This window comes from Lactuca virosa, chromosome 6, assembly GCF_052849685.1.
Source record: "Lactuca virosa cultivar CGN04683 chromosome 6, Lactuca_virosa_CGN04683_v6, whole genome shotgun sequence".
Lineage (NCBI taxonomy): Eukaryota > Viridiplantae > Streptophyta > Magnoliopsida > Asterales > Asteraceae > Lactuca > Lactuca virosa.
In genome coordinates, this window is record NC_136431.1 from 24,500,468 (window position 1) to 24,572,556 (window position 72,089).

The 72,089-nt window shown below is 36.6% G+C and overlaps 3 protein-coding genes across 3 annotated transcripts in view; 2 read left to right on the plus strand and 1 right to left on the minus strand.

Moving 5' to 3' along the window:
- Window positions 1-215, plus strand: part of LOC145121382 (uncharacterized) — a 1,335-nt gene extending 1,120 nt beyond the window's left edge. The window contains exon 1 of the mRNA XM_079057135.1: window positions 1-215. This exon is cut by the window's left edge and continues 1,120 nt beyond it. Within this exon, the coding sequence (XP_078913261.1) occupies window positions 1-215 (215 nt within the window).
- A 6,967-nt stretch (window positions 216-7,182) lies between these two features.
- On the plus strand, window positions 7,183-8,785 carry LOC145119536 (uncharacterized). Its single transcript, XM_079055202.1, has one exon. It carries the CDS (start codon window positions 7,259-7,261, stop codon window positions 8,561-8,563), a length of 1,305 nt encoding a protein of 434 aa, XP_078911328.1. The 5' UTR covers window positions 7,183-7,258; the 3' UTR covers window positions 8,564-8,785.
- An 11,733-nt stretch (window positions 8,786-20,518) lies between these two features.
- Window positions 20,519-29,806, minus strand: LOC145121383 (uncharacterized). Its single transcript, XM_079057136.1, has 7 exons — window positions 29,614-29,806; window positions 27,833-29,156; window positions 27,545-27,763; window positions 27,289-27,435; window positions 21,044-21,118; window positions 20,711-20,950; window positions 20,519-20,630 (listed from the first exon to the last, which is right to left on the minus strand). The coding sequence occupies exons 1-7, from the start codon at window positions 29,804-29,806 to the stop codon at window positions 20,519-20,521; spliced, it is 2,310 nt and encodes a 769-aa protein (XP_078913262.1).
- Window positions 29,807-72,089: the final 42,283 nt, after the last annotated feature.

Genomic DNA, 72,089 nt, shown 5'->3' on the forward strand with positions numbered 1-72,089 from the left:
TGATTGCATGTATCATTATTCATAATATGATAGTTGAGGATGAACGACACACATACCTTCATTATTATGATCCATCAGAATTTATAACTACAGAAGACGAAGAATCTTTTGAATACTCTACTCAACGAATTGGAGATCTATCCCGCTATATGACCAACAGGGCACAAGTTCGCAATAGAGAAGCTCATAACGCTCTAAAAAACGATTTGATTTAGCATATATGGAAAAAATTCAGCACTGAAGAATAATTTAGTAGTTTGCATCTTTTGTATTTGTAACTTATTTTATCTATTTTATTAAGTATGTTTCATGAATGTAAAATATTTTTTTTTATTTTTTTTATTTAATTTTACGTTTAAAATAAATAATTTATTTGTTTCAAAATAAAATATTTATTTTTAATATTTCTAGTAGTTTTTAGTAAAAGAAAATTTAAATTAAGTTATATTTTTAAATAAAAATGGGTTTGGATTGGGTTGCTAATGGGTGTAAAAAATTAGATTGGATTGGGTTGTATAGGTGGAAGAGAGAGAAATTAGTTTTTTATTAGAAAAGTTGGGTTGGGTTGGGTTGCTAATGGGGGTAGTCTTAAGCAACCTTAATACTTAAAGACATTGTGATAAGCAACCTTAATACTTAAAGACATTGTGATGTTCTCTTCAACTTACTTTACTCATTTTATCAATTTTGACGACATACTTCTATTTTTAACCGATGGTAGCAACACAATTTTTTTAACCAATGATAGAAAGACACTTATCTTTTTAACCGGTAATAGCAACATACTTATTTTATTAACAATTAATAGCAACACTTATCTTTTAACCAATAATAGCAATGTACTTAGCTCTTTCACCAATAATATATATATATATATATATATATATATATATATATATATATATATATATATATATATATATATATATATATATATGTAGTCGACAATAGCAATGTACTTATTCAAGTCACTACTATTGCACCATATAATGTATCATCAATTGTATAGACAATGACATTATACAAACAATTACGATGCTTGTGCAAATATAGAAGTTGATCATTCAAATAAATCGGACATCACAACCTTAACAACGACATACTTAAAGATTCGATGCAAGCAAGTTCTCCTACTGCATGACGAGTCTGATAACGATTTTCAAGTCGTCTTTAATTTAGTTCTAATGTGTTTTATGACATTCTTTTGAACTTTGCATTCATTTTCAAGTATTTTGTTTATTTCTATGAATTCGTATTAAGACTATTTCACATTTAACATTATTTTGGATTTAAATTGGGTTCCTATATAGAAAAATTGTCAAGGGTACAATAATCATTTTTACATTGGTCAAACCTTCTATCAGACGGGTATAACACTAATTATAATGACTATTTCAATTTGATATAGCATGTCAAAGTAATCAATGATATAAAGAAATTGTTAATTTTGATGATTTTTTTTATTAACAAAACTAAAATATATTTGTTAAGCAACAAAAACAACTAATATATATATATATATATATTTTTTGTATATTTGACTTTTATATTATTATGATAGTATTTTCAAAAAGACAAAATTGCAAAAATGGTCCCTGTGGTTGTCAAAATTCTATGCTTTTGGTTCAAAACGAAATGTTGGTGCACCACTGGTCCAAAATTGGATCTTTTTAGTGATTTTGGTCCCTATCCACTTAAAAAGACAATTCTACCCTTTATACTTGTTTTTCTTATTTTTATATAAATTTTAATGATTTTAAGTAATTAAAAATTAGAGAATAGCTCTCTCTCTCTCTCTCTCTCTCTCTCGTGAAGAATACAAATCATCATCTTCTACCCCTTTATCTTCTTCGTGATTTCCAGGGTTTTTGATTTCTACAACAACATTAATAGAAACACACACACAAGATGAACATATCTGCAAACGATCTTGATTTCTAGAAACAAGCTAGACACAAGGACAAACACACATACATGCATACGATTTCAGAACCCAAATCGTGTTTGTGTTTGTTCAAAACGCTTTATTGATCTTCACTCATGGGTTCTCATCTTCTAGATCTAATAAGTGAGGAGGTGGAGAGCTCAAGATGTCCAATTCAAGAACCAAACAGCTAGACGATTTCAACAAGTTGTGCGCAAGTTATATATGTTGGAGATTATTGAAAAAGTTATGTCCTTAATACTGCCAACGAAAATGAATCAGTGTCGCTGTAGCTGTCTCCGGTGATGGAAGATGTTAAGCGTCATCCCCCGTCTCATTCCCCCAAAATCCACCGGTGAAAATCCCCATTTTTCAGTGGATCGATCCACAATATGTGTATAAAAATAGAAGATGCAAACATGTTTGATTTCCCACTTCTTCGCCATCAAATCGTCAGCCACCACCAGATGCAAACTACGATCTGGTTCCTGATCTTGTTTCCACTTCTTTCTTCCTTAGATTTCATTAGATCCACCACTTTGATTATCTGGAAACCGATTTGAGTTTTGTTATTGATTTTGGTTTAGTTTTATCTCCATTACCCTTCCAGCTTGCCCTTGAACCGATAGTCGGTGAGGAAGAAGATGATGTAGTGGTTAGTGTGATCTACAAAGTGGATGGACGGAAGGTGTTTCCGAGGGAGCAATTTAAGCAGCAACAGTCGTGCAGGGGAGGGCTTTCGGTAGTGGTGCTCGAACGGAGGAGGTGAGGTATGCGAGGGGTGGCATCGGTGATGGTGGGGACTGCCCACCACAGCAGCGACGACGAGTGGTGGTTGCATAGCAGTTCTGCTGCTTCTGTCTTTCCAGTCTAATGGTGATTGACGAGGAAGATAAACAATAGCAACGGTGGATGGTGGTGGAGATGTTCAGGGTTGGGCTTGGTCGACCAAAATAGTGGCGGCAGTGGGTGGTGTTGGGCAGTAGGAAGTGGTGGAGCGTGACCGGAGCAAGGCGGAGGAGGGTCGGTAGTCACCAATCGTCGGTGAATCAAGAACTTGAGCGAGTAGGTTGTAATGTTGTATGAAGTCAGATAAGAGAGAGAGAGAGAGAGAGAGAGAGAGAGAGAGTGAGTGGTGTTATTTTCTTTTTATTTTTTAATGAAAATAATAACAAAATGTTAAAAATAAATAAAAAAGAATTATCAAAGGGCATATTCGTCATTTCAGGTTGGGTCAGGACTAAAAACACACAAAAATGTCAACTATAGGGACCAAAATCACACAAGGTATCTAAAATTGGACCAGTGGTGCACCAACATTTCGTTTTGGACCAAAACTACAGAATTTTGTCAACCACAGGAACCATTTTTGCAATTTTGTCTTTCAAAAACTATCAACAACCGAGAGACTATGTTTTTTCTTTCCTATTGCATGCATAAAGCACCCACTTACATAATATATTTACAATTTTTAATTCTTATAATTTCTCTTTTTGGTAAACTTTCTTTCTATATGACTAGAGATGGGCACAAAAACCGGATTCGGGTCTAGGATCCGATCCGATCCGGAAACCGAATTTAGTCAAAACCGGATTTGACCGAACGGGATTGGATTAATCCGGTGACCGGATCTAAACCGGTACCTCGCTTCGGACTACATATCAGTATAAAGTAGTAGAAATTTGTGTAAAATGAAAATGGAGCAAATGGCTTGTATTTAGATCCGGTCAATTGGAGCGTTTTGAACAAAGAAGTGAAATATTTGTTTTGGTTACGAGACCAATGAGACAAAAACTAGTCAAATATTTCAAAGAAATGCCACCACTTTTTACTTGCGCCGCGGCATTAAACCCTTGTATCAATGTTACGGGTGTAGAGGCATTGATTACCAAAATTTCTCTGTCTTTAAATTTGCACAAAGATGACTCAAACTACATCCATAACCAAATACACACTTTTAATAATACTTTTACTAATTTGTTTGACATTTACGCTACAAAATATGGCAATATGTCAAACACTTTTGCAAGTGTAACCGATTCTACTAGTGGTGCATCGGGTAGTGGTGGGGGTCGAACGGATTTTCATATCGACCTCTATAACTACCTTTTGGAGGAACAAAACAAAAGAGCACGCACATTAACCCCTAGTAGCGAACTTGGAATTTATATAGGGTCAAACTTTTTAAAATTCATGAGTGCACCACAATTTAAAATTTTGGATCTTTTGGCTTGGTGGAGAGAAAAGGAAGCGCAATTTCCTATTCTCTCCGCCATGGCCCGCGATTTACTAACCGTCCAAGCTTACACGGTAGCTTCGGAATCCGCTTTTTCTTTTAGTGGTAGAGTTTTATCAAAGTTGAGGACGAATCTTACCCCGGTTGCGGTAGAAATTTGCGTTTGCTTGAGGATTACTTGGATTCGGTGGAACGTATACAACACTTGGCATCACTAGAAGACCCACTACCACAAAATGTTGAACCGGAGATCATGGATGAAGAATATGCACAAGACTTATCAACACCTCCGGAAGACGAAGACGATGACGATGAAGACGAAGACGAAGATGAAGAATATGGTATTGATGAGACCCCTAGTTATTTGCGTGACGGTTGAAGAATATTTTAGTGAAAACGACACGAAGTGGAAGACCACAAAAACTATTTCTATTTGGCTAAATGTTATAACGCCACTTTATTATTATTATTATTAGTTAACTAGTTTGAAAACTCTTTCTAATTCGACGTTTGATGTATGTTTTAACTATTTTAATGAACCTATGTTGCAGTTTGTGTTATATATGAGGTCCAAAAAATGTTTTTTTTAAATTAAAAAAAAAAAGGTAAATCGGATCGGATTTCGGATCGGATCCTAACCGGATCGGATTAAACCGATTCGGATTCAGAGTCGAAAAACCGGTCAAATCCGGTTTGAAACTGGTTCGGATTTTGGGATGATTCGGATCCGGTGTGACGTAATGAAACCGGATCCGGATCGGATCCTGTGTTTGTGCATCTCTATTAATATGACCATATTTCTTTTTACGGGAAACTTTCTTAATTTTCTGATACTGCAGCACATGTACGATTATTTGTATGTTATTTTTTTTCATGTCTGGTTTTGATTCGCACTTAAAAAGGAAAAAAGAACCAAAGTAATCACAATAAAGAAATGTACGACCATGTTAGCAGTGCAATTTTTGCATTTTCCATTGCAATGATACAATCTTTTACTAACAATTTTTTGAAAGATGTAACTTATCTTTCTGGCACTATTAATATGCCACTTTTGAATACAATTATTACGTCCATTAATCTTATTTCTATACCAAAATGGGTTTTCAAGAGAACCTTCACCTTTATGTGTTGTTTTAGTAGACGAAACCTTTAGAGTATTTCATTTTTCTTTGAACTTCAAAACAATAAAAACTTATTTATACATAAAAAATTTAACCATGTAAGCTTTTTAAGAAGAAAACCTTTTAAGACTTTCGGGTATTATATCTAGGGGCGGACCTAGGGGTGGTCCACGGTGGCACCGGCAACCCCTAACTTTTCCGGCCGCAGTGGAAAATTTTCAAAATTTTATTTTTATGCTACCGTGCAACCCCTAACTTTCCCGTGCAACCCCTACCGTAAAATCCTACGTCCGCCCCTGATTATATATATGTGTTTGTATAAACATGAAATGTTTTTAATGAGCCAAATCCTTTTAAACTTTCTATATATTGGATCTTTTATGTTAAAAATGATCAAGTCGGGCAGATGGCACCAAATTATGATATCACATTTGGTCACGGTTGGGTGAGCGAGTATTGCTACGTCTTGGAAACCTGACATCAACACAAAAGGATTGTTAGAGCTGGTTTTGACATGTGTCTCGGGAACCGACTCTGATAATTACTTTAATCCCTATGTAAAGTGAGAAACCTTTCTCCAAATGGAAGAAAACCAGTTCTAAAGAGCGAATAGTGTGTATAGGCATATATAATACTCTTATGGTCAATTTTTTTAAAATTATATTTAATGAGAAAGCCAAAAAAATATTGTCAAAATAAGGAAGAACTTTAATTAATTAATCTTCTTGATATAAATATTTTTTTAAAGTTTTTATACAAACATTTAGGGGGTGTTTGAGATTCTTTTTAGGCAGGTGGGAGTGGGGATCGCTAAGACTCTTGTTAGCATAAGGCAAACACCGCCCTTAGCATGTGCTAAGAGAGATGCTAAGCAATACTCGTTACCACCTCAACGAGAGGAGAGAGAGACCCAACTTGTTTGTGATTTTTCATTTTCTTTGCTTTTTTTTTTGTTTTTTCTTTCTTTTTGCATCAAATTTTTTGATTGGTTCTTTTTCATTTGATTTTTGTTTTTCTTTTTAAAATTCAAGTGTACATGAAAGCTTATGGGGAAGGTAAATATGATGTGCTAATATATTTAGCATGTGCTAAACAGACTACCACTTCCTATGGTTTTAGAATGACTTTTGACTTTTAACTTTTCCAAAAAATAAAAAAAAAAATATTTGGGTAATAGAAAAGTTTTTTTGAAAATGATTTTTTGCATAGAAGAAAAGTAAGAGTTTCTCAAACTCACAAAAACCTGACGCTTTTGTGACTTTTTATTGTTTTATATATAAAAGTTAAACAAATAGTCATTTTGCTGACTTTTTGTTAATCTAAACACATTTTAAAAAACCCATTTTGCAAAAAGTCCTTCTACGAAAACGATTTTTGATATTCAAAAGTAATCCCAAACACCCCCTAAGTCTTTTAATGATTATCTTATGTAAAAAGACTGAGAAAATTACCATTTTATCATTTTGAGATTTTAGGATGTTTTCATAATAATATGATTGAAAAATGATCAGATATAACTAGAATATTTATTTTAAGGTTATAAAATAATAATTAAATATATTGTATATACATAAAATTGATAAGAGGTAAAAACTAACATCTCGTTCCCGAGTTCAATTTAACGATAGAAAAGAAAGAAAATTTGTGGAAATGAAATAAAAAAAAAAAAATTGGTGTTTCAAGTTTCATTAAAAAAATGAAGTGAATGGAAATTAAATGGTCATTTTTCCTCATAACTTTCTTTTCGATTTGAAAGTATTTAAAAAATAATTTTTCTTCTACTTCTCTACAACTCATGAACACAAAAAGAAAATTCTATTTTACTTTATTTTCTCTCCTTTTCTCTTTTACTTTATTTATTTATTTATTTATTTTAAGTCGGGAACTAGGTACTGAAGAAAGGAAGGCAATTAGCTTCCCAAACACTTTTGCCCTCTCCACGAGGCTAGTTACCACCGCCACAGCCATCGCGGAAAGATGACAAGAGTGCCACCCCCACCATGGAAACCCCTACACATACACGTACTCTTCTCCTTCCTTTTCCTTTTAATTACTGTGGTCGAGTTTTCCTGTGCGAGTTCACAGCACTTCTTGACTTCCGAGCGAATCACATTGCTTAAACTCAAGCAACAATGGGGGAATCCGCCGTCACTGAGGAACTGGAACGCCTCTTCATCGCCATGCAACTGGGAAGAAGTTATCTGCAACCACAACGGCTCTGTTGAGTGGCTTCTACTCATGAGCATGGGATTAACTGGACACATACCTCCGTTCATCTGTGACCTACGGAACCTGGAAACTGTGTTTCTCAGTGATAACTTCCTCACCGGAGAGTTCCCGAAGGTTTTTTATAATTGTTCCAAGCTAGTTAATATTGATATCGCACGGAACGGTTTTTTTGGAAGGTTTCCGAATGATATTGACCGATTATCAGGACTCATGATGTTTGCTGTCGGAGGTAATAACTTCACCGGCGATATACCTCCTGCCATCGGCAATTTGTCCGCGTTAATGTATTTGTCGTTGGATAATAACTTGTTCAGTGGTTCAATCCCGTCGGAGATTGGAAATTTATCTAATCTGGAAACGTTGGATTTGAGTTCTAACGATTTGGAAGGTGAAATCCCTTCTGGGTTGCTTCTGTTGAAGAAACTGTATAGTTTGACCTTGCACAAGAACAATTTATCTGGAAGAATTCCGTCGATGATCCAGTCTTTACATTTAATTGAAATCGATCTCTCCATCAACAAATTGAACGGCTCAATTCCTAAAGATTTTGGCAAATTGCGGCAGCTGGAGGTGTTAAATTTGTTTTCAAATCATTTATCCGGCAACATTCCATCGGAGATCAAGTCATGGAGTTCACTAACCACTTTGCATCTAGCGAGAAACAAACTTTCTGGCCCGATTCCACCAACCATCGGTTATTTGAAAGGTCTTCTCAATCTTGATTTATCAGAAAACCAATTTTCGGGCGACATTCCGCCACAAATGAGTCATTTGAAACTGATGACTTTAAATCTTTCTTCGAACAAACTAGCCGGAAAAATCCCATTTGCATTCGATAACCTCGCTTACGAAAATAGTTTCTTAAACAATCCCGATCTATGTTCTAGTGCTTCATCCCCAATCTCAAATCTCCATAACTATTACGCCAAATCCCCACACTCCCAGAAATTTCCCCCCAAAATCATCGCCGTGATTGTCGTCTTGTCAACATTGATCATACTTTTCGCCATTCTGTGCACCATGAACGTCTACAGACGATACCTCAAGAAGTAACTCATTGCGAATCTCACGTCATGGAAACTTGCTGGAAATTGATCGATTCAAAGTTAAGTGATGAAATAAAGATAGGTGTTTAATTAGTTTAATTAGATCTTTTATTTTGCTGTAATCAGTTAAGCGAAGACTATGAAGTGTTATCAGGTGCTGAATGAAATCATTGATAAAAGGTAAGTTTTATGTTATTAATTCTTGTAGGTTGATGTTTGTGTGATCAGGTCTGCCAATATATTAATAGTATTATAATATGACATAATGGTTTTTAATGGTTTTTACTTGGTATTCTTGAATTCTTGATCATGTTGGTGATGAATTGAAATATTGGGTGTATAATATGAATATATTCGTATCAAACGAAGCAATTCAATCCTTTAGAAGTTGAGAGTAAGCCCCGTTTGTTTGCATCTTAATACCACTTAATAAGGGGTAGGTCCGAATCGGTAAGATTCAGACTGTTTGTTTACCTCTTATTTTGTGGTCTTAATCTGAATTTTATCACTTACCGAATCAGACTTGGAAGCCCATCTGAAAAGAAAAAAAAGACGCGCGTTCCCTTTTTGCCCTGGTATGTCACCCCTTTCCCTCTTCTCTTTCTTTCACAACTGTCGACCCCTCCTTCTCCTCCATCTCCAATCGCACAATTACAACCCTCCGACATCATCCGTTTGGCTCCGTTAAATCTGCAACGCCGCCGTTGTCGCCGGATTCGCCGCCGTCTCCGACTGCATCGCTTATGTCGCCTTCGCCTCCGGGTCGTGCTGCTTCGCCCTCGACATCTTCTTCAGGTAAAGTTTTAGTTTTCTCTTGCTCTATAATTCAAGTTTAATGATTGAAAATCGAGTATCAGAGTTGTTTCCCCTGAAATTCGATTATTAGAGCATCGTTCTAATCAGTGGCGAATCTAGAAAGTAAAATCACGTGGTTCACTAAGTGGGTTCGGTAGACAATGAATATATATATATATATATATATATATATATATATATATATATATATATATATATATATATATATATATATATATATAATACTAGTTGCGGACTCGGCTCGGGTCATATGTCTATCATGTATAAAGTAGGAGAAGAAACGACGTGGTGAAAACACCTCTTTGTTTTGCCTTTTTTCTATTATCTATGTTTAACTTATTTTGAACTATTTTTTATTGGATTATATCTTAAATGAATTGAATATTTGGCCATAAAATATAAAATGTGGCCTTTAAGAATCTTGATTTATACCTTTTTTTTTCAAAAACATAAAATTGATTTAAGGTAGTTCACTTTAAATATTTAAGATAGGTCACAATTTATATTTATCAATGAAATCTTATAAGGAAAAGAAAATTAGGTGGGTCAAGTGACCCACCTTCAATACATGTAGACTCGCCCATGGTTCTAATGACCACAACTTTAGGTCCTGGAGTTGATTTATGTATCTATATATTTGTATCTACATATTTGTGTATCTATATATTTATGTATCTATATATATATTGATTTATGTATCTATATATTTGGAGTTGATTTATGTATCTATATATTTGTCTGTGTGATTTTTGTATCAACGTGGATTTCTTTCTCCTTTTTTGTCTATGTTATAAGTAGAGGAGATTTGATTCCATTATTACGATGAACTATAAACAGAATATGCTTGGAGGGGCATACAACTCTTCACAGGCACAACCAATGTAATACTCCTTTTCATGCCATACAGGTTCATAACCAACAATGAACTTTCCTAAAATCAAGTATGTGCCTTTTAAATTCTTCAATTTTAGCCCATCCACATTTCAGGGTTTCAATGTGGAGATAAACACCAGATGAAAGAGAGATGTGAGAATGAATGAAAGAATGTTTGATGCAGGGGTATGTTGGTCAAGCGGTCATCATCCTTGGATGTCATTTTAGATTTTCATTGATTGTAATGCTTGAGATGTGAGAATGAATGAAAGAATTTTTTGTAATAAAGACTGCTTTTTTTTAAAGACTATTTGTACATGATTATAATATGATATATATATATATATATATATATATATATATATATATATATATATATATATATATATATATATATATTTACATTTCCGGTTCCAAACAATTGGCTAGTAATTATAATGAAATATTAGGTTGTTTAGTTTTCATTGTATTTTTTTGTAATATTGGGTGTAATGTTTAGCATCCTACTTCCATGGATTTTTTTCAAAGATATGATGTTGTAATTGAAAGAAATGATACAAAAGGGTAAAATTGTCATTTTTATCATTCAGCACCAAAATTCAGATGTTCAAACCAAACAGCATGTTAAAAATTCAGATCTTAAAAATTCAGACCCTCTTAGAAATTCAGACCTCTTAAAAATTCAGATCTTAAAAATTCAGATCCTGCCAAACAGCCCCTAAGCAGAACTTGCAACCAAACATAGCAATCGTGACACCATGGGTTAATTTTGAAGATATGGTTTGTTAGCTTCATTCTCGTCTTGTAATAGAGAACAAAGACATTTGCTCATCGTGTCAAGAGTTGAGGTTCACAAGTTGATAAAATTGTGATTCTATTAAAGCTTTGAATGTTGAGGATAAATTTTTGAAGTAGAAGTAACATGAAGAACGGAAGAATAAACGTGTGAGCTTATTGGTTAATAGTTATTAATAACATAATTAATTCCTTCTAGTTTTAGATAGGAGTTTATAATCATATGTTGTTACTTGGATTTACCTCATTTTACGATTCATCGCATTTCTTGTCAGTTTATATAAGGCTATCTGGAATTGTTACCACGACCATGGTCATGGTTTCCTTCCACCTCAACGAAAAACACAGCCACAACTCACCACATTGGTGTCCAGTGGCGAGACTATGTATAAGGAAGGTGGATCCTAAGACCCAACTAATTTTTTTAATTTATCAAAATTTTCTATAGAAATTTTTTAGGGACCTACCTTAAAAAAAATTTAGGACCTACGTTACCTATAAAAATCTTCGAATTTGTATAGAAAAATATATATAGAAAAATTAGTGAATAATATTGTTTTCTATTATAGACTCGCCACTGTTGGTGTCTAGTTGGTGTGCACGAGAGAAAGAAGACAAAAGAAGAATGCTTGTAGAGCGAAAGAACGTCGTCGTCAAATGTGGTGGTGACCACAATCCTCTACAACAACACCCAACAATGGATGGTCAGGGTGGTATTCGTGATCAAGGTTCATGATAAGGTGGATAACGAAGCCCTCCATGGAGAGTATTCCGGAATGCCTAAGTGGGTTCTGTACCAGTAGTATATATGTTCTTAGATTTCTTAAATAAAATGTGTAAAAGTGTACGTATAAATGTTTTTTTAACTAGAGAGAAGTGTTACGAGCTTATATTCAAGAATGTTGAACGGTGTTCATTTAAAAATTCAGACACATTCTCCAAATGAGGTAAGATTGGACTCCTCACATAAGAAGGATACACATTCTCCAAATGAGATAGATCGGACTTCTCACACAAGAAGGATGTCAAACATCCAATAATTCATTTGACAAAAAAAAAGTTTGCCTATGTAAATTATATCTAAAAAGTATTTGAGAAAATCAACGCAAATTTGAGGAAATGGAAAGAAAAAGTAATTGAAAAAATAAACATTATATAGCTCACCATATGCATGTTTTTGTTTAAGGCTTCTCCTTTAATAACTTTTGCTTCTGTCTCCTCTAGACGGTTTTTTAGCTCCAAATTAACTTTTTTTTTATTTTTTATTTTTTTTAATCTTATTCTTGTCTCTACTATAATACTTCAGATATCTACAACATAAATAATCAAACATTAAGCTTTGTTACTTTTTTTTCTAATTAAAAGTTGTCTGGATATAAATAATGTTTAATAAATGTTTGAGATAATGTCATAAAAGCCTTAAGTTTTGCAGAAAATGTCGGTTTTACCATTTGGCAGATTTTTGGTTCGTTTATACCGCAAACTTGTCATTTTTTGTCGGTTTTGCCATTTTTACCTGCAATAACAGGTTTCTAAGTTACCATGAATTATTTTTTGCGAAAAAACCCTTAAGTTTACAAATATTTTGCAAAAAAACCCTTAAGATTATAAACATATAAAATATAGATATATATTCAAAATTTGATAAAACTAATAGTTTTTTAAAAATTAAATGTCAAAAGTTTATATCAAACTAATATAAGTTTTATTGAACTTATATTATGAAACCAAAATCAAAACATATTTTTAGCTTTACATATGGTAAATTTTATATTGGTTTGATATAAACTGATTATATTTAAATTTTAAAAAGTTATCTAGTTTTATTAAAATTTGAATATATTTCTTAATTAATACTTCAACTTTTCAAAGCAAAATTAAAAAACGTCTGTTAGTTAATAATTAATTATGCTAAAATAGTTAAATATATGAATGATATGACATCAATTACATTCAATTAATTTTTTTAAAAGGTAAACAAAAAAAAATTATATGTTTAAAAGGTTTGTATTTCAGAAATAATAACGTATCATATTTTTTATATGTTTAAATACATAATAATATTATCATATATTTTTTTTATAAAAATATCATAAACATTTTAAACATCAAAAATAAACATAAACATTTTAAACATATAAAATATAAATATATTTGTCTAATTTATTATATAAATATATTTATTTGTATAAAAAATATGATAGTTTATTATTTCTAATATACAAACCTTTTAAACATATAAAATATTTTTATTTTCCTTTTAAAAAGATTAATTGAATGTAACTAATGTCATATTATTCATATGTTTAGCTGTTTTAGCATAGTTAATTATTAGCTAACAGAAGTTTTTTAATGTTGCTTTGAAAAGTTTAAGTATTAACTAATAAATATATTCAAATTTTGATAAAACTAGGTAACTTTTTAAAAAGTTAAATATAAAAACTTTATATCGAACCAATATAAAATTTACCGTACGTAAAGCTAAAATATGTTTCAGTAGAAAACTATTTAGTTTTATCAAATTTTGAATATATATTTAAATTTTATATGTTTATAATCTTAAGGGTTTTTTCGCAAAATATTTGTAAACTTACGGGTTTTTTCGCAAAAAATAACTTATGGTAACCTGGAAACCTGCTATTGCAGGTAAAAAGGGCAAAACCGACAAAAAAATGACAAGTTTGCGGTATAAACGAACCAAAAATCTGTCGAAGGGTAAAACCGACATTTTCTGCCAAACTTAAGGCTTTTTATGACATTATCCCTAAATGTTTTATGCAAAATGGAAATGAATACATAGATCTAGAAACAGAAATCCAAACATTTGAATGAGTAGAATTGAAAAACCTATTTTTTTAAGACAAAAAAAAAAAAAAAAAAAAAAGAAAAAAAAAAACCTACACCTATGGACCAAAGTTGTAAATTTGTATTTTGTTCGACTTCATTACTAAATTTAGGGTTTCTCTTTTGCACCGTGACTCGTGACTCGTTTCAAATAAGCAACAATTTGTATGTTATTTTATATATAGCCTTAACGAAGCTAATTCAGGTGCATGTTTAATATAGATATTAATGTACTTATCCTATGAGAGCCTTGAGGAGGACGAGGGGTGTCCTAGCTTGATATCACTACCCTATCGTTTTCTCACAAAGGATCCAAAGAGAGCAACTCAAACTTCATATGGAAAGGAATCTTAGAGTACACACGGGTACGCGAATAATTACTAAACTTTTGACTGAATCTATATGTTCTTTGAGCCAATGATTCGTCAACCAAACTAGGTGTAAGACCCGTATATTACACGGGTTTGTTAAAAAAAATAATATAAAATTTTGAACACCAACCAATTATTAAATTAATACAATACTTATAAAGACTTTATTATGTAAGTATATAATTGAACCCAAATTACAAAAAAAAAAAAGTAATTGAACCCAAATTACACAAAAAAAAAATCATTAATGAAATATTATAACTAATTGTTAGAAATCTCAGATTTCCAAATACTTCTTTGAATACAACATTAGATGTCTTATTGGTAAAAGTCACATTCATTGTCTAAAATTAATATTTCCAATCTGTCTCTGTTTTTAACTCTAGACAATACAACATACAACTGTCCATAAATAAACATTGGTTGTCTCAAAAACAAATCAACCTTTGATAGCGACTGTCCTTAACTTTTGTTTATTGTCATCGCAAAGCATACAACAAATAGAAATACAAAATTTTAGTTGTTAAACCTAAAATAAAACAAACTTTTTGTGGTTAATTGAAAAAAAAAACATTTTGGTAGTTACACCAAAAAAAAAATTATACTATAGTGATTCTTATAAAAAGTTTATTTATTTCTTTTACTTTGATTCTTTTTGCTTAGCAACCAATTCAAAGATTACTTTAACAGTTTTATTTTGTCATATCTAAAAGATCAAATTTCAAAACTAAACATAAGTTATCCTAAATTTTAAACTTAAATATACTTAAAATCATTTAACGTAGATATGTGTTTTTTTAACCAATTTGTGTATTGTAAAGACATTTTATAAATCAAGTTTGACAATTAAAAAAAAAATAGACGGTATATATTATTTTTATGTGATTGACGGCTTATTTAAAATAAACGTAAAAATATAACAAAGGAATAAACTTTTGAACTATTTTTTTGGGTTTATCATTTGTTTTGTAGCCTAATTGAATCGTCATCAAAACTTCATAGAAAATGTGATTATTTAAACATTATAATATTTATTTACTTCAAAAGACACATTTCGTTATATATATTTAGTCAAATTAAGTTAAAAATGTATAATAAGTTTAAATATAAAAAAAAGGGTTTAAATATAAAAATGTATAAAAAGTTAAACAACACCGTGTTTGTCGATGGAGGCGTTGAAACTGTATCTGTGAATATCGAATCTTGACCTAAGCAGAATGTAAGACGTGCTTTGGATCGTATCGTGTACAATTGAACATCGAAGGAACATTGAAGGCTTCGTTAAACAATGACAGTCGAAGAAAATCACAGATGATACAGTCAAAGTTTATTGGTGCTGAGATGGAAATTACTATGTTCGACAATGGATTTCAGATGGGCAGACGTAGTGGAACATGAATAATTAAGGTTTGTTCTAGAAAAAAAAGTTAGACAGCCGGATGTGGGCAACGCGGAAGGCGCGTTATCTTACGTGGCAAGCGCCTTTAACGGCGCCATAACGGGGAACACCGCCCCAGGTGCCCGTTAAAGCGCGTTACGCCATAAGGCGTTATCGTGGTAACGAGTCGTAACGCCAAAAAATGTGACCGTTGTGCAATTTGTTCCGTTGAAAAATGGTAATATTACCGTTAATCGGTGAAATGGAAAAAAAAAATTACTGCTTAATTTAGTTTAACTATATCAATACATATATCTCATTTTATTACACTTCTATTCCTCTAGATCTATCTCTATTTCTCTATATCTATCTCTATTTCATTCAAAACAAAAAAAACCACTATGGATCAAAACCTGAATACCCCTCCTTCGAAGACAAACACATCCACTCCATTAGGTTTTACGGGATATGAGGGATACATGAACCTTCTAAACTCCCAAAACTCACCACAAATTCCATATTCCGACAATTTTTTCAATCCCACCTCACCCCCACTACAATTCTCTACCTCACCATTTATGCAACAAAATGCAAACATTCAACAAAACTTTTTTAACACATTCGGTCTCATGCGCCAAACAGTCACACAACCCACACTCACGCAAGAACCCGTTGTCGAGACGCAAGCCGGGGTAGTCAGAAAGCATCGGGAAAAAAAAGGGAGACCAAAAAGAAAGGGAAAGAGGTCGCTGTCGGGACGGACGAAACGGAAGCACCTCCAACATGGTGGACACCGGAGGAAGAGCATGCGTTAGCGGTGGCTTGGTGCGGTACTTCAAAACAACCAACTATGGGGAACGATAGGAAGAGAGTTGCTTTTTGGGATGCCGTAATCGTCAAATTCCGCACAATTTTGAACAAGGGTGACACATATCGCAATAATGATATGCTTAGTGGCAAATGGACTCAAATTAGCCGGAAGTGCACCAAATTCAATTCCATAGACAACAAACTTTCTTCGCAACGTCAAAGTAGTGCCAATGATTTCGATGTGTTTAGAGTCGCGAGGGAGGAATATCACTTGCAAATGGGGCACGTATTTTAGTATGAAAAAGTATGGGACATAGTGAGGAAAGATCCAAAATGGATGAAAACGCCAACATCATCGGAACAACAATCAAAGAGGTCTTGTGGTTCGGGTTCGGTTGACGTTTCCGACGGACACACGAACATTGACCTCAACACGGACACCGATGAGATCCCGGACGAGTTTGATGACATCAAGGAAATCTCTCCGCCACGACGACCGATGGGGCGCGACAAAGCCAAGCGCGCGCAACGACATGTGCAGGAGAATGAAAGTCAGCTTCGAGAGCACGAGGACATGAAAAAAAAAATCAACGCCCACACGGAAATCGCAAATAAAAGATATGAATTGCAACGGGAGCATTTGGATTTCCTTCGTCAAGAAGCCGAACAAGATTGCATATCGAAGGATTTGACAATTCTTACGACAAACGAAGAAAATTTGCCACCAAGATGAGCTGAAGTGATACGGAGGATGAAGACAAAGATCGAGAGCAAATACTTGGACGAAGAATAGTTTGTCGGTGTTTTTTTTTTTTTTTTTTTAAATTATTAGGACTATCGTGTTTTTTTTTGTTTGTATGGTATTTTTAGTTTACTATTTAATGAAATTATGTTTTATTAATTTATATGTTTTTATAGATATATGACATAAATAAAAAAAATAAAACGAATTAGAAATATATGAAGTAAATAAAAAAATAAAACAAATTAGAATAATAGAAATTAAAAACATTAAAAAAATAAAAAAAGAAATAGAAAATAGAATGTGTTATCTCATGTTATTTAGTGTTGCCCATTTCCACCTTTGGTGTTATAACACCAAATTGTGACTAGGATGATGAGGTGGACAATTTGGGTGTGATAACATGTAATAACATGTTGCCCACACCTAGTAGTCTTATAAATTAATGAAAATTTCAATTTAGGTTCAGATTTTTTTTTATTAATTGGAGAACATTTCTCCAGATTTTGTGCTTAATCTTTGGTGAGTTTAGGTATATGTGTTTGACTTACCTTTTATTCATTATAAAACGTTTGTGGATATGTTAAGCAACATTGTCTCAAACAAATTAAATAATTTTGTTTTTATTCAATTGTAATGGTTTTATTATTTTCTATCTCATCGAGCCTCTAATTTTATAGTAGAAACATCTTTTGACTCACATAGCTTCCAATCATTCGGTTAGTGTATTAAATTTTACCCATTTACTCTTATATTGACAATGTTTTACCACAACTCCACTATCTATGTTTGTTTTTTGAATAATTGCTATGTTGCTTACAACGAATGGAGGGGACTTTTTTGGATGGACTTCAGATTTTAGCTCATTGTTTGCAAGACACTAGAAAGAGCAAGAGTCTTCATCAATAAGAACGGTAATTTCAAAATTCTTGCTATTGTGTGACTGGGGACTTTTCTATAAGTTGTTAACATAGAACTCCTTATGATGTAGTAATCCATTCTTGTATCTTAGGTTAAGGTTGGTTAATTGGACCAAAACCTTCCCAGATGGGGTTCTATTTTAGAGGTCTAATTCGTAAATGGGGTTCTATTTCAGAGCAATGAGTTAAGTTTTCTTGAAGTGTACACTTTGCTTTGAGCATTATGGTTTCTTTGATGTTTTGAAATGAATGAACAGGTCAGATGAGTGATGAACTTGAACAAAAGATAGGAACGATAGAAAGTTGACTAAAAGGTTTGGGTTGATGCTGGAATCTCTTTAGACAGATGTAATGCATGTCAATAAAGGATCAAAAAAATTTACCATGGATAGTTTGTAGATCTATCTCATAAAAAATGTCATGTTTGAAAAAATGTATATTTAAATATCTTGTACTGCCATCATAACTAATATTTTGACATATGTCGGATTATTTTTATTTACATTTATTGGAAACCATACGCTAGAAATTGATTGCACATGACAACTCCTTGCAGACAATCGACAACTCCCTATAGATGATTGTGAACTCGCTGCAGATAATTGTGAATATACCTTATATTCTCATTGGTTTAGTATCTTGAGTCATATTTTATAACTGAATTGAATGACTATAACCAGAGCAAAGGACAAGAAGATTCAAAATCTAGCCTCCCTGAATGTAATATTATTTTTGTCAAGTGTTATACGGACAAATTGTATGTATGAAAAAAATTTGATTTGGTTGATACTTTTTACTGAATAAGTGGGTTGAGACATATCAATTATCATATACACATACCATGTAATCAGAAGCATCATTAAACCACTATGAGTGGAGGTGTTGTGCTATTTTTTGACAAAATAAAGATGCTTACTTTTTTCCCCTTGAGGGTCTCATCTTTGGAGTTTGAGGATAGTTTTTTATAAATACAAATACCATTGAAGTTCTAATTGACGAAAAGCTTCTTTAGACATTTATTTCAAGAAAACCATTTGACTACCATTCTATAAAAACATGTTTATGATGAAATGGAACTTCAAAACTAACAGCCCTACATAGTACATATAAGGAACGTTTTAGGGTTTTAAACTTTTCATAATGGGGATTCACCATTAGACTTTAGATATTGGAGTTGGGCACTACCTTTTTTGGTTATGTTTTCTGTTTGCACAAGAAACCAAACCTGAAACATGGTAATAATGTCTTTTAAAAGTTAAAACCAAACCCAACATCAGGAAGAATTAAGCACATTTATCTTTCAGTTATATACAACTTTAATGTATAAGTTTGATTATTACATGAAAATGACATATATTGAGAATTGGAATTATTAATAACAAAACAACCATACACACATAAACATGCACCATATTTATCATACACACAGTAACAATTTAAAACTAAATAAATGACAACATTTGATAAGGAAATCAAAATCCGTACTTAACATAAAACGAAAGAAAACAGAATTTCTGAAACCAACAACGAAAATATTCTGGACAAACCATAAAACCTCAAAATTATTGTTGGACTGGAATGTTAAATAAAAAACGACAAACGGAAAATTGTTTGAAACGTTAATAAGATCTCACTTCTCGACTTTAGGAATCAATAGTTGTGTTGACACAACACTTTCCTTGATTCCAATGGATTTTTTTGAAGGTTTTGTTGATGACTCACAAACAGTATCTTCAAGATCGTAAACATCTACAAGTTTACGTTTCGCATTGGTAGTTGGTGAAAGGAGGCTAGTGGTGTCATGGTTGGTTGATGGACTCATTGAAATGGTATTTGGAAAAGTAGAGATAGGAGTATTATCAGCAACGACGGAAGCAGAACCCTTAAATGCAAGAATTAATATATGTTAAAGATTGACATAGGAGTAATGAAAAACATCGAAAAGAAAAAAAAACAGGAAATTATACCTTAAACCCAATTGTATCCTGAGAGTTGAAATCTGAGACCACGACATTAACAGACTCAGTTTCAATGTCCTATATAACAGTTTGTAAATTGTATATTAGATTGGTAAATATCAGCTATACAAAACGTAATATGTAAATGGATTAAGATTTAGTTGTAGTTAAACCTGTTCAACGTGGTTTGCCTTTTCAAGCTTCTCGAGCGCAAAAATTATGTCAGCATTATCACTCATCTTTGATATGTTGTAACTAAGGATGTATTTTCTTCCATAGGTAAAGCCTTTAACTATAATTTTGAAAGCCATTTTTCTACCAATAAGTTCATTAATCTCAACAGGAAAACCAACACTCTTACCCATCTAAAAAAATGTAAATTAAACCGGTGTTAGAATGAAATTATAGAAATGATTAGAATAAATTATGGATTTTATAATATATACCTTTTCATACTAGTCTATCAAATCTGATGCAAAAATGTTTAGAATACTTCTAACATCCCGGTCAAATAGAGTAAGTGTCACTACTCCCACCAAGCCTTGTACTCGAATTTTGAGCATAAAACTAAGGTATTTAACAAACAAATAAAAGAATGCAAATTAGATAAATACAATAATGAAAGAATATTAAATTTCTTATGATACATTGGTTCAGCAACTATGACTTGTCCTTTGCACTTGGCATGTGTGCATACCCATGATTCATTCTCAGCCAAATGGTCCAAAACATTGGATTGTTCAAGGGGCATTTTTTGAACCTTTCTCTTACCGTTCTTGCAAGTTGGGTAGTACCATTGCTGACTATCTTCAAACATCTTAATTGTGCCAAGAATGATGGCATAACTCCCCCATGAAGAAGCTGATCCACTTTCATTTTCATTCCACCTGTTTACAAATAAAGTGTAAGTATAATATCAATAAAAACTATATTTAGTTTAATAGTAATATATAAAGGACTTGATTGAAATATAATCAAACTTTTTTTTGAAATCAATAATTTCTTCAACTTGCTCATTAATGAATAGCTTTGTTGCTAAATATGTATTATTCACACTAGTTGTGAGACCCGTAAATTATACGGGTCGATTAAAACAAAATGTTAAACAGGAACGATTAAATGAGAAGTTTATTTTAATTTGAAATTTGAAATAACTGAAAATTATGAGAAAAAAATGCAAAAATAAATAAATTAAAATTATGTGTTTAGTTATCAGATCCATGTACTAAACGGGTAAATTATAACAAAATGTTAAACACAAAGGTTTAAACTGTAAATTTATTTGAAATTGAAATTTAAATTTAAAATTTGAAATTTAAAATAATAGTCATTATGGTAAGTTTAATTTATAAAAACTAAACTAATGATATATTAAAAATGAAAGATGAAGTAAATTAATGACAAGTGGAAAATAAATATATCTCAAAATTATGACGAAATGACATGTGGCCAATTAAATAAGAGAATGACATGTGACAAAATTATTCTTATTTATTAGGGTAGATATGCACGCCCCTGAAAAGAAAACGAAAAAATGTTGGATTAAATTATTTCTTATATAAATATTGAAAATGGTAAGGATAAACATTGTATTAATAAAAGGACCTCTGTGATTCTTCCACTCAGAACATTGAATAATCATAACAAAATTCCCCCGGTGTTTGGATACATAGGAATCAATTTGTTCAGCGTAATCTCCCCACAAAGTAGCAAACACTTGTCGTCCCCTAAATGAATATGAATTAAAACAAAAATTTTAAAACTAATAATACACAAGTCATAAAAGAAACATACTCTAAATCTTCCAATTTCAATGTAATCCTTTTATCTAGTTTTTGGGTTGCAGGTTCCAGTGGATAGCATTGAAAAACATTACCGATGACATCTATAATATACACGATGGAAGATGTTAGTATATAATTAGTGTTAGGATGGACAAATTATATATACAAATATTATAAGATGTAAAATGTGAAATCAACGTTATGAACTTACCAAAAGAAATAGTTGAAGGGATAGCTTTATCGATAAGATCTTGGAAGTTTGCAAAAGTGAATGAATTCTTGGGCCCATTAAAACCAATGCACTTGGTTACTCTAGTGGTATATTGGAAAACAATTTGTTTTGAGTGTCAACGAACTTCATAACTGTTGAATCATAAAAAGTGACCCTCTTGAACTTCAGCTACCACAGCCGTCAAGCACCCGCAGTCAAGCACCTTCATCAGCAACCGCATCCGGAGTCTCTACCTACCGCAGTCTCTTTACTAGATTACTTTACTTGTCTTTTATTGTAATACTCTCTATTGTCCAGTATGCCTTGCATGGCTACTGTTAGAGATGTAATCTAGTGTACTTCGTGAGTCTCTATAAATAGAGCTCATTCTCTTGTATTCTATATGTATCTATCTATTCTGAATACACATTTCTGAAGTTATCTTTTTTATCTCTCTATTTCAATACGCATCCCTTCTTACTCTCAAATCTCACTAGAATACAACTGATTATAACCTCTCTTCGGAGCAAGTCTTTTGTGACTTAATCACTAAGTTTGATCTTCCTTATTAACTTGGTTTGAATGCATTCCTTGTTATGAATCAACTTATGTGTATACTTGATATAACAATTGTTGTCATTTCTATTTCTTTACTTTTCCGCAACTAACTCTCTAACTATCTAACTCTAACTTATTAATATTATTGTTGAGCTTTTAGATCCTTCGAGATTAACTATTCCGCAATATACTTGTTCTAACGTTTGTTCAAGTGTGTCTCTAAGTTTTTCTCTCAACAATAACATCATCAACATATAAACCAAGTGTTGGCTTATGAATGTAAACATCAGCATATTCTTCAAGTGTTTGCCCCAGTATCACATATGATTTGTCCACAGTGCATTCAATTTTATTGCCCTTCAAAAAACGATTAAATAGATAACTAATAAACAACTACATGTTTAAAATTAGTTAAAATTAGTTTTCTGAGCAGGGGCAAAACAGTCATATATAGATTTTTCCCTTAAATGACTTGTAAAAAATAAAAAAATAAAAAAAATAATCCTATCAGTAGGATGCTAAGAGTAAATAAGTAATAAACAACTATATGATTAACATGAATAATGTATATAACTAAATATATGATAATATGAAATCATTAAATAAATTAAAAGCAATTCAATTTAAATACCTCTTCATCCATTAAAATCATTCTGATTTGTCGTGTCTCATGAGGTTTCGACCAAGTTGTTTGTTTCCAAAGCCTGATTATTCGGACCTTAATTGTGTAGTTGTCATTTGAGAGACCTAGATCATTAATCATTGTGATTTCGGTTGGATCCATGAGCTGTAAAAGAAATATAAAAACTTTGATTATTACATTGACAAAATTGAGAATGATAAGCAAATCAGAATTGATAATAATAATTAAAAAATGTTAATTATACATTATAAAATGTATTTCAAATAGGAAATAAAATGTAGGTATTCACCTCCATGAAAAGGAAAAATAATAAAACAAAATAAATTGCACGCCACATCAATGGAAACAAAGGTACACTTGTTACACAAATGTTTATAATTTTTTCTTAAAAAAAAACAGCAACATAATCTAATAAGTTATGTATGTGTGTTTCTTTTTGATGTAATGCAAAAACCGACGACTTAATAGAGAAACTCGGAAAAAAAAAATTATTTCCCATTAAGTCCTTAACTTTTTACTAACATTATATTTTATTAAGGAAAACATAATATGAAAAAAAAAGAAACACGACTTAGGGCTTAACTTCTTAAAGTTGAAATTAGTTTTCTGACCAGGGGTAAAACAGTCATATAGAATTTTTTTTCCCTTAAACGACTTAATAGAGAAAATGTGTTTATTAAGATATTCTTTATGCATTAAGTCATATATCAAAAATGTGTTTCTATATCTAAAAGCCATTCAAAAGGAAATGTACCAAAATTCCCTGTTCTCGAGTTTTTTAGCTGGTGCAAACCAGTAATTCTGCTACACATAAAAATGCAAGTTTTCAAAAAAATTCCTAAAATACCCCTGGGTTAAAATTGTCCCAGTTTCTTTGGATTATCCAATAGGTATTGCAGAAAGGGTTTATGTCATTTTTGGTCACTTAACTTTTGGTTTTGTGTTCATTTGGTCATTTAACTCTTTTTAAGTTTTGAAAGGTCATCAAACTTTTTGCTTTGTGTTCATTTAGTCATTTAATTTTTGGTTTAGTCACATTTAGTCACCTAACTTTTAAAATTGTGCTCATTTAGTCACTAAACTTTTAAATTTTTTCAAAAGTTTAGTGACTGAATGAGCACAATTTTAAAAGTTAGGTGACTAAATGATCACAAATCTAAAAGTTAAGTGACCAAACCAAAAGTTAAGTGACTAAATGAGCACAAAGTCAAAAGTTTGATGATCTTTTAAAACTTAAAAAGAGTTAAGTGACCAAATGAACACAAAACCAAAAGTTAAGTGACCAAAAATGACCTAAACCCTTGCAGAAAATACAACTTCTTTTTGATTTTGAAGTTTGATTAGTATCTTGGTATCTCGTATAAATTCCAGTTGAATGGGCTTATGTCTGAAACAATGATGTCATGCGAAAACAGTTTAAAAGTATGTTTGATTCAATAACTTACACAATAATCCAAATACCCCTCACAAAGGAATGCGCCCCATAGCAACCCGCATACAACAACGACAAGTAACACCATTTCACATGACATTCATTCAGACATAAAAATCACTCAATCAGATCACAAAATTGTAGGTTTATGTGGAAAATTTAGGAAGTAGGATGTATAAAGATGATCGGATTTAGCATTAAGTACACACATCGCAGCAAGTCTATAAATAGAAATATAGAATCTGATCATCTTTCAGGGGAAAAATTGTCCAAATCCATATTAATTATTAAGCAATGAAAGCAACACAGAAGATACTTTTTCCACTCATAATTTTTTTTTATATCTTATCAATAGTAAGCGAGTGTGGCTCTTTCACACAGTAACATACTAAAACACACTTACACAACATTCATAAGATGATATGGGAATAAAGCCCCTGCACTAACACCGAAATCAGATGTTCCATGACTAACTGATAATTTCAAGTACCATGCGATTTAAAATATCATGCAATCAATTAAGGGTCGACTAAAGAAAGACAAGTGTGTCGACAAAATTTCAAAACTATCCTTAAAGGAAACATCAATTTTTTCAATCATATTAAGTACTTCATAAGACGAGAGAACATAATGCAGATGAATTAACAGAGAGGAATCGACGTTTGCACAACGTAGATGAAAAAATGAAACGTAATAACAGAACTAACCTTCTTTAGTTGCTGCTGTAGGAGAGGAAAAATTACTTGATCTCAAAAAACGGCAAAGTAATCACGATACTATGAGGGAAAATGGATTAAATAACAAAACCTATACATATCTTTGGATTTGATTACCGTATATGAGAAAAGTTTATGAGATTTCAAAATTTTCATATTTTTGGAAATCAATTATGAATGAATTTGAAATTGGTGCGTGATTTGCTGCATTAACCAAATTTGTAGCCGGCATTACTCTAATTGATTTAATATTATTTTAATATTGATTTTGCATAAACAGTTTAATGAGCTGTCAAATAAAATCTGTTGGAACACATAACAAAAATACATGTGGAAAATAAATTAAAGCAAAAATGCTTAGAAAATGTCATGTGTCTAATGCAAGGAGAATATGACATGTAACAAAAATATATGCTATCTGTTCTTGTAGTTACCACAAAACGTATTTCACTTTGTGATTCTATTTGGTGCAAAAGTAGAAGACGATGCCTAATCCACTAATTGATTTCGCTGTTCTCTAGAAATTTGGTTAGGGTTTAGTAACTCATATATTGTTTTATCTGTTTTGATTCGGTTCATCTTTATATTCTATTTGATTAGGGGTTATTGTTAATAACCAAACAGTGGTCGGAGGGGAAAGAATCATCAGGGGAGGTAGGAGGTAACCAGAACAAAGCGACTTCAAACTGTTACGCCTTCATGCTAACTGAAATATGGAAGTTTCTTGCCAATTTGAAGAAAGAAAGGTATCTGTTTGCCTTTCACAATTTCATTTTTTTTCAACGTAGGGTTTCGTTTTTTCATTTTTATATTTTTCATAACATTCTTGTTTGGTTACAAATATTTTGATTTGGAAGTAGCTTCAATTGACAGCAGGCTTCTTCTAATCCTCGTGACTGATTTGAAGTTGTATTTAATGGGCTGGTAATGGTTTATTCCTACCCTCTGTCTGGGACAACTGACATTTCTGGCTACCGTTCTTAGTAATAGGTGAGCAAAAAAAACTATTCTAATTCTATTTCATATTTAGTATAAGTTAAAAGAATAATCTTTATTGGTTAATGTTGTTTTAACAAGTTTTTGTTTCCCAAAGATTCAATAGAATATTAGATTTCCTCTAAAGGAGAAGGTCAATATTTGATTTTTTATGTTATTGTTCTTAAGAATCGTATGTAAAACTAATATGATGTTTTCAAACTGCTATTTAGAGATATTTTTGCAAAATATACTTTTTAAGGAAATAATATATAAAATAAACTTTATTTGACCCTAACAGGTGATTTACCGGTTTGATGTCCATTGCTGACATTTATTTTTCTCTTTTTTCATGTTGATTGATCTTGATGACCTTTGAAGGTTGGAAACATGAAACGTTAGTAAGTTCCATCATCAATGAATCAGATGAAAGAAGCCTGAAGATGATTTTGAACCAACCCTCTTGCCCCAAATCCCTAATTTTCCATGTACAGGTAAACATATATTGCTCACACATACAAATTTTATGAGATCTTCTTGAAGTTAATTTTATTGTTGCTCTTAATTTTTTATTTTTGTAGATAAATTTACTTATGGAGTAACAAAACATGAACTAGAGTTTAATGGAAACAATTACAAGCACTTTTGGTTTTTCAATCTGGAAATCACATTGAAACACTAAGTTGCACGGAAACGGATACGGGAAACGGCAAAACTCAAAAATTCAAGATACGGATACGGCACAGATACGGCAATATAAAAATAGGAAAAAACATATATATATGAAAAAAATTCCAAAATATGTAAAGTTTAAACTCCAAAAATACTAAATATTTTAAAAGTAACTAATTATCAATAATCAAATCATTTTCAAAGTCAGGTTCATCTAGCGAGAGATCTGCAAACTCCAAAAACCCGACGTCTTCCATTGAATCAAAAGCATCTCCACCCACATCCCACATCTTTACATCATCTTTCGGAGTCCTTGACAAAAGTCGGAGATTATTGTGGATGTAAACCAAGTCTTGAGCACGACTTGTAGTCAACTTGTTCCTTTTAAGCGAGTGAATAAATGCATAAGTACTCCAATGAACTAGGTTGTCCAAGTAATCTAAAAGCCAAAGTCTGGAGAAAAGGAGTTTAAGCACCAAAGTTAACCCACCAATTCTTGGGTTCCATAGTAGCCATCTTTGAAATGCTTGTTAAATCTTCAAAATGACCACTCTTCATTGAAAACATCGCATACTCATCGACTCTGCCATACTCATCACCATTAGGAAACAACCTTCGAAAACATTTCATCCTTTCTTGTGAAATTTCTCCATCCCTATGTGGAGCGCATCTTGTAGAATCCTCCATTAACCATGCATCACTATAATATCTACAAACATCCAAAAGTTAAAACATAAATATATAATACAAATCAAGTGTATAATTTAAAATCTTATACCTTGGATGTAAAGAGTGAGCTAAACAATGTAGGGGAGTGTTATTCTTCGCCCATCGAGCCACTAAAATATGATGCACAACGTCGTAAAAACAACTTATTTGAGATGTCGGACGTTTTTCTTTCTTGTAGATCTCAATCTTCACTTTCTCAATCATAGAATCCCACATCTCATAGACCAAGTGTAAACATGGCTTGTCAGTGTCACAAGCTCTAATCATCTCATATATAGGTCCAGTGAAACTAAGAATATATGTTACTTTATCCCACCAATCATCATTCAAAATATATTCTTTCACAGCGTTTGCTTTCTCAGTGTCATCTAATCTATAAGAAGACCATTCTTCGCTTATGACCATATCTTGAAGACCCCTTTTGATAAGTTTCAATCTCTGAAGCATCACAATGATGGAGGCAAAGCGAGTGTCAGCAACAGAAAGCAGCCTAAGAGGAGTAAACTTGGTGAAAATCGAGAGCCTCATGTTATGGTTCATGATGAAATTTTTTATTGCAAACGCCTCTTCGTGAACTTCTTTTATCCAGCGACACTGTTTATATGTTAGTTCATTTGTTTCCACATTCCTTGGTGAACAAATATTCTTCAAAGCAAGATTAAGCGTATGAACAACACATGGTGTCCAATAAATGTGAGGAAACTGACTCTCTATAATCTCTCCATCCGCCTTACAATTTGCTGTATTGTCAGTAATTATTTGCACAACATTTTCATGACCAATTTCATTGATGACTTCCTTCATCAATTCGGCAATAAAAAATCTATCTTTCACTTCCCCAAAACAATTCACTGCCTTTAGAAACAAAGGACCATTACCTGAGGTACCCATGAAGTTGATTAGAGGTTTTCTTGTAGGATCACTCCAGCCATCACTCACAATAGTCACACCTTTTTCTTTCCATGTAGACCTAAGTGGCTCCAATAGCTTGTGAACATTATCTTTTTCTTTTTGTAGTAATGTTGTTCTTAGCTTATTATAACCAGGAGGTACATAACCATCAATTTTGTTGTTAGCAGCAAACTGAAAAGCCCTGACATAGTGTGGATTTCTTGCAAGATTAAAAGGTAAACCTCCGGTATAAAACATTCTAGCTATTTCTTGATCCAGTTGGTCCCTAATTTCAACACCAAAAGCTCTTTCAATAGGTGTTGAAATACCTTTTCTTTTCTTAAATCCAACACCAGCTTCACATGGCAACTGGACTTCTTTCGCTTGTGACTCGGTTTTCTTCTTTTCATATGCATCTTCTAATTGTGTCATGTTAAGTTTGTCAGCTGTTGTTGCTTTCTTGCAAATAGAAATCCCGGTACCTATATTAAACAACATAATAACATTGACATTCTCAATTACACAACATGAAAAAAATAAGGTCATCATTGACATTATAAATTCAATTACATTACATTAATCAAAACAAGAAAGTGAATCAAAAACCTCTTATTTATTTGACTTTACCATTGTTCATGAATAAATAGTTCTATTGAATAACATGAATCAAAAGTGCAACAAATACATGAATCAAAACAAAAATCGCAGCCTCTTATTAGTTATTTCATTACAATTGTTAATGAATCAATAGTTCAATACTTCAATACAATAACATGAATAAAAAATTACAACAAATACATGAATGATGAATCAAAACAAAAATCGCAGCCTCTAATTTTTTTCTTTACAATTTTTCATGAATCAATACAATAAGTCAATAACATAAATCAAAAATCGAAAATTACATAGACACACACACTAATTTGAATAATAGATTACCTTTTATGCCAAGCAAATGTGCTCTAACTCTAGAATATGATCCTTGTCGGGTTTCACTGCAAAGGTTACACTTCAACTTCCAACATCCTCCTGCTCCAGCAAGTTTATCGAGTTTAGTCACAAAGTCCCACAATTGAGGTTGGTCTACTGATGTAGATGATCCTTGTGTTTCTTGTTCTTGAGAAGAAGCCATAATAATCGAATTGGTGAGTGGTGAATGTGTGAATGAGTTTTGAATTTTTTTTCTTGTTCTTGTCTTCTTGATCGACGACACAGAGAGGTAATAAAAAAAACTATAAAAGTCGATGATCACCAATGAAAAGAGTACGCAGCAGCCTTACGTTTACAAACTTCTAAATTCTAATAGACTAATTGACTAATTGTAGGGTAATAGCATTAGCAACCGACATAGGACTAAGCCCATTACTCTATTTCTGCGTATTAAAAGCCCATGCAAATAAAAATAAATAAATAAAGGGAAACGTGAATGAAACGTGCGAGAAACGTTTCAGGGATTACCGATACTTGCCGGAAACGTTTCCCGGCCGTTACACCGGCGTTTCCGTTTCCTAGGCGTTTCAGATACGGGAGCGACGACTCATATGGCGTTTCCATGCATCATAGTTGAAACATGTCTTTTAAATTTAGGCTTCTTTCTCTATGCTAATGTGTTGGTTTGGGGAGAGAGATAATTGGGGGTTTGAGTAATTTGATCCATGGTTCTAATGACCATAGAAAAATATTTTATATCATAATTAGAAGCTAAACATAGTTTATTTCATCCGAATCAGTGCACCTAAGTTAAATTAACATTCTTTCAATTAAGAAACCTAACAACTAAAATTTGGATTTCAATTACTTGTTACTCTTAAGTAGTTAATATTATGTTAGGTTTTGTTGAAAATCAAATTTTAATTGTTAGGTTTCTTAATTGAAAGAATGTTAATTTAACTTGGGTGCACGGTGCAAGAGATTTGGATAAAAAAAATGATGAGATCGATGTCTACGTCGATAAGCAGCTTTCCCACCAACCACTTATAGTGATGGATTTTGAGTCAATGCAGTTGCTTTCCCCCTTACGCCTCGGACATCTGATGGTAGGCTGCATGCTGTCATGGTCAACCTCATCATCCTTTCCTCAGCATGACATAACACTGGGGTTCCAAAAACAAATGGTATGTCGTACCTCTTGAATTTGTTATATTACCTTTTCTTAATCTTTTTCACAACTTTTTATAGCTATTTTACCATGAATTTTGCTAATATTTTTATCTATCAAATTTTTAGTTCAGGTGTAATTTGTTGTCAAATTTTCCGAGAAAGGAAGGGAACTGATGGTGATACAAGTATTCGGGAAGCACAAATTTTGTTACTTTATAAGCCAGGGTATCTACTAAGCTGTACAGCCTGAATCTTTGCAAGTTATGTTGGAAGGTGAATGCTCTTTATTATTATTATTATTATTATTATTATTATTATTATTTGTTCTATTATAATACCTCAACATCTGAAATAGCAAATAAATAAAAGGCTAATACATTTTCATTTTCACTGTAACTTGTTTGTAATGACGGTTGTTCAAATAGAGATATTACCCGCTAGCAAAGTCTGGAATATTTTCCATATAACCTGGACTCACAGTCAAGTTTTCCGGACAATTTACCATAGAAGGTTCACAAGTCAATGATTTAAAAGCATGGACAAACTTGGAATTCTTCCTCAAGTAAATCAATTATTTCCCTTCATGTTGCATGGATGTTTAATGTTTATATAGTGTTTTCCCTTTCAAGAGAAGAACATCTATGAATTCTTTTCTTTTTTATTTTTTATTTTTTTTATTTTTGACCCTATAAATATTTTATATGTTAATATTGCCCAGTTTTTCTGAAGAAAAAAAAACCAACAATTTGGCTAAATGGAAATGAGACATTGTTGCACTCGGTGTCATGAAAAAAGAGATCATAACGATAGAACTCAAACTACCAAAATGTTGTCATGAAGAAGCTCGATTTTAAATCGGATGGATTATTAGTAGGAAAATATATTGGGGAAGATTTAACTATGCAACACAGATATCAATAAAGAAGATAAACATTAAATAAATACCATTACCAACACAAAAATGTAATAGAACTTCTATAAATTATTTTCAGTTTTTGTATATTTCATTTTTTTTCTTATTAAAGCGTTGTATTTTAGAAGCACGTTGTTATAGTTACATATTGCTTTCCAAATTGTACTTTGTCTTGTCTTTTACATTGTAGCAAATTAATTATATTATCCATTTTTTTGGTATTTTGAAGTTGAATCTGCTAAAAACATGAAAAGTAGGCTTCTAACAAAATCTAATTCATTTGAAACCCTTGAAAATTAGACATTGCAAAACTTTTTTTAGATTCCAAAATTACCCTCCGTGGGCCGTGCTCAGCACGGACCTCTAAAATTCACTAGTATATATATATATATATATATATATATATATATATATATATATATATATATATATATGTCAAAAATCAACCAAATTGCATGAGACTATGGTGTTAGAGATGGCAAAAATCAACTCAACCTACCAACCCAACCCAAAATTAGCAGGTTGGGTTGAGATTTTTAACCCATTTAGGATAAATGGGTCAACCTGTCTAACTCATTTAATTAAATAGGTTGTGTTGGATATATATTGCCAACCCATTTTCAACCTACCAATCTATTCAAATTCAATATATATTTAGTTTAATAATTATTTAAATATTACCATGTATTAGTCTAAGTATTAATTTATAAATTACAATGTTATATTATTATTTATGTTTTAAAAAATACAATTTTAATTCCTATCTTTTTTCTTTGCACCGACGACACAAGTCACTCTACAAAATCATTCCAAAATTACATATCTTTAATGTTATTCGAACAATTTATTTGTATTTATGAATTGGGATTGTGCTTTTATTATATTTTGAAAATTTCTTTAAGTTTTGACTAATTTATGTGGTGTAAACTTTAGTTAATTTATTTATTTTTTTTATTTTAAATGGGTTAACCCAGGTTTAACCCATTTGTTTAATAGGTTAGGTTGGGAATTACATAAACGAATCAACCCGGTGACAACTCATTTATCTGAAAGGTTGGGTTGGGTTGGAAATATCTACCCATTTAAATAAAAAAGGTTCGGTTGGGTTAAAATATTCAACCCAATTAATAAATGGGTTGAACCCGAGCCAACACAGGTCGACCCATTGCCAGCTCTATGTGGTGTTGTGATTGAAGTGATTAACAAAATTAGAACAATGTTGCACAAGTGGTTTACAAGGAAAGCCCTTGATCCTTGATAGGATCTCCGACATAAAACTTTGGGAGGTGATAATAATCACCTGTTTTGATTGTTTTTATTTATTTAGATGAAATTTACAGAAAATTGATGAAGATATGAATACAAGTGTTTCAGTTGCTTAAGGTATCTAAGGTGTATGGAGATAGTGCCCGTTGTGTCTTTTACAAGTGTATTTATAGTCTAGGTTAAGTAACTATAAGTGTGATATTCCCGGGATCCTGATGAACTGGTATTTGCAACGTGCTTTGTTTTGGTATTCTTGGGTTTTAAGCCTGGCTGAAACGTTTCTTCGTTGTGCATGAGTCTTATGTTGACCATTTTTGTACATGTGAGAAATAAACAATAAATATAGCCGTTAAACTTGTTAGGAAATAATAATGGCGATGTTCAGGATCCCGATGTATGTTTGGGATCCTAATAATCCTTTAAGATCCAGGATCCTGGATAGGTTTAAGGGTCCTTAGATATCTTTGAGATCCGAGATTATGGATAGGATTGAGGATCTTGGCCCTCACAATTGCCCCCAAATTATACCTGTAAAATATTTAAATTAATTTCAAGCATTTAAAGTGTATAATTTAATTAATTGGAAATAAATTAAAGGATTTGAAATTCAAACTCTAATGGATAGAATTGTATCTGTTCAAAAGGTATGATTATGTTGTCAAATCTCTTTTATATCATCTGTGATCCGCATAAATAGGGGTTAATGGTTATTGATCTTCTATTACTTCTTTTAGCTCTCTTTCAAACATTATCAGTGTTTTGGTCAAAAATCGACTAAAGGGATATTAACCAAAGTGTATGAGAGAATGTGGTGTTGTTAGTGAAGTAATTAACGAATTTAGAACAAGATTACACAAGCGGTTTACAAGGAAATCCCTTGATCATTGATAGGATCTCCGGCATAAAACCTTGGGAGGTGACAATGATCACCCGCCTTGATGATATTATTGATTGAAGTGAATAATTACAGAGAAGATATAATGAGTACGAGTACAAGTGCTGGTATTCTACCAAAAATCATGTGTAGTGTGATGAATACAAGAATTCCAAAAATTATGGGATCCTCGGAGATCAACTTATAGTCGTTGCTTGACTTGGTCCTCCGGGTCTTTTGCATGGTTGTGACGACTATTCATTAAGAGTGTGGCTTTGATTGATTATTTATGCACATGTGAGAAAGACAAAAGGAACTCACTAACCTTCGTGCTTACGGTTTTCAGTTTTGGTTTCAGGTACTTTCGGTAGCGGAGGGAAGAGCTCGGGATGATCGCATTGCACACACCAAGAAGTTTAGCCTGGGATGTTTACTCTGATGAAATGAACAAGTGTTTTGAAAAGATACTCTGATTTGTTATATAACTCTTTTAGTATGTTTGAAATGATTTAATACTATGGTTTAGTTATGACTTAAAAAAATGAAATTTTCGGACCGTATTTTTGGGATGTTACGAGTTGGTATCAGAGCCTTGGTTTGAGGGATTCGGACATACTTTCGGGTGTGTCTGAACTCAAACTAAGGAATTGGTATAGAAATTTTCAAAAGGAAAATCATTTTTATAAAAGGGGTTTTGAGAAGAGAAAAGAGTTTTAGAAAAAGCAAAAAGAAATTAGAAAGAAAAGAACTTTGAAAGGAGAAAAAAAGGGTGTGGTGCGTGCAATCAGCCGAGCTCAAGTAAGTACCCCAAAATACCCACACAAGTTTATGTTATGTTTATCAGTTAGTAGAACAGCATGCTAGATTAGGGCTAAGGATCTAGGAAGGATGCCTTATTTGTCTGTTATATGTGCTTTTGAGCTGCATGATAGTACTGGTTAGACAGTAGTAGGATAACATGTTTAGGTTATGCCTGAGTATATGGGATTATGTCGCATGCTAGTACAGATTCTTGATATGGGATTATGATTGCTTGAGTATGTTTTGGTTAGATTTTCCTTTGTCTGAATGCTGCTTGCTTTGTGCATTGTGGGATTCTGAGTGATAAGAGTTAGCTGTTAGGTGAATACGTTAAGTCACAGGTAATCAGGGTTGAATAATCTCAGAGTGTTGGATTTGACCTTATGGCGTAGCTCTTGTTTGAGTCCTAACCGTTATAGGGATGAGTCCCTTACTCGAAGGATTATCCGAGCCTCATTACATGTGATGGTATTCAGGTGATAGCTAATTGGCATTACAAAGAGACCTTCAGCAGCTGAGGACTGGTTTGGGTCAGAGGTTTCCCTAGGGTAAGCCTAGGATGAGTTAGTGCTGGGAGCAGTAGTAGTAGTAAAAGGGACCTGGTGGAGTCGAAGCAGTTCTTAAGGAAAGTACGGATAGATGTTGAAGGTAGTATGGGCCCGTACTACTGAAAGCAGAGGATCCGTACTCGATTCGGGAAAGGTCGAGATGAGACCAGGAAACTTGTAGTGTGTGTGTGTGTATGATCCCTCAGCAGTGATGAGTATTCTGATAGCTATTGTGATATGTTTTCAGCATGGTGACATTGCGTGAGAGACCAGTGGGCGGATCAGGCGCCAGAGAGGGATCAAGCTCGGGTTCAGGGACCGAGCAGCTCGAGGAGCGTATGAGAGAGTTTGTATCAGCGAAGATTACGCGCGACATACTAGACCAGACTCCTGTGATCTTTGGCACGGTCAAGGAGGGTATACTAGAGATTTTGGATGAGAGGCTGGGAGCCTTCCGGACAGAGATGATAGCGATGATGGGAGCGCGTACTTTGACTTTCCGGGAGTTCAGAGCTTGTGGAGCTCCAGACCACCATGGGGCTAGGGACCCCATTGCTAGCAGCAGGTGGTTGGCTGATGTTGCCAATACATTTCGTACGAGCCGGTGTCCTGAGGGGGACAAGGTTAGAACCGCCTCCTGTCTTCCGAAGGACAGAGCGAGGGATTGGTGGGAGGAGGTTGGTCATGCCTTGGGGGATGATCCCACGTTGGACGCGATGACATGGAGTGATTTCCCGGCCAGGTTCAGGGCTGAGTTTTCACCGATTATTGAGGTGCAGCAGTTGGCACGGGAGTTTGAGGATTTGACACAAACTACTGAGACTGTGGCGGAGATCACCGCCAAGTTCAAAGAGAGGGCTCTTCTTGTTCCACAGTATGTCGCGGATGAGGAGATGAAAAAGGCCCGATATCACGAGATGTTGAGGGTTGACATCAGGGAGTTTGTGAGCAGGTCCGGCTGTAAGACGCTGGAAGATTTGATTTCTCGGGCTAGAGAGAGGGAGATCGATTTGGAGCAGATCCGGAAGAGGAAGTCGGATGAGGTTCAGGTAGCCATAGGATCGGGCAAAAGGCCCAAGGGGTCGGATTCGAGATCGAGGGATTATCAGAACCGCAGCCGATACGGGAAGTGTGGCCGGACGCACGGGGGTGCGTGTAGGAGTGGTAGTGGTGGAGATTCTGGTTGCTTCAAGTGCGGCCGGACTGGTCATTATAGCAGAGATTGTACTGCGAACACTACTCAGGGATCAGACCTGATATGTTTTCACTGTAGTCAGCGGGGCCACAAGAAGGCCCAGTGTCCGAGTTTGCTTTCAGCAGGACGGGTGATAGCACCTGCCCCTGCGACGTTGAGGATTACAGACGGCCGACAGGGCCGAGTAGAGGCGCCTGCGGTAGGAGGCAGGGCTTTCCAGAAGACTACCATGGAGACGCGAGCAGCACCGGACGTTGCAAGTGCGTATCTTTTATTTCCTCGTTAACTTTTACTCATGATTATATTGTATGGTTCTGCATCGTTATTGGTATTAGTATTTCAAAATTGTGTGGCCTGCTTGTGAGTAAGATATATGTCATCTGCATACCGAGGACTTTAGAATGATAGTTAGAGGATGTTCATTTATAGAGCAGGTTACTTAGGATGCAGTAACTGTAGCATGCCTGTGTGGGACTCGATGGTGTCCCGCTAGTTTCAGAAAGGTGTTGTTGAGTGATAGATCGGTTAGATCCCTAGCCGTGGTAAGCTTGGGTTTGCAGCAGATTGGTTGTTGCATGATCGGAAGGATTGGGAATTCTATTCAAGCACTGAGCCGCGAGGTATTAGTAGAATCAAAGTGGGGGAGAACCCTCCGAGTATTCAAGGGCAGGAGCACGCAGATCCAAAATGAGTACGCGACCTCTGAAAAAGAAAAGAAGTAGCACGACGACTGATGGATCAAGGAGCACAGGGCCGGGAGTTTGAGAAACTTCCCAACATGGAGTTCATGTCTTCGAGCTGGTTGGTAACTAGTCTGGGAAAATCAGGTTGGAGGAATCGCATGTAGGACTCGAGTGAGTCGGAATGTAGATTGCGAGAACGTTCGGCATGGGATGCTTTCGGATTAGTAGTCAGTGACAGAGACAGCATGGGGAGCATGGTAGGACTGCGGGATAGCCGCAACATTCCCCAACAGCAAGTTAGTGAGGGAAGTGATGTAAGACTGCGGGTAAGCCGTAGCATTCATTAGCAGTATAGTTAGCGGAGTGTGGGCGGAGGCCCGTATCTCCTAGTGATCAAGGTAGAGATCAGGAAAGGGTAGTTTGTTTAGAATAGTATGGAGTTAGCCTGCGTAGCCCTAGAGAGGTGACACCTTGGGAGAGGCCGCTCCAGGATACAGTTGGGTGAGACCCGTGGGCGAGGCCCGTATGTGATTAGCAGTATAGGTGAGACGTGAGAGCAGGGTTGCTTAGTAATATGGTTTTGGGTGAGACCCGTGGGCGAGGCCCGTGAGATTATAGTAGCACAGGTGGGACCTGGTAGGGACCTTAGGGTCAAGTTAAGGGATCGAGGATCCCAGGACTTGTAGCGCCACAGTGGCAGAGTAGATGGAGCAGTATTAGATAGCCGAAGTTTCTTCGAAAGTCGTTGGGAGCGACCAGGAGATTGTGTCGGGAGTAGCGACCGGTGGGAGTCCGGTAATCCAGATATTGATAGATTAGTGGGGACCAGGGTGGTCTCGGTTCATCCGGAAGGCGGATAAGGGACAGCAGAATTTTCAGTTAGTGGCAGTGATGATAAGAGGACTATGGTATAAGACAGCTTATTGACCGAGGGTGCTACGCCTCTCACACCAGGGTTGGATAATCTCATAGGGAAGGGTTTGACCCTGTTGCGCAGCTCTCGTCTGAGTCTTAACCGTTGCAGGGATGAATCTTTTACTTGAAGGACTATCTGATCCATTCGCTGGGATGGGTGCTCAGCACTAAATTGTAGTAGTAAGAAGTATTCAGTGTGTACCGACAGTAGTGGCCAGCACTGGGAGTGACTGGAGTAATGGATACCGTGAAGGATATGCCCTTCACAGTGTTAGAAGAGAGGATTAGTTAAGGTATGCTGCCTCGGGAAGGTCAGAAAACGTGCATGGAAAAGGGGGTGAACCCCTAGGATGCCCAGTATAGGTACTCGGGGAGTACCGGAGGATTGTCAGACGAGTAAGTTGCGTTCTCAGAATCGACGGGATTAGAGTGCACCCGAGGGTATTATCTGCAAGGACTAGCTTTAGTTGGAATGATCGGACAGGAAGGCAGTAAGCAGATTGCAGGATAGTGATGAGTTTTGAGCATTCTAACACTCCTAAGTGTACATGCAACTCTAAATACCTTGGATCTATGTTTTCTCTATTATACATGCAATTATGAACTTTCCAAGGTATTACCCTATCTAGCATACAATACTTGATACTTGGGTAATCAAATGGATAGAATACATACCTTTGTTTGATGTAGCTTGTCTCCATGAATCTTGAGTGCCTAGTACCCCAAGTGTGACACCTCACATGGTTCACACAACACCAAATGCACTTGGAATGACTTGAGAGAAATGGAACACTCCTTGAAATCGTCTAGCCCTCATATTCACACATTAGTGCACGATTTCTTGAGCCATGGGATTCTTTTATATGGTGGCTATTAGGGTTACACCATGTAACTCATAACTTTACCCATTCCTTATGCTCCATGGATTTTAACCTCCATGGAGTATCCATGGGTCACCCCATGGACTTAGTCCAACATAAGGAATCTTGGATCACAAGCCCACATATATAAGAATGAATGATTTAAACAATCAACCCATATATTTAATTAGTCTCCTTTTGATCACTTAATTAATTCCAAATTAATTCTTGATCAATACTAATTAAATAACCTTATTAATATATTAGAACTTATAATATATTAACCAACCTTAAGTGTTATTTCTCTCATTATAGTCTATCCAAATGCATGATGCCATGCAACCCAAATGGACCATGTCGGGTCGGGTCAAGTCTTACCAATTATAGTTATGGACTTAGACATTAATCCAACAGTCTCCCACTTGGATAAGTGTAAAACTATTATTGCGTATGACTTCAGGAACCGATCAGCAATCGTAGCTCTCAAAAGCTTCTGTCGAACTCTGACCTTGTCGATGAACTCTGACCTTTGTAAATGACTTGTCCATTAGATAAGGGATCATATATTCCTCCATTCTAGATATCATATGGACTGAGACATGGATTATCAATCATTCTCTCTGTCCATTTGTTGTTTCCCGATTTCCGATTCATGATGACTGACTGATTGAACAAATCAAATCAGTCCTGGCTTGGCCAAGCACTCACATGTATCATCTTTAAATCATCGAGGGGCCCACAGATATCGCTTTTATCCCGAAGGTAAAAGGAATGGATAAACTTTGACTCATATGGCTTGTTCTACTACTTGTTGAATCATACACAAAGGCACGTTTTATAACATCGAGTTACCGAATGCGTTTTCGTGCAATCAATGTACAACCAACTCGTAGTAACAACTCATATCTCTAGGTTTGAAGAATATAAGATATTATCGTCTCATGATCACTCGTGATAAAATCCATGAAGTGATTCAAATGAGCGCGGGTTGAATCCAATACTCAGAACTTATGAGCACTCATGAGTGTTGTAGTACAACTTTGTCCGCCAACTTGGACCTCTACAAGCCAACCCATGACAGTCTTGATTCATATCTACTTCCAACATATGACCGACTGTGGATGGTTTGAATAACTTAATCATTCAGAAAGAGCGACTTAGTTATTCTGGAAGTCAAAACATGCAAAATGAAACACAAGAATAAATGAATCAAATATGGTATCAAACCCTATGAATATAAATAAACACTTTTATTTATCACCATACTGATTACTCATTATTCATTGTTTCGGTTTTATCAACTTTATACTTGAATTAAAAACACTAGTTGTCCCATGCACCAAGCATGTACACTATGTTTTTCTTAAACAATAGCTTTGCCATACACCAAGTATGCACTCTATGTTTGTCTATGATCCTTACTTTGTGAAATAAACCAATTGAACATAATTTCAATGATTCTAATTTCACACTCCCAAATCCTTATCAAAAAATGTGAGAATTTCAAATTCCTATCATTTATCGAAATCTGTTTAGATTTTAAACTTATATGCACTGACCCTCCTGTAATGAATATGTACAAAGTCACAAAGACTTGTCAACAGTCATTATAAGGTATTCCAATAGAGATCAACTCCATGGAAACTAAGTCTCATATTCAAAGTACATTGCTTTGGACATGCTTCTTGCATTAAATTTTCTAATCTTACACAGATAACTTCCACCTATGGAGACAACTCCATATTCTCATTTTGACTATCACTTCTGAATAAGAGATGCCTCTTTTCAGAATATGTCAGTATGGTCCTTCCAAAATTAGCACTATACTTCCAACTGTCCCTGAGCAACCAATCTTTGGTAAACCTCAGATTGTCCTCGACAATTGCTTAATCATTTTAGTCATGTCCAATTCTAGACCTTTTCCCTTCTTAATGCCTCTGGGCATTTGGAAAAATTTAGAAATGACAAATATTATAGCACATGCAATCGATCCTGTACCCAAAGCAAATGGTACACGATTCATGATGTCTCACATAAAGACATGATTCTAGACCAGTCTTTTGCTACAATATTTTTATTTTCCATGTTTTCAAAATTTGACTATGAAGAGGGATGTCGTAATCATAATCAAATTTTGAGAACGCAATATATAGAATTTCCTTAAGTTGAACCAATCCAACATGAAATTCATATATATATTCTTGACTAAAGATGATTAAGGTCTCAATCTAAGCCTTTAGAACTGAAATGAAGTATATCCTCTCCCTTAATTATAGCAAAACAACTTTTTCAATCCCTGCAGCCTCACGAATTGAAACTTTTGTTTTCTATAATTAACATTGCTAACTTGCAACACTAAAAATAATTATCATGCTCCCACTTACATGATGATTATTAGCATAACACTTATGCTCCCACTAGCTTTGACATGTACTCAGAAATCAGCTGGACTTCTAGAAATCAATACTTTATTGACTTTCTTACCAAAGTTCAGATTTCTGATACGAGATGCTTTGATAAAACTTTATCAAAATCATACACCTTTCCTTAGATAGCATGCATGTGTGTCTAAACAATTTCAGAACTATGAAAAGGGATGCCGTAATCATAGTCTCAATTGTTTAGACCTTTTGCCATCTGCTTCAAATCTACTTGGTGGAAGTGTTTCCTCACCATCATTTTCATGAATCGGAGAGAAACCTTATGACCCTTAGATTTTATGGTGTATGTGTTCTTATCCATGTGAATCGTCAAAACCATAGTCATAAGACAAGAATAATGACAAATCCAAACTCATATGGACTGAACTTATGCAATCTTAACTTCTTGCCACCTGGCAGTACAGGGCCTGCCATTGCTTCCAAGTTGTTATGCAACCAATTGAGAACTTTCAGAACTCCTATGCAAAGCCAACTTTAACTGGAATGGGCACAGAATATGTCAACACGATAGGTTATAAACCTCAAGTCGTGTGCTAGTGAAGAACCTCAGGTTTTATTCTTGATTAGTTCTTGAAATTCTTTTTAGGATCTTTAAGACTCCCACTATCCTCTTGACATATAAGACTATCTTGCCAAATATTCAAGAGATAGTGCGGATTCTTTATCAAGACAAACACTTCACACAATTGGCCTTAGTTGGTCTTTGTTTTATCCAAAACATCACAACTTACCAATTTCAAATGTACAAGAGTTGGACACTTTTATTCTTACATTTGACAAGTGTTTTAAACCTTTCTTTAAGATATGTCACTCAAGTTACAATCTTGGAGTATGACTCTAAGAATTGTTTTGGAACGAAGTATGACTCATCTTCCTGATCTAACCATTTCAACAATTCATGACTCCTCTTCTTAGTCATAAGAATGCACTAAGATGACCTTTAGAGGACTAATTGTGATATGATTTCTAAATCATTAAGATGATCACAATTATGATACTAAAGTACTCTCCCATCTTTTCAGATTTGAGAAACTTTTATCTTTCTGCCTAATTTGATTCTTCTCATTCGTTCTGCCATACATTGAGACTTTTCCAATGTTTCAGAATTATACTTAAACTTGTAAGTATAACCATATTTACTAAAATTTAGTAAATCAAATAGTCGTAACGAGCTTTGTGGTGGACATGACCAGTGCACAAAAATGTGTACTCGATCCCTTTAGTCATTCACTTGAATCACACATCCATGTGAACAAGTAATTAGTCTTGATTTTCCAATGCTTGAAAGTTCTCATTCATCATACTATTCAACTTGCATGATTCCAAGTTTCGGTCCAATTGAAACTTGGGTGATGAGGAACTTTCCTGATTTGGTAAATTTAGACACTACCACAAATGAAAGAATCAAATCCATTTTCCAATATTGCTGTCAGTGGAATCATATAAGCAACAATTTTCCACAAATGCCATTGTAAGGATACTTCAAATAAATAAAATTGAACAATTTTCTTTTATTTTAAAACTTTGCGGAAAAATTTATCCTTACAATCCACATGGAAAATTGTTGTTATCTATTCCTTAGCAATATATCATAACTTCTTAAGCAACTGCTCAAAATTCTGGTGCGATCGAAATCCACCTTCGCGATCAGAATCAACATATACTTCCTTTAAGATTTCTCTCTATTCTTTGATTCTTAAAACATCAACATGTGACCCAGTCACATCATGTAACGAGGATCTCAGAATAGAACTTAACAGAGTTAGATAATGGGCTCTACTTGATGTAGAGTCAAACTTATTGACTTTAACATCCTTAGGTAAATTTGGCAGCTTTGCAATCAACGCCCCTTCCTTTGGCAAAATAAACATATGGACCCTTTGGTAATGGGACTATCTCAGACTTAGCCTTTCTCTTTACCATTTGGTCAACCGGGTTGACTATGGCCAATCCCTTTCCATTGGGAAGAGAATGTTTTTTCTGGATTTCCAGTGTCACCATTGTCACTGTCCATAAAGTTTTTGGGAAGTTGATCTTCTAATAAAATTTGCTTTACTATCGTTCCAAATCATTGCTGATTCAGCAGCACCAAGCAAATAGATATGATCATTAAGGTTCATGTCATAGTCTGTTTCATAGTAGTCCCAAAGGAACTCACTATGTGACTTAGAAAGTGATTGAACATCCAACTTTCTCAAGACTTTGACACCCAACTCTCCCAGCTTGTCAATATGTGACTTCATCTCTAAGATGTGATCACACATAGACCTTGCTTGCCATTAGGGCTTGAGTGACCTTGAACTTGTGGGTTAGGGAGAATAATTGGAGGAGGTGGAGGAAGTAAAGTTCCAAGAGATTTGGGAAGATCATAGATGTCTGAACTAGACATCTTTTGGGAGATATTCAAGATAGTTGATCTAAAGTCCTTAATATAACACCCAATATGAAATATTAAGGCTATGATCCAACAACCTATTTATAACTGGAAGAGGGATGCCGTAATCCGAGTTATAAAATAGTTGAAGGTAGGTAAATGACGATTTACCAATTTCCACCATGAAAAACGAAATAATGTAATTAAGTTTTTAATTGGATTTGAAACTCCTAGATCTTTTGAGATTCATTGAACTTTTCAATGGCATGTTTCAATCTCGAGTGTGCCCTTCAGGTTTTGTGACTGGGATGCCGAGGATCACAAAACAAGGTGTGAAGTAACCATGCAAATATACTTGGTACCCTTAATATTTACCCCTCAATCGATGTGCCGGTTAACCACACGAGCTCCACCGACACTATGATAAATATTAAGTTACCCTTTGCCTACTTTGTTAAATCCAGGTTAGTGTGCCGGTTAACCACACACGCTCCACTAACGGTTTAAACAAAGTGCAAAGTGTAATTTCATGGATTAGCACCTTATTCACATTTTCCTAAGTAACTAAGATTGGGAATTTATAAGTGTTTAGTTACTTAGTATTTATCATTAATACTTTTAATGAAGGGAGAATTATAGTCCTTGTCCTACCCGTTCGGCTAACGACCCTCCACCAGTCAAGGAAGCGGTGGGTGAGAGTGGACACCCATTAAACTGCCATTTTATAGGCAGTACCTTATACCCCCCTTATAGACCGGCTTCGTGAATGAGGCCTACTAACGGTAAGACTGACTTGCTCTTATACATATATTTATTATTAACTTATAATACTATAAAGTATAAGGGTTAAATTTTAACTTTTAAAATTCTAAGGGCTAACTTGGAATTAAAGTATTCATGGGGAAAACTTTACAAATTCCAAAACTTGAGGGCAAGTTTTGAAAATATTCAAAACTAATTAATTCCATAACTTATGTGTTTAAAGTAGTTTTAATTAAAAAAACTCTTCAAGTTCCATAACTTGAGGACAAGTTATGGAAGACTTTAAACTAATAAAAGAATGTAATTTTTCTTTATTTTTGTAACTTATGGAACTAATTAAGGTTACACATTTTATCATTTAATGAAGTGACTCTTGAACCTCCATAACTTGAGGACAAGTTATGGAGTCATAAAACCATTTAATGAGGACAAGACTCTTCATTTTTGTAACCATTGCCAACTTTTTATGAGTTTTATGAAACTTAAATGTGACTTTTCATATAACTTGAGGACAAGTTACAAAAACACATTTTAGAATCAACTCTTAGATTAAAATGGATTGAAAACACATAATCAATTAACTTTTCTATTAATCTAATAAACTCATATGAACAAAGATAATTCACATCAAAAAAAATTTCAAGTAATTAGCATAACTTTTAAACTAATACAAAACATGAATCTATTGACAATTATCTTTGAAATTGGATTAGCATGAACATTACCACATCAAAACCAAGTTTATAAGTCCAAAAAAATCTAAGGGTAATGTTCCTAGTCTATTTCTAGCCAAAACAGTCGAATATATGTTGTCAGGGGTTCCAAAATTCGATTTTTCAGCTAATTTTGCAAGTATAACAAGAAAACAAGCCTTGGCTCTGATACCACTGATGAGTTTTGAGTATTATAACACTCCTAAGTGTACATGCAACTCTAAATACCATGGATCTATGTTTTCTCTATTATACATGCAATTATGAACTTTCCAAGGTATTACCCTATCTAGCATACAATACTTGATACTTGGGTAATCAAATGGATAGAATACATACCTTTGTTTGATGTAGCTTGTCTCCATGAAGCTTGAGTGCCTAGTGCCACAAGTGTGACACCTCAAATGGTTCACACAACACCAAATGCACATGGAATGACTTGAGAGAAATGGAACACTCCTTGAAATCGTCTAGCCCTCATATTCACACATTAGTGCACGATTTCTTGAGCCATGGGATTCTTTTATATGGTGGCTATTAGGGTTACACCATGTAACTCATAACTTTACCCATTCCTTATGCTCCATGGATTTTAACCTCCATGGAGTATCCATGGGTCACCCCATGGACTTAGTCTAACATAAGGAATCTTGGATCACAAGCCCACATATATAAGAATGAATGATTTACACAATCAACCCATATATTTAATTAGTCTCCTTTTGATCACTTAATTAATTCCAAATTAATTCTTGATCAATACTAATTAAATAACCTTATTAATATATTAGAACTTATAATATATTAACCAACCTTAAGTGTTATTTCTCTCATTATAGTCTATCCAAATGCATGATGCCATGCAACCCAAATGGACCATGTCGGGTCGGGTCAAGTCTTACCAATTATAGTTATGGACTTAGACATTAATCCAACAGATAGTTGGCAGTAGCGGACTTCGAGGACGAAGTCTAGTTTAAGTGGGGGAGAGTTGTAACGCCCTGTTCTAAATTACTCAATTATAGAATTTCAGAGGCCAAGGCTAGGGGCGTTCTAGTCTTTTAAGAGTCCTAGAGGTTTTATTCGAGAAGGTTTTGGGCCGGGGAGTGTTGTTAGACGCGTAGAGCTTCTCGCCACCTTTCCGTGGATATAAAGTTCATCGGAAACGGATCTAGAATGAAGGAGTTATGACACTTTGAAGATATTGACATTTATGGCCCTTAATGGAAAAGTTGACAAGGCAGTCCCTAGCATGCACAAAGTGCACGCGTGTTTAGCTGGGTACGCTCAGCGTAAGGCTGGTGTACGCCCAGCGTAGCGGGGCAAAAGATCGCGGGTTTTTAAGGCGTACGCCCAACGTACGAGAATTACGCCCAGCATACGCTAACAGCCTCTAAACCCTATTTTTTGGGAGTGCCACTATATAAAGAACATAATGGCTTCAACCCTAGCCCCCATATTAGCCTCCCCAACCTCAGAAGAAACCCTAGAACGTCCCAACCTTCATTTTGTGAGATCTTGACCTTGAAAAGCTTATTTTGGTGGTTTAAAGCTTGGAAGAGAAAAGAAGAAGATTGGCAAGGAGGAACCTTGGAAGCTAGAGCTTATAGATCTGGGATAAGTGCTTCATTTCGGACCTCTACAAGGTAAAAAGTTTTGGGCTTGATGATTATTCTCTTAGATCTCTCTTAGTACAAGTTTATGGACTTTTTGGTCCCAAGAATGGGTCTTTGAGACTTAAGCATGTTTCTAAGACCAGGGTTGCCTCCCTTAGAGTCATATGTGTCCCATAAGCAGTAAAGTTCCAACCTTTAGGACTTATATGAGTTCATGCATGGGTTAAGACCTTCATCCATGGAAATAGATTATGGTTTTTGGAGTTGGGGCTTATGTGAGTCAAGGAAGCCATAAAGTAAGCAACTTTATGGTTTAAGACGTGAAATAAGACTTGGATCTGAGTTGGTAGCTTCTGAATCGAGGTATTCAGCTCTTAATAGAGAAAGGACTTAACAGAGCATTACGTCGAGCGTACGTGCAGGTACGCCCAGCGTACACGTCATCGAGCCTGTACGCCCAGCGTACATTGAATTACGCCCCGCGTAACGCTGCCAGTTTAGGCCTTGAGTATTTGGGCCTCGGTGTGGGCTGTGCTTTGGACTTTGGGTCTTTGGGCCTTAGTGGGCCATCAGGAGTCAGGGAATATGGGCCAAGTATGGGTGTTGGGCTTAGGGTAAGGCCCAATAAAGAGATTAGGCCCAATGTAGCAAATTGGGCCATTAGTGGGCTTGGGAAGCCTACCTAGGGTTTGGGCATTTATATATTATGCTTGGTCCTTAGTTATGGACTATATTGGGGTAGGGGTAAAATAGTAATCTTACCCTGAGAAAAGACTATGATATTGAGCTAAGTAATATTATGATCTTGGTAGCTCGGGGAGCCGAAGAAGCAGCAGTCGGGGAATTTCCAGTCAGCAGTAGAGGGTTATCAGCAAGTTCAGCAGTGCAGGTGAGTTTCCCTTTGTGTGGATGGGTCTACGGCCACAATGCCGGCCCATGTAGTTATGAGTAGGAAGACCCGGGGGTTAGCCCTAGGCACCGTATGCTAGTATGATATTCAGGACCAAGGTCCGATAGCGGGCGGGTGCCCAAGGAATGGTTTGCATGATAGAGTATACTTGTTATATGTGTGATACATGTATGTGCCTGGTAGGGAGGTGAGTGTGGGCGAGGTCCCGTATCTCACCTATAGCAGAGTGTGGACGGTGTTCCATATCTCATTAGCAGCAGATCAGGGGCGAGGCCCAAGTTAGGGAAGGAGTGAGTGTGGGCTGGGCCCGTATCTCACTATCAGTAGGAGTGTGGATGGGGTTCCATGACTCATCAGTAGCAGGACAGGGGCGGGGCCCAAGATAGGCGAGGCCTTTAGGACAGGATACAGTAGTGTATGTTAGTTATGTGTTATGCGTTATCTTACATGTTTGTATATGTTTAGCGGGCGAGGCCCAGAGACAGGCGAGGCCTAAGAGAAACAGATCTGTATACCGAGCGGGTCTCGATGCCAGGCGGGGCCTGATGCCGGGCGGGGCCCGATGCCGGAGCAAGTCTGATGCCGGGCTAGTCCAGATGCAGCAGGGGCGAGGCCCAGTATGTGATTATGTGTATGGTATGTGGTAGGTTGGGGAACTCACTAAGCTTCGTGCTTACGGTTTTCAGTTTTGGTTTCAGGTACTTTCGATAGCGGAGGGAAGAGCTCGGGATGATCGCATTGCACACACCAACAAGTTTAGACTGGGATGTTTACTCTGGTGAAATGAACAAGTGTTTTGAAAAGATACTCTGATTTGTTATATAACTCTTTTAGTATGTTTGAAATGATTTAATACTATGGTTTAGTTATGACTTAAAAAAATGAAATTTTCGGACCGTATTTTTGGGATGTTACAAGTTGGTATCAGAGCCTTGGTTTGAGGGATTCGGACATACTTTCGGGTGTGTCTGAACTCAAACTAAGGAATTGGTATAGAAATTTTCAAAACGAAAATCATTTTTATAAAAGGGGTTTTGAGAAGAGAAAAGAGTTTTAGAAAAAGCAAAAAGAAATTAGAAAGAAAAGAACTTTGAAAGGAGAAAAAAAGGGTGTGGTGCGTGCAATCAGCCGAGCTCAAGTAAGTACCCCAAAATACCCATACAAGTTTATGTTATGTTTATCAGTTAGTAGAACAGCATGCTAGATTAGGGCTAAGGATCTAGGAAGGATGCCTTATGTGCCTGTTATATGTGCTTTTGAGCTGCATGATAGTACTGGTTAGACAGTAGTAGGATAGCATGTTTAGGTTATGCCTGAGTATATGGGATTATGTCGCATGCTAGTACAGATTCTTGATATGGGATTATGATTGCTTGAGAATGTTATGGTTAGATTTTCCTTTGTCTGAATGCTGCTTGCTTTGTGCATTGTGGGATTCTGAGTGATGGGAGTTAGCTGTTAGGTGAACACGTTAAGTCAAATGTAATCAGGGTTGAATAATCTCAGAGTGTTGGATTTGACCTTATGGCGTAGCTCTTGTTTGAGTCCTAACCGTTATAGTGATGAGTCCCTTACTCGAAGGATTATCCGAGCCTCATTACATGTGATGGTATTCAGGTGATAGCTAATTGGCATTACAAAGAGACCTTCAGCAGCTGAGGACTGGTTTGGGTCAGAGGTTTCCCTAGGGTAAGCCTAGGATGAGTTAGTGCTGGGAGCAGTAGTAGTAGTAAAAGGGACCTGGTGGAGTCGAAGCAGTTCTTAAGGAAAGTACGGATAGATGTGGAAGGTAGTATGGGCCCGTACTACTGAAAGCAGAGGATCCGTACTCGATTCGGGAAAAGGCCGAGATGAGACCAGGAAACTTGTAGTGTGTGTGTGTATGATCCCTCAGCAGTGATGAGTATTCTGATAGCTATTGTGATATGTTTTCAGCATGGTGACATTGCGTGAGAGACCAGTGGGCGGATCAGGTGCCGGAGAGGGATCAAGCTCGGGTTCAGGGACCGAGCAGCTCGAGGAGCGTATGAGAGAGTTTGTATCAGCGGAGATTACGCACGGCATACTAGACCAGACTCCTGTGATCTTTGGCACGGTCAAGGAGGGTATACTAGAGATTTTGGATGAGAGGTTGGGAGCCTTCCTGACAGAGATGATAGCGATGATGCGAGCGCGTACTTTGACTTTCCGGGAGTTCAGAGCTTGTGGAGCTCCAGACCACCATGGGGCTAGGGACCCCATTCACGCTATAAGTCTCGTTTATCTTTTGTGGAGTATCCCAATATTCAACTAATGTTATGACTTTATGGCAAATTTCTAGGAAAGATCCCAAATTAATGTAACATGTTAAAGTTACCAAACCTTAATGAGCTACTAGGGAAAAATCCCAAATCGTATGACAAAAATGTTATAAGCCTCATGCATTTTTCCGGGGAGGATCCCTTAGGAGTTTTCTGGGGATGATCCCAACTTAAGATAACGTGTAAATGTCATGAACCTTAGGAGTTTTCTAGGGATGATCCCAACTTAAGATAACATGTAAATGTTAAAAACCTTAGGAGTTTTCTGGGGATGATCCCAACTTAAGATAAAATGTAAATGTTATAAACCTTAGGTTCAAACTTTAGGATCTCAAATTATATTCAGAAATGAGAGGGTTTCCAAGTCACTAAAGTGTGAAATGATCCCCTTATTCACATCCCATGGCTGGATATCGTGTGCCCAGGTGAGGTGTATACACCTTAACTCGTGTGAAAGAGTTTATTAACTCTTTAAACCTTAGAGGGGATTAAGTACCCTTAATCGTAGGAGAGATGATCAGTCTCTACTCTAAGGAGATTCATATTGTGAATTGTAGGATGTCCGCAGTCATGGGACTCTTATGTGCCAATGGTCCTTTGAATATCAGGATCCTTGAATAATCATCTGATAAAATCCTTGGAGGTCAGGATCCTTAAGCGCAAGGATCCTTGGAAATTAGGATCCTTAAATGACAGGATCCTTGGAAGTAGGATCCTTAAATGCCAGGATCCTTAAGCGTCTGGATCCTTAAATGTCATAATCATTATGTTGGATTAGGTGTCTAAGCCCATAACTCTAATAGGTATGTACTTGACCCGATAGTAACATGGTCCTTTTGGGTTGCCTTCACCATAACAACTTTGCAGGATGAATTCTGAGAAAGAGGTTGATAAATGATTTATTAATATATTATAAGAATAATATATTAATTGAGAAATCATATTATTTAATTAGTATTGATCAGAAACTAATTTGGAATTAAATTAGTGATCAAAAGAGACTGATTAAAAGAATGGGGACTGATATTGCAAATCACTGATAGTTTCAATTGGGCCGATGGATCACCTTGGAATAAGGTTGGATGAATTTTATGGGAAGCCCATAGATATTTCGTCCAAGGAGTATTCTAGAAAGTGTTCATGGGCTGCTTAAGGCTTAAGCAGTCAAATTAGGGTTTCCACCTAAAACCCTAGGAGTCACAAGCATAAATAGACCCCATGGCTTACAGAATTTGGCCCCCTATGCCTCTAAGAGAACCCTAGTCGATTTCAATAAGCCTCCATCCTCTCTCTCTTGTTCATCTTTTGTTTGTGGTGTTTGTGACTCCATTAGAGGTGCAACAATTGAGGCACTAAGCTCTTGAAGGTCAAGATCAACCAATCAACAAGGAAAAGGTATTCTTCTAACTTTGGTTTAGTTATTGATTTCGAAATAATGTATGCTAGATTAGGTTTTTGCTTTGGAAAATTATTATGCATGTATAACTTGAGAAAAAACCTAAATCCAAAGCAATTAGGGTTGTATGTGCACCATAGGAATGTTGTAATGCTCAAAACTCATCAGTGATATCAGAGCTTAGGGTGTTTTTTATGTTATATTTGATGCATTTGTGAATTGTTCAAAGCTAGAACAAAAATCGTTTTTGTCTCTGCCTGATGAACACTACGTGTTCATAGTTAAACACGACGTGTTGGTCTTCCACGTCGTGTTATGGTCTGACACGACGTGGAGACCAGTCAGTTGGCAGATTTTCGGATTTTTGGCCTAAATTAGATTTGGATAATTAACATAAATTGTTTTAATGATTGAATTCGGATTTTAATAATATGGTAATGCATATCCTCATCTAATTTAAATATAATTGTCAAATTTTAAGATAATTATGAGATTTTGTGATAAATTAATTATTTATAAAATTTGATTTGAATTTTCTTGCCAAATATAATGGATAAGGTCAAATTTATGATATGGATAAATTATATGATTAATTTAAATTGTTTTAAAATTTGATCTAAAAGTTTTGAATAGTTTCAAAACTTGCCCTCAAGTTTTGGAATTTAAAATTTGATTAAAAGTTTTGATTTTGGAATATTAAATTCTAAAACCCTAGTGTTTTAAAAGTTTAAAATACAATCCTTATACTATTATAATATTAAAAGTTTAATATATATATATATATATATATATATATATATAAGATGAGTCAGTCTTACCGTTAGTAGGCCTCATTTACGAAGCCGATCTCTAAGGGGGGTATAAGGAAACTGTCTATAAAATGACGGTTGAATGGGTGTCCACTCTCACCCACTGCTTCCTTGATTGGTGGAGGTCGTTAGCTGAACAGGTAGGATATGACATTAATTCATCATTAATAAGTATAATGAATATTATAAAGTAAATAAATGTTTTTATAAATTCCCAATCTTAGTTACTTTAGGAAAAATGTGAAAATGATATTATTCCATGAAATTGCACTTTGCACCTTGCCAAATCGTTAGTGGAGCGTGTGTGGTTAACCAACACACTAACATGGACTAACAAGAGTGGCGAAGGGTAGCTCGATAATTATCATAGATCAATGGAGCGTGTGTGGTTAACCGGTACGTTGATTGGTTGGTAAGTGACTCGAGAGTACCAAGCTAATTTGCATGGTTATTCACACCTTGTTTGTGATCCTCGGTATCCCAGTCACAAACTTGAAAGGAATAATCGAGATTAAACATGTCATTGAAAGGTTCAATGAATCTCAAAAGAATCTAGGAATTTCATTTCATTTAAAACCTAATTCTTTATTTCGTTTTTCGTGGTGGAATTGGTAAATCGTCATTTACCTACCTTCATATAATTTGAAATTGGATTATGACATCCCTCTTCCGAATTGTGAATTATAGTGTTGGGTCCTAGCATTAATATTTCATTTGGGTGTTATATTAAGGATTGCTTATCTAATCTAAACTTTGTTCCTTTTCTTTTTCATATGTATGGCTCAAACAACACTTCTAGCTCGAACTCCTCAAGCTCCTTTTCTCTTATGAACATTTGTGGGAGGGTCACCTTCGATGGGTCCAATTTCAATGATTGGATCCGCAACATCTACATGGCCCTTCGATACGAGGAGAAAGAATACGTCCTCTACGAAAAGCTCAAAGAGATAGATGAAACCAAAGCTTCTGCTGAAGAGATAGCTTAGTATAGGGTTCACGAAAAGGACGCGACAAAGGTGTCGTGTATAATTGTAGCCACTATGACTCCTGAGCTCCAGCGGTTCTACGAGGACTACTGGCCTTACGAGATGTGCCAAGATTTGATGGAAAAGTACCATCAAAGTGTGTGTCGATAAAGGTACAAGATTGTCGCCTCGTTGATAACGACCAAGATGAAAGATGGAGAGTCCATCACGAGCCACTTGCAAAGAATGCAAAGGTATATGGATCATCTGCTCAAGTTGAATGTCAACTTTGACGAAGAGTTGGCGATTGATATCATTCTCCACTCTTTGCCTCCTTGTTATGATCAGTTCAAGATGACTTATCGTATGAACAAAGAGGAAGTCACCTTGAGAAAACTTCAAGGTCTGTTAAGAACTGCTGAAAGTGGACTGAAAGGCAAAGTTGTCGAGTCCACCCCTACTGTTGTTGCCCCCGTCCTCGCAATAGGACATGGAAAAGGGAAGAAGAGGAAAGCTCCCTCTAAGAGCCACAATGGAAAGTCCCATGATGGATCCTAATCAAATGAATCCAAAGGTAAAGCCGGTTTTGCCACTCCTTCATCCGATCCTAAAGAAGCAACGTGCTTCTACTGTCACGAGAAGGGGCATTGGAAACGAAGTTGCCCGAAATACTTGTTTGACATCAAGGATGGGAAGATAAAGCCCTCCTTCGCAGGTATTTATACTTTTAATCAAATAACTCATCACATGCTAGTTCTTGGGTCCTTGATACAGGATGTGGTTTTCACATTTGTTCTGCAGGGGCTAAGAAGAAGTAGGGATGTGGAGCATGGGAAGATGAACCTGATAAATGGGGAATAGGAAATCGTCGCATGTCACCAAGATCGGTATTTACTCTTTAGTGCTTAGTAGTGGGTTAGGTTTTAAGTTGAATGATTGTTGCTACTCGTCACAGATGTTGAGGAATATTATCAGGGCCGGCTCTACCCTTTGCAAAACTAAGCAAGGACTTAGGGCCCCAAATTCTAAAGGGCCCCCAATTTTAAAGCTTATTCTATTGGATATGTATATATACGTATTTATTGGGTTACAACGACAAGTTGAGGCTTAGCTTGGTGGTAAAAGCATTCGTTTATAAAACTAAAGGTCACAAGTTTGAAACTGTTTGTTTACTTGAAGGGCCCAATTTTTTTGCTTGCTTAGAGCCCCCAAATTGGTTGAGCCACCCCTGAATATTATTTCTTTTCATGGTTTGTACAAACAAGGTTTTAGATTTTCATTCAATAATGAAATTGGTTCTATTAATGCTTTCTATAATGGTACTTTATATTTTGAAGCATTGCCTTGTAATGGTGTATATGAAACTGTGATGGTTGTAGACAACTTAGGGAATAATGTGTTGCATATCGATTCGTCTAATGGTTTAGACAAGGCATGCTTGTGGCATTGTCGTCTTTGACATGTCAACAAGAAGCGCATAGCCCAACTCCAAAAGTATGGAGTCTTAGAGTCATTTGGCCTAAATTCGGATGACACGTGCGAATCTTGTAAGCTTGGAAAGATGAATAAATCACCTTTCACTGGTACTTGTGAAAGAGGTGAGGGATTGTTGGATCTCATACACATCGATGTGTGTGGGCCTTTCAGATCCACCACAAGGGATGCTAACCGCTTCTATGTTACGTTCACCGATGATTATAGCAGATATGGGTATATCTACTTAATCAAGCACAAGTCGAAAACCTTTGAAAAGTTCAAAGAGTTTAAAAAGTAAGTGGAGAATCAATTGGGCAAGAAGATAAAGATGCTCATATCCGATAGGGTTGGTGAGTATCTTAGTATCGAGTTCCACGGCTATCTTAAGGAATGTGGAATTGTTTCACAATTGACGCCACCTAGGACACCACAGCTCAATGGTATGGCTGAGAGGCGCAATCGAACCTTGTTGGACATGGTTCGTTCCATGATGAGTTGAGCTTCGTTACCTATCTCATTTTGGGGGTATGCCTTAGAGACTGCCGCCCATATCCTTAATCTACTCCCAACTAAGAAGGTTGCCAAAACATCTCACGAAATGTGGACAGGGAAGGTTCCCTCGTTGGCACATATCAAGGTTTGGGGTTGCAAGGCTTTCGTAAGACGAGAGACTCACGACAAGCTTGAACCTCGCAGTGAGAAGTGTATTTTCATCGGCTACCCGCAAAAATCTTTTGGATATCTTTTCTACAGACCAAGTGACAACGTGGTCTTTGTAGCAAGAAGAGGGGTTTTACGAGAAAGAGAACTCATATGCCAAGAGGACAGTGGGAGGCAAATTGATCTTGAAGAGCTTCACGAGTCAAGCAATGAAGGAACCTCTAACACTAGCGCTCAACTTGAGGAAGAAATTCCTATTGAACCAATTGACGAGTCCTTACCTCTGAGACGTTCCAGTAGAGTTAGTGTTCCACCTATGATGTATGGTTTCCATATAACTGCTAAAAGTGATACGTTTATCAGTGCTAGTACACTGATAAATTTGGATAAACCTAACAACTACAAGGAAGCCATGGCAAGCCTAGAGTCTGCTAAATGGAAGGAGGCAATGGACAGCGAGATTCAGTCCATGTATGACAATCAAGTTTGGAACTCGGTTAACAATGTACCAGGTCATAAGACGGTAGGGTGCAAATGGATCTTCAAGAAGAAGACCGACATGAATAAGAAAGTGCACACATATAAGGCGTGATTGGTTGCGAAGGGCTTTACTCAAACTCCTGGAGTTGACTATATGATGAGACCTTCTCACCAGTAGCGAAGATCAAATCTATAAGGGTTATGCTAGCCATAGCTGCGTTTCATGATTATGAAATATGACAGATGGATGTCAAAACCGCTTTCCTAAATGGGAAGTTGGCTGAGGATGTTTACATAAGTCAGCCAGAGGGTTTTGTCGATGCGAAGTACCCTAATAGAGTGTGTAAGCTTGAGAAATCCATCTATGGATTGAAACAAGCATCTCGCAGATGGAATCTTTGTTTCGATGAGAAAGTCAAAGAGTTTGGTTTTTCGAGAAGCGAGGATGAGTCCTGTGCATATTTCAAAGCTAGTGGGAGTATAGTTAGTGTTGTATGTGGATGACATGCTTCTCATAGGAAACGACATCCCAACCTTGCAGGAGGTTAAGTCCTGGCTTGGGAAGTGCTTCGCTTTGAAGGACCTCGGAGAAGCTGCCTATATCCTAGGGATAAGGATTATGAGAAATAGGAGTAAGACACTAATAGGACTTAGTCAAAGTACTTACTTGAGGAAGAAATTCCTGTTGAACCAATTGACGAGTCCTTACCTATGAGACGTTCCAGTAGAGTTAGTGTTCCACCTGTGTTGTATGGTTTCCATATAACTAATAAAAGTGATATGTTTATCAGTGATAGTACACTGATAAATTTGGATGAACCTAACAACTACAAGGAAGCCATGGTAGGTCCAGAGTCTGCTAAATGGAAGGAGGCAATGGACAGCGAGATTCAGTCCATGTATGACAATCAAGTTTTGAACTTGGTTGACAATGTGCCTGGTCGTAAGACAATCAGGTGCAAATGGATCTTCAAGAAGAAGACCGACATGGATGGGAAATTGTATACGTTCAAGGCACAAATGGTTGCGAAGGGCTTTACTCAAACCCCGGGGTTTGACTATGATGAGACCTTCTCAACAGTGGCCAAGATCAAGTCTATTAGGGTTATGTTGGCTATCGTTGCGTTTCATGATTATGAAATTTGGCAGATGGATGTCAAAACTGTCTTCCTTAAAGGGAAGCTGGCTGAAGATGTTTACATGTTTCAGCCAGAAGGTTTTGTGGATGCCAAATACCCCAATAGCGTGTGCAAGCTTGAGATATCCATTTATGGATTGAAACAAACGTCTCGCAGATGGAATCTTTGTTTTGATGAGAAAGTCAAAGAGTTTGGATTTTCGAGAAGCGAGGATGAGTCATGTGTGTATGTCAAGGCTAGTGGGAGTATAGTTAGCTTTCTAGTTTTGTATGTTGATGACATACTGCTCATAGGAAACGACATCCTGACCTTGCAGGAGGTTAAGTCCTAGCTTGGGAAGTGTTTTGCTATGAAGGATCTAGGAGAAGCTGCTTATATTATGGGGATAAGGATTTTGAGAAACAGAAGCAGGAGACTAACAGGACTTAGTCAAAGTACTTACTTGGACAAGGTGCTGAAACGTTTTAGCATGGAGAATTCCAAGAAAGGGGAACTGTCAATCCAAAGCAATACCAAGCTGAGTAAGACTCAGAGTCCGAGTACCGATGCCGAGATAGCGGAAATGAGTCGAGTACCATATGCTTCCGTCGTTGGCTCGATCATGTACGCTATGACATGTACTTGCCCCGATGTGGCTTTTGCGTTGAGCATGGTTAGCCGATATCAAGGGAACCCGGGTAGAGCTCATTGGAAAGCAGTTAAGAACATTCTTAAGTACCTGCGAAGGACTAAGGACTGGGTCCTTACACTTGGTGGGAGTGATGACTTAAGAGTGACACGGTATAGTGATGCTAGCTTTCAGACCGACAGAGATAACTTCCGCTCTCAGTCGGGCTGGGTATTTACCCTAAATAGAGGAGCGATTACTTGGAAAAGTTCCAAACAGGAGACCGTGGCTGATTCAACGTGCGAATCAGAGTACATAGCAGCGAGCGAAGCGTCTAAGGAGGCAATATGGTTGAAGAACTTCATTGGAGACCTTAGAGTTGTACCAGCCATAAAGGAGCCTATGGAGATTTTCTGTGATAACGAAGGAGCGGTTGCCTTAACAAAGGAACAAAGGGATCATGGTAAATCCAGACATATCGACAGAAAATACCACTTCATCAGACATCGGGTAGAAGAGGGACTCCTCGTAGTCAAGAGGGTATCTTCAGAGGAGAACCTAACAGATCCCCTCACAAAGGGTCTGAGCAGGGTTAAGCACTTACAGCATGCGAGGAGCATTGGTCTGAAGGATGATATTAGTTTTAGTGATCAGATAGATGTTTAGAAACTTGTAATAGATAAATGTAATTGACATTTGATGATTAAGTAATGGAGATTTATTTATGAGTAAAGTTTACTATCTTGTGTCAATTGTTTACTATTGTTTCACTTTTGCATGTTTTACTTCCAGAATAATTAGATTATTCAAATTATCTATGGTCGATCATAATTTGGGAGTAAGTTATGAGTTTAGACTGTCATGAATTGGTTGTATATTGTCTAAGTGCTTAGACATAGCAAAGGTTTGCTGCAACGTTCATGAATACTTCTGAAATAAGATTTGAGTATTGGATTAAACCCACGCTCATTTGAATCACTTCATGGAATCTATCACGAGTGATTGTGAGACGATAATATCGTATAATCTTTAAACCGAGATATATGAGTTGTTGTTTACAAGTCGGTTGTGCATTGATAATGCGTAAACACATCAGTAACTTGATGTTATAAAACGTGTTGTTGTGTACGATTAGACAAGTAAAAGTACAAGCATATAAGTCAAAGTTTATCTATTCCTTTTATCCTAATAGGGTAAAATCGATATCTTGGGCCCCTCGATGATTTTGTGTTGACTTATGTGTCAGGCCCGGTCAGGACTGAATTGATGTGTTCAATTAAGTTCTATGTTAAACAAATCAGAAATCGGGAAACAAACTGTTGGACATTGAGAATGATTATGTTCCATGTCTTTGTCCATGTGATATCTTACAGAACGGAGGATTGTATGATCCCTTATCTAAAGGACGCGTCATTGACTAGGTCAGAGTTCGACAGCGGCTTTTGAGAGCTACGATTGCTAATCGGATTTTGAAGTTGTACTTGCAGTTATAGTTATTAGACTTATCCAAGTGGGAGACTGGTGGATTAGGTGTCTAAGCCCATAACTATAATTGGTATGTACTTGACCCGATAGTAGCATGGTCCTTTTGGGTTGCCTTCACCATAGCAACTTGGCAGGATGAATTGTGAGAAATAGGTTGATAAATGATTTATTAATATATTATAAGAATAATATATTAATTGAGAAATCATATTATTTAATTACTATTGATCAAAAATTAATGTGGAATTAATTTAGTGATCAAAAGAGACTGATTTAAAGAATGGGGACTGATATTGCAAATCACTGAAAGTTGCAATTGGGCTAATGGATCACCTTGGAATAAGGTTGGACGAATTTTATGGGAAGCCCGTAGAGAATTTGTCCAAGGAGTATTCTAGAAAGTGTCCATGGGCTGCTTAAGGCTTAAGCAGTCAAATTAGGGTTTCCACCGAAAACCCTAGCAGCCACAAGTATAAATAGACCCCATGGCTTACAGAATTCGACCCCTATGCTTCTAGAAGAACTCTAGCCAATTTCAATAAGCCTCCATCCTCTCTCTCTTGTTCATCTTTTGTTTGTGGTGTTTGTGACTCCGTTAGAGGTGCAACAATTGAGGCACTAAGCTCTTGAAGGTCAAGATCAACCAATCAACAAGGAAAAGGTATTCTTCTAACTTTGGTTTAGTTATTGATTTCGAAAATATGTATGCTAGATTATGGTTTTGCTTTGGAAAATTATTATGCATGTATAACTTGAGAAAAACCTAAATCCAAAGCAATTAGGGTTGTATGTGCACCATAGGAGTGTTGTAATGCTCAAAACCCATCACCTTAGGGGTTAGGATCCTGGAGCGTGTGGATCCTTAAGTGTCTGCATGCGGCAAACGTTAGGTAGAAGTGGAGCTAACGCCCCTCTGATGCTTAAGTTAGTAACGAAATTCGAAGAGAATAAATAATGAAAAATGAAGGATAAAAGGTATATAGCAAGTGTACCTCGAGTGTATTGGGAGGCGACTATTCTTACTTACATGAAATAGGCTTTGAGATGTATGGCGTTCCAGGATCTTGGTAAGATATCTCAATCTAAGGTGGATAACCAATATGCCCCCTTTCCTGCTTCAACATGAATGAGATATGGCCCTTCCCATTTAGGTGCTAGTTTACTTGCACTAGGATCCTTGGTATTTTGGAATGTTTTTCTTAGTACCAAGTCTCCTACTTGGAATCTTCTGATTCTTATGTTTTTATTGTACGCCCTGGTGATCCTCTATTGATGAGCACATATACGGATCTTGGCAAGATCCATAAGCTCATCTATAGTGTCGAGATCCTAGGCGAGGATCCTGTCATTGTTCTTTTGATTTTGAAGTAGGTATCTTGCTGTTGGGATCACCACTTCAGTGGGAATCATTGCTTCCGTGCCAAACACTAATGAGTATGGGGTTCGGCCTGTAACTGCTTTAGAACTGGTCCTATCTGCCCATAATACGAAAGGAAGTTCTTCTGCCCATTTTCCTTTCTTCTCATCCAGCTTTTTCTTTAAGTTGTTTACTCTAATTTTGTTGCTGGATTCCACTTGGCCGTTGGCTTGAGGGTGGACAGGACTAGACATCACCATCTTGATTCTCCGGCTTGTGCAAAAGTCCCTTGTTCTTTTGCGTATGAATTGGGATCCATTATCACATATAATTTCAGCAGGGATCCCGAACCTAGTCAAGATGTTACGTTTGATGAAGGAGACCACCTCTTTGTCTCTTACTTGGACGTAGGCTTCAACTTCTATCCACTTTGAGAAATAGTCAGTCATTACTATCATAAAGACCTTTCCTTCGGGGGCTACTGGCAGTTTACCTACTATATCCATTCCCCATTTCATGAATGACCAAGGAAAAATGATGGGATGTAGAGGTTCAGCTGGTTGGTGCAGGATGTTGCTATGTCTTTGACAGGAGTCGCATTTCAGGGCATGAAGGATGGAATCTTTCCTCATGGTCGCCCAGTAGTATCCCGTCCTTAATACTTTGGAGCATAAGGATCTGCACCCAGTGTGGTTGCCGCAGATTCCTTCGTGTATATCCTTTAGCACCTCTGTAGCTTCATGATCCTCTAGGCACCTAAGGTATGGACCTGCTATAGTTTTTTGTACAAATTGTCTTGGATTATAACAAACCTTGAGATCCTTGCTCTGAATGCTCTCTCGCTTTTCTCTTCCTTAGGAATCGTGCCATTTCGGAGATATTCCATGATGGGTTGGATCCAGGATCCGGGAGTCAGAGAGGGATCCTAAATGTTGGGATCCTGAATGTTGGGATCCTGATGTTGGATCATCGAGTCGGGATCTTCGATTATGGCGACGTTAGTAGTCTCCTTGTGATTGTCGGGATCTTTTAGTCTCTTGGTGGGATCTCCGATTGTTGGGATCAATACGTAGGTTATAGGGATCCTGGTTACCGGCGAGATCCTTAAGGAAGTTCCTAGATTGGCTAAAGTATCTGCTTCAGCATTGTCTTTTCTAGGAATCTGCTTTAGGCTAAACGTTTTGAACTCTGAGGCCAAGTTTTTGATGATTTGGAGATATAGAGCTAGCTTCTCTCCTTTCACTGTATATGATCCATTAAAATGGTTAGTTAGTAGTAAAGAGTCGACGAATACCTAAAGATCCTTGATTTGAAGATCCTTGGCTAATTGTAGTCCCATGATTAGCGTCTCGTATTCTGCTTTGTTGTTGGTTGCATTGAATTCACAACTGATTGCTTGGGGTAGGATGTCCCCCTGTGACGATTTTAGTATGATCCCCAAGCCAGTTACTTTTTGGTTTGACACTTCATCTATGAATAGCGTCCATGTTACCTTGTTTTCCTCTTCTAGAAGTTGTTTGGTTTCTATTTCAACTTCATCTCTTAGATCATCACTAAAGTCAGCCATAAAATCTGCCAATGATTGGGAATTTATGGCGGATCTTGGTTCGTACTTTATGTCATATGTGCTTAACTTCACAAACCATTTTTCCATTCAGCCTGACATTTCTGGTTTTCTCATAACATTCTTAATTGGGCAGTTAGTCCTTACAATTATAGGGTGTGTTTCAAAATAATGTCTTAACTTAGTAGAAGTTGTTACTAATGCAAGTATAAGTTTTTCAAGATGAGAGTACCTGGTCTCAGGATCCAGGAGACTTTTACTTACGTAGTATATGGGATGTTGAATTGTTGATCCTCATCGAGATCCTTAGCTAATACAGCACTTACCGCGTTCGAGGATACGGAGAGGTAGAGAAGGAGTGGTTCCCCATCGAGTGGTTTTACCAATAGGGGTGATGAGCTTAGATATTTTTTAAGCTATTGGCAAGCATCTTCATGTTCCTAGTTCCACTCTAATCTTTTGTTCTTCTTCAAGATGTCGTAGAAAGGCTTGCATCTTTATGAGGATCTTGAGATGAACCTGTTTAGGCCTGCCACTCTTCCCGTTAATCTCTTAATATCCTTTGTTGAGGATGGTGGTTTTAGATCAAGTATGGCCTTGATTTGTTCCGGGCTTGCTTCGATTCCTCTTTTGGTCACCATGTATCCCAGGAACTTGCATGATCTCATCCCAAAGTGGCACTTGGAGGGATTCAGCTTCATGTTATATTGGTCTAGGATGTCGTAGGATTCTTCGAGATCCTTGAGGTGATCCTCAGATTTTTTGGACTTGACCACCATGCCATCGATGTAGACTTCCATTGTGTCCCCCAGTTTCTCCTTGAACATCTTATTCACCAACCTTTGGTATGTTGCTCCTGCGTTTTTAATACCACATGGCATTGCTGTGTAACAATAGATACATGTTGGAGTTATGAACTCTGTGTCTTCTTGGTTAGAAGGTTCCATGTGGATCTGTTGGAATCATGCTGATGCGTCCATGAATGTCAGTCATTCGTGGTCTGCTGTAATATCTATCATGGAGTCGATGTGTGGTAGATGGAAAGGATCCTTGGGACAGACCTTGTTAACATCCGTATAATCCACACACACTCTTCATTTACCGTTCTTCTTTTGCACCATGACCACACTAGCTATCCATCTTGGGAATTTCACCTCCTTGATCATGTCGGTTTTGAGAATTTTTTCTACTTCTTCTTGTATAACTTGTTTTCTTTCCGGTGCAAATTTTCTTCTCTTTTGGTGTATTGGCCTGAAAGATGGGTAGATGTTAAGTTTATGGGTTATTATAATTTTTTTGATACTTGTCATGTCCTCATGCTGCCATGCAAACGTCTTGCTTCTGGCCTTGAGGAACCTTATGAGATCTTGCTCGACTTGTTTAGGCATTGAGGATCCTATGAGAATATTGGCATCAGGATCCTCAAGGTTCAAGGGCACTTATTTTCCATCATATTCTCTTGCTTCTAATACGTTTTGTGCCCCTTCCTTAATTGCTATGCTTGTCGCGGTATCGTTGAGGACTTCATCGAAGACTTGTAGCATTCATTGGATTCCTGTTGGTCCCCAATGATCTTCACTGTCTCCCATGGGGTGGGCATCTTCATGCATTGATGATACGTCGATGGGACGGCCTTCATATTGTGGATCTACGGTCTACCTAATATGACATTATAGGAGGATAATGTGTCGATTACACAAAAACATTGTACATAATTTACCCCCTCTAAGTAGATTGGTAGTTTTATTTTGCCGATGGTGTGCTTGGTTTCGCCGTTGAACCCAATCGGTACTGAGGATCTTGCACGTAACGCCCGTTTCCTGGTTCGAAGTTCAAATAAGACTTTTCCACTTTTGCAAAGGGACTCGACGAGTTAAAGGACCAGCTCGTCGAGTTGGTTTGGGTATGGACGCGAGAATTAAGTCACCTACTCGACGAGTCGAGAGCCCGACTCGCCGAGTAGAGCTACCAGAGTGGAACCCTAATTTTTAGGGTTTGCACCATATTTAAACACATTAACCAGCCTCCATCGTTTCCCTTAGTCCAGAAAATCCTAATTTGAAACCCTAGAGTTTTGTGAGAGTGTGAGGGCCATTCTTGAGGGATTTTGTGTGTTCTTGAAGCTAGAAGAAGAAGAAGAAGAAGGAGCTAGAAGGTTAAAGGAAGCAGTAGGTCCAAGGTTCAAGCTTCATATCCAGTTCCTTTAAGGTATAAAGTTGCTTCCTTGACTTCTTTATTGCTAAATCTCTCCATGTTGAGTTTAGGGCCATCTTTTAGCAATTTGTGAACCTTTTTTAGTATGGATCGCGATCTGAAGTTGTAACTTCAGATCCAGATCACTTTCAGCCCCTTTAGCCATAAAGTTCACAAATTTATCATGCTTAAGCCCTTCCCTTTGTCCTAGACTTCATTTTAGACTTGGAGATGGTGTTTTTGGCTCATAACACCTTGCATGCCGGTAAAGCTTGAAACTTTACGTGATATATCGACCCTAGAAGACCAGATCTATGTTTTGGATGCATTGATCTCAGCTAAGATCGACTGTATGGATTTGGCTTATGGGGGACTCGACGAGTTGTTCTTACGACTCGGCGAGTCGGGTCGTGGTCCCCCAACCTTTTCTGGTTCTGAGTGAACTCATTGAGTCTAGGAGATGACTTAGTGAGTTGGACATGGTTTTGGACTTGAAGATCAAAGAACTCGATGAGTTCAAGGATGAACTCGGCGAGTTGAGGATGAATGTCCCGACTAAGATGAAGATGAGCTCGACGAGTTCTAGGATGAACTCGGCGAGTCATGAACAAAAGGTCTCGACTATGTAGGGAAAACTCGACGAGTAGGATCGAAGTTCCAGAGTTATGTGTGGATTGTGGAACTCAACGAGTTGGCGGACCAACTCCATGAGTTGAGTCAACCAGGATGTTGACTTTGACCAGAATGTTGACTTTGACTTAGACCTTTGGACTAGAAGAATATTATTGGGCTCTTGGTTGAGGCCCACACAGAGGAATGGGGCCTAATTGGAAATTGGGCCAACTATTGGACTATTTATGGATTTTATGATTTTGGACCTTATTGGTCTTGGGCTTGGGCCTTAGCTATGAGTCTTGTTAGGCCAGGGGTAAAATGGTCAGTTTACCCCAAGATTTGGATTATGGATTATGGACTGGAACCCGATTGCTAATTGGGTGATATTTTGGGTATAGATAGCCCAGGGAGTCGCCAGGACAACAGCTAAGGATTTCCGCAAGGGACTTCAGCAGTGTGAGGTGAGTTACCTTCCAGTAGAAGTGGGTCTACGGCCACAATGTCGGCCCACTAGTAGGAGTTGTTTGATAGATGATTGTCTTTGTGATAATTATCTAGGTTTGCTACTACCTGATGTGTTTTATGTGCTAGCATGATATGATGTTATGTGATAGTGGTAGTAGGGGGAATAGTCCCCGGTTACCGGTCGATAGCGCCGAAGGGGTAGTTTAGTATCCAGCTATGCCAGACAGATTATGATATATGTGATATGGTATTATGTGGTAGTAGTAGAGGGTGAAGTAGTCCCCGGTTACCGGTCGACAGGACCAAAGGGGTAGGTTGGGCACCCCGGTATGCCTAACAGGGGTAGGTTGAGCACCCCGGTATGCCTAACAGGGGTAGGTTGAGCACCCCGGTATGCCTAACAGGGGTAGGTTGAGCACCCCGGTATGCTCAGCAGGGTAGGTCGGGCACCCATATATGCCTGACATGGGGTAGGTCGGGTACCCCGGTATGCCTGACGGTATGTGATTTGTATGGTATGTGGTATGATGGGGGAACTCACTAAGCTTCGTGCTTACGGTTTACAGTTTTGATTATTGACACTTTGGTTTTGACATGAGATATTATTATGAATCTTTTTATACTGTTGGTTTTATATAATAACCTAATTAAAATGAAATTTTTGGTCTTGAATTTTGGGATGTTACAAGTTGGTATCAGAGCCTTGGTTTGAGGGATTTGGGCACACTCTCGGGTGTGTCTGGACTCAAACTGAGGACTTGGTATGAAAATTTTCAAAAGAAATTTTTTTTATAAAAATAATTTTGAAAAGAATTTGAAAAGATAAAAAGGAACTTTGAAAAAGAATAAGATGTGTGATGCGTGCAATCAGCCGAGCTCAAGTAAGTTTTCCCCAAAATACCCATACATGTTATGTTATGATATGATATGATTATGAGAACTGCATGCTAGATTAGGGCTAAGGATCTAGGGAGGATGCCTTATATGCCTATTGTATGTGCTTGTAGACTTGCATGCTAGTACTGATCAGTCAGTGATAGGATACCCTGTTTAGGTTATGCCTGATTGTATGAGCCTTTAAATTGCATGTACAGATTCCTGATTAGAGCATAGAATGGTTTGATTGGAGTATGATGGTTAGATTTTCCATTGTCTGAATGTTGTTTGATTTGTGCTTTGTGGGACTCTTAGTGATGTGAGTTAGCTACTAAGTGAACATGCTAAGTCACATGGGACACATGCCGAATAATCTCAGAGTGATGGACTTGACTCTATTGCGCAGCTCTTGTCTGAGTCCAACCATTCTAGGGATGAGTCTTTTACTCGAAGGATAATCGGATCTCTATTGCATGTGGCTATATTCATGAGGTAGCTAGTTGACATTACTGGGAATCTTTCAGCAGCTGAGGACTGGGTGGGTTCGGGAACCTAGGAAAGCCTAGGATATGTTTTAGTGGGTTAGTAGTGAGGTTTAATGAGACTAGGGTGCATCAGTTTGAGGAAGTGACTTGGAGGATTCGGGAGGATTGTTGAGGAAAGTATGGATAGGTGTGGAAGGTAGTATTGGGCCCGTACTATTGAAAGCACAAGATCCACACTCGAATCGGTGAGAGTCTTGGAGAATCTGAGACGCTTCGGAGAGAAGTCTGCGACCCGGCTGTTCCAGTTGTTGCAGCTCAGCTATTGGCAAGTGAGCTAGTGAGCGTGACAGGGTGTCAGACCCTGAAGGATATGACTTCCAAACTATGACGATGCGAGATCGATTTGGATCACTTTAGGAAGAGAGGGTCATGCCAGGTGCATATAGTAGAGGGTCCCGGGAAGAGACCCAAGACTTCTGATCATCGGGTGAAAGGCCAGCATGGCCGGAGTCAGTGAAGCACGTACGGTAAAGTGCACAAGGGAGTTTGTCGCTCCAAGGGTTTAGTCTGCTACAAGTGTATCGGGGTTGGTCATGTCAGCAGAAGGAGTCAGGCCCTGCAGTGTTAGACAGGAGAAGTCAGAACTCCAGCAGGCGATGTTGCGGGTATGTAACCTTGCCTTCTTTCAGTTTTATCTGCACATTGTTGTGGGAATTGCCTTGTGGTTTCGGATACTGTAGCAGGATGAGTAAGTGTATCCATGGTTTATTTCTTTGCTCCTGTTGGGTTAAATCATCAAATATCGTTATATGCCAATTGCATACCATGGAATTACCGGTGGTCAGTGTAAGATCGTTTCCTTTTTGCTGGTTCGGGGTGTTCAGTGTTCTCTTGTTTCATAGTACATATTTGTCACGGGGTAGTTACGGGCTCAACTGAAGCCCAAAGCCTGTGAATCCTTAGAGTCCTTCAGGAAGGAGGGTCCTATTGTCAGTTCCTGTCATCAAGATCGGGAGGGAGTTTTGCACCATGATCTCAGGAGGGTTGAGTATCTCTGGAGAAGGTGATCAGGATTTCTCTAGATGATGTGGGTATGTTATCTTCTACTGCTTCTAGGTGGATGTCGTGAATTTGTACCGTATGGGAATATTGATTGAGTTTGGACAAGTTAGGACTCGGGTCGGTTTCTGCTATTGTCTGGGTTATCAAGGGTTGTTATATGCCATGTGCCGAAAAGTCCTTGATGAACCTACAGAGGGACGTATCTTGCGGAGTGGGTTCCGCGTGTACCGTTATCATTCCGGATCTTCGTCAGGATCTGTGCTGGGTATTATTTAGAGGATATTCGGTCAGGGTTAGAGCGATAGTTCTCCAGTGAAGTCGGCGTTCAGTGATTCTATCATGATTCAGGTATGGTCGACAATTGTCTATGGATGAAATTTGGAGTTCAAGGCACTACTGTTGCTAGGGAAGGACTGGTAGTGTCACACCCCCGAACCAGACGACGGAAACGTCCGAGGGCTCGTGTGACTTAAATTGAAATATCATCACAATGAATAAACATGAAACATAACATAAACATCACCATGCATTAATACATTACAACCGTCATTGTTCACATCCAGTTTACATTACATAATTCAAAACATAAATTGTTTATCGATTGACATAACACAAAAGACGTTTCAGAAACACGCTTGATAATTCTTCATTCTAACGGTTACCTGAGAATACAAGTTATTTTGAAAACGGTCAACATAAATAATGTTGGTGAGTTCATAAGCAGGTTTGATGTAAAAACGTTTTGTATTGTCTGTAAAACCCAGAAAATCCGATATTTTCTTAAACGAAAACTGTTTACGAAAAAGGTGTGATGATCCATAAGTATACGTGTATATGATTTCAAAACATGTAAAAGTGCAATGCCTTTCATAATAGTTCCTTGTATTATAGTTGTTGTAAGTAGAAGTGAATAATGTTGTTCCCCAGAAAACCCGATGTTTTCCGATATAAAAGGTATGATAGTTTTGTATTATTGTATAATCTCTTTGCATCGTCACAGCGTATGAATATGATTTCCCATGATTACTTAGATGATAATGGATCTCTATGTGAGCCGTTATAACCATGCATAATAATGACTAATTCGCCTGTCTTGGCATTTTATCGAATGTCGGTCTTGAATTAAGATTTTGTCACCCTAGACTGGCCGAGTCTAACTATAGCGAACAGCTTAGGTGTGGGGGAGTCACCCCCGTATAGATCTATACACAAACTCTCGCTCTCCCTCGAGGAGACTTTGATTATAACTACAAACTACGACCGACACTTATTGGTGTCACCCGTTATTTCTCACGAAATCCAAATGAAATTGAATAACATTGTTTTATAACCCGATTTATGTTTACTTGTATAAAAGGTAAGCCTAACAGACGAAGAAAAGAGGACAACGGAGGCCTACTAACTTTGTATGTTATTACAGGCTGTCGAGTATGCTACGGACACGTTATAGCCCATTAAGCATATTATGAATGTTTAGGGTCTTATTAGCAATGCAAGTGGACCATTAAGGCCCAACAACATGTTTAAGCTGATAAAGGCCCATTGGGTATGTAATTGGTCACCGGAAGCCCAATAAACATGTGTGATTATATTGGGCCCAATAATCATGATATTGGGCCACAAAGGCCCAATAGCACGAATAGAAGATATTTGAGCCCAACCATTGAATCAATTATAATTTATTGATCTTAAGTTCGTAATGTAGGAATTTGTTGTAAGTGAAATGTTTATTCGAAGTGTTAAAATACTTTGACGTTTGATTTATAACGAAGCTTTGGTTATGCTTATATATATATTTTTAAAACCATGCGTTATAAACTTAATATTTTTAACCCAATAATTTAATATTCGTCTAATTGGCCCAAAAACATTTAGTTTGACCATTTCAGCCCCTTTATCTATAAAAATGGCACTTTTAGTCCCATTTTATAAAAATTGACATTTTTGGCCCTTAAACCGTTTTTCTTGACATTTTAGACCCAAACTTTATTTAAATAATAATTTCAGCCCAAAACTATTGTATTTGCCATTTCCAACCCTTAGTTGTAAAAAGTTTACACTTTTGGCTCAATTTCCGTAAGTTTTACAATTTTGACCCCAAAATCAAAAACTTTGCATTTTTAGTCCAATTTTTGCATCAAAGTCATTTTAAGCCCCTAAAATAGTTTTATTCACGTTTTAGACTCATAGTTTGTTAGCTTTCCATTTCAGCCCCTCAAATACTTCATTTTTCGCAACTTTGGGCCCAAAACTCGTGAGGCCCAAATTTAATGCCCATTAAGCTAAAATTTATGTTTTTGACCCCTAGACAAGTCTTATTTTCATCAAAGTCAAATTTTTATGTAAATAATACCATTTTGTTCTTATAAAACCGAAAATATCATATTTTACCCAAACCTTTATTATTTTTGCAAAAATGACACTTATAAGGATTTTGACTTTGTTTTCACTTCTTGAACCTAAAGACTCATAGATCTTTGAAGTGTGTGGTTTATTATGTTATTGTTTATGTAACCTTCACACTTTAGCCATAGATTTCGTGATTTAGCAAATAATATCATATTTTCACAACATAAACCAAAGAAATCACATATAACAAGCATACACACATAGTACTTGTATTCTCCCCCAAAAACAAGTAAAAACCGAAAACAAGGGGGTATGAACTTACCTTGCTTAGTTGTCTTCGGTTTTGAAGTAGAAATGGAAGAAGATGGTGTTGTTTTTGGCCCTAACAAGCTTCTTGAAGAGACCTCGAATTTGAAGAGTTCACTAGAGTATGATCAAAAATTTAAGGTTGTAAGAAGAGTGATTATGTAACATCCCGAAATTCAGGTATATTCCTTTGACCCTTTTCTTTCCCCAAGTTGTCAAAATTAACCCTTAAAAGAAAAGTTTGGCTTTTGAGTACGCTGGGCGTAAGGAGGAGTACGTTGCTCGTACTCATGAGCGTGTTCTTGACGCGAAGTCTACCCAGTACGTTGGCGTACCATAGTGTACGTCGGGCGTACTAGGTTCAGATTATAACCCTAATTGTGGGGGTGAGCCCTATATAAGGAACATTATGGCCTCCTTGTTGGCCACCATTTCCAGAGACTTGTCCACCAAAAACCCTAATCCTTGTTCTTATAGCTAGAAAGTGCCTTTGAGAGCTTGTTGGTGTGTTCTTGAACATTAGAAGTGGAAAGGAAGCTTTGGAGAAGAAGGAGTGAGAGCTCAAGCACTTGGATCTGAGCTTAGCAGTGTGGGAAGCTTCACTTGGAGGTATAAAGCTTCAAGCTTTCCTACTCTTTTCTTTTGTATTTGTATGGGGTGTTTTAGGGTTTTTGTCCCCAAAGTTGATGACTTTATGAGTTAATGAGCCCCAAGAATTCGAGATCTGTCCCTTGTTAGTGTATTTCGTGATATAGAGTCATAAAAATCCAATCTTGGACGTTAGAAGTGAGCCATGCATGAGATATGAGCTCTTTAGTGAATGAAGTGATGTGTTTTGGGTGTTGATGACCATTACAGCCATGCAAAGGCGTAAAGTCTTTGACTTTATGGATTAGGAGGCTTTAGGAGGTCCAGATCTGTATTTTGAGCCAAAGTCTTAACTGATTAAGACCTTAAGTGAGGAAATAGTGAAACTGGGACTTACGATGGGTGTAATCCCAGTACGCGCAACGTAGGGGGTCGAGCTCCCCGATTGTGTGAAGCCTTCGAGTACGCCCAGCGTACAGAGCTGGTACGCGCTGCGTACTCCGGAGGGCTGACTTTCGTTGACTTTTAGGGTTAAGTCAACATGTGGAGCTTTGGGTCATTTGAGGGGTAAAATGGTCTTTTACCCTTCTGAGAGAATATAGGGAGGGACTAGTCTAGCCTTTGAGAGCTGTATTAATTAGAGATAATTATTTTGTGTGATTAGGCGGAGGCTAGATCAGTATTTCGAGTTCGAGTTTATCCGAGTTACCCGAGGTGAGTCTTCTCACTATACATTACCTAGAGTGGTAGCTATGTGCAGACTGGAGGGTCTTATGTGTTATGTGTATGTTGAGTTTATGTGCATTATGATATATGTATGCTATGTGCTATATAGACCGGACCGGAGGGTCCTACGATTTAGACCGGATCATAGGATCCAACGATTTAGACCGGACCAGAGGGTCCAACGAGCTAGACCGGACTGGAGGGTCCAACGAGCTATGGGACTGGAGGGTCCGCTGAGACACATTGACCGGAGGGTCATACCGAGTTATAGCCTCGAGTGGCTTATGTGTTGCATGTGGTATTTTGGGGAACTCACTAAGCATTTATGCTTACCGTGTTTTGTGATATGTGTTTCAGGTACCAGCGAGGATCGCGGGAAGGCGCCGACATGATTTGTACACACTGGCAGAGGATTATGTTTTGAGATTCTGGGATATGTTTTATTATGATGACATTTGATACATGAGATTTTGAGAATATTATATGAGTTTTATTATGTGGAAAAATGAAAAATTGTTTTAAAATTTACGTCGTTACAGAT

Bases quoted from the DNA above. Each gene is read 5' to 3' on its own strand.
- LOC145119536 (XM_079055202.1), top strand. From the start codon at position 7,259: ATGACAAGAGTGCCACCCCCACCATGGAAACCCCTACACATACACGTA.
- LOC145121383 (XM_079057136.1), bottom strand. From the start codon at position 29,806: ATGGCTTCTTCTCAAGAACAAGAAACACAAGGATCATCTACATCAGTA. The intron at 27,436-27,544 runs GTGGGTTAACTT...CTCGCTTAAAAG, and splicing joins ACTATGGAACCCAAGAATTG to GAACAAGTTGACTACAAGTC. The intron at 21,119-27,288 runs GTTTGCAGATCT...TCTCACAACTAG, and splicing joins GAAGACGTCGGGTTTTTGGA to TGTGAATAATACATATTTAG.